The following is a 72089-nucleotide window of genomic DNA, read 5'->3' as shown; positions in this document are numbered from 1 at the left end:
CCTACCCCTCCCCCACAACAAAAACATGACCTATTGCCTCCATATACATCAAATGTTGTAAAAACGGATCAAAAAACACAATATGTCAACAACATGGTGAGAACCCCAAAAATGTGGAGACTCCTAGCAGCATGTTGCTTATAAAACACTGTCCCATGTCGAGACCTAGGAAAAGAGATTAAAACATCAGCAGAAGAATAGAAGAAATAAGCGGGGGGAGTGGAGTTCTCCCCCTTGCCAAATGCCTGAGACGAGAACATTCAGCAAGCAAAGTGTAGAGAAGAAAGTAAGAACCAAACCATAATCACAACTTATGGAACACTAATGAATTAAAAATACAAAAGCAGGTATTAAAAAAACTTGAATTACGTTGGAGAAGAAATAAAACAGTTCAGTCTCTAGGTGCATATAGATCATCTTTGCACCGTTACAAATAAAGTATTGAGACCGCAAAAAAAGACTTTTTCAAAAAGAAAATTGAAACTTCCCTGAATAACCCTACAGAATTATTTAGGATTGTTCAAAATCTTACTAAATCTCCAACTCGTGTTGATGGTTTATCTGAAAATAAATGCAATGAGATTGCTTTATTTTTTTTGAAAATAAAATAGATACTTGAATTTCTAGTAACATCTTGCATAGTAACCAGGAAGTCATAATGCCCTCAAAAGAAGATAAAACATGGACTTCCTTTGACTCTGTTTCATCTTTGGAAATTGAATCCCTTATAAAAAAGAGTAAATCCAGCAAAACATCCTCTTGATGCAATTAAAGTTCTTTATCTTAAATCCATCGCCAATACGATAGCTCCTTATATAGCGGATATTGTAAATGCATCTCTAACAGAAGGTTTCTTTCCAGATCAATTAAAGAATGCAATAATTAAACCTATTTTTAAAAAACCCGTCCTTAGATAGTACTCAATTTAAAAACTTTAGACCAATTTCTAATTTACCGTTTTTAGCAAAAATTTTAGAAAAAGTCACGCAGAAACAACTTGATCAGTTTTTAGAATCCAACAATATTTTATTTCCCAATCAGTTTGGTTTTACACAGAAACCCTTTTAATTGCTGTTATGGATACAGTTTTAAGAGGCTTTGATACCGGAAAACGTTATTTTTTAGTTCTTTTAGATTTATCGTTGGCATTTGATACTGTAGTTCATGGTATTTTACTAAAGTGCTTAACTGAAATCGGGATTAAAGACACTGTTTTAAATTGGTTCACTTCTTTCCTTAGCAATCGGTCATATCAAGTAAAAATTAATAATTCTATTTCTGAAAAAATTCCCTTGGATACATGTGTTCCTCAGGGTTCTACTCTTTCTGCTTCTCTTTTTAATATATACGTTTTACTAATCTGTCACTTTTTAAATGGTTTAGGTTTAAAGTTTTATTTGTACACCGATGACATACAATTTTTGGTCCATATCGAAACATTAAGAGAAGATACTTTAGAAATCATTAAAATGTATATTTTATCATTACAGAAATTACTCTTGCATTTACGACTGATTCTAAATATGGACAAGACAGAAATCATTCTATTGGAACGAAAATGTCGTTTTGATAATATTCCAGCTTTGTCATTTAATGATAATATTAAAATTTGTCCTTCACATTACACTCGTGATTTAGATGTCATTGTTGATACCGAGTTTTCTCTAAAAAAACATATTGCCATTAAATTAAAGGACGGTTATTATAAATTATTAACTTTACGAAAGTTAAAGCCCTTTCTAGTATATGAGGATTTTAGGTCTGTTTTGCAAGCCCTTATTTTTGCAAATATCAATTATTGTAACTCCTTACTCCTTGGCTTGCCTGCCTCCAGTATCCGGCCTCATCAGGTTTTACAAAACGCAGCAGCCCGAGTGTTGACTGGCCAGCGGAAATATGACCATATTACCCCTACATTGATTAAACTACATTGGCTTCCGGTTTACTATCACATTCAATTCAAAATTGCATATATAAGCCATAATCTTATATATGGTGACCAAACTGAATGGCTTAACACTTCTTTACATCTTCATGTCCCACAGAGGGATTTACGTTCCGCAAATAAAGGGCTACTGTCAATCCCCACAATCAGATCAACAAGACTTAGCAATGTAAGAGAACGCGCCATTTCAATTGCAGGATCAAAAGTTTGGAACTCTTTACCCGTTTATTTGAGACTTTCAGCAGAGAGAAAGCAATTTAAATCTGACTTGGTTATTCAAATGTGCCTTTGCTGAGTATGAGACTTCTTTACAGAACACGATACTTGGATAGCAATCATAGAACATCGATTAACATCAAGTGCTTGACTTTAAGGATCCATTTATTTATTTTATTTTAGTTCTTTACTTAATATATGTTTATCATGATTTTAATAGTTTTATTTGTCTTATATTGTAACAGCTGTTGCGGTCTCCGCTTCCCCCCGCTTAGGGCTCAACCCTGCCTACCTCCGCTTCAGGAATCGCCGCATTCCGCCCGCTCTGGACCCCGGGGGCTTCTCTCACTCCACGTGGCAGCCGCCATTACGTGCCTGCTTCTCCTCCGTCTCGCGCGCGCGAGGACGCCTGTCTTGAGCGCTCAACTCCTGGAAGCCTGGCCCCGCCCGTGCTGCTGACGTCACGCCAAAGCCCCAATATAACCGGCGCTCAAACTCTCTCTCATTGCCTTGCAACGAGGTTCACAACTGCATAGTTGTTCTTAGTTGCGTTCCTGGTGATCTCCACGTTTCCTGCTTCTGACTCCGGTTTGCTTCCGACTCCGCTTCAGCCTGCTGCCTGCCTCTGACCCCGGTTTGCTTCCGACTCCACTTCAGCCTGATGCCTGCCTCTGACCCCGGTTTGCTACAGACTCCGCTTCAGCCTGCTCCAGCTCCAGTTTGCTACAGACTCCGCTTCAGCCTACAGCCTGCTTCAGCCTCCGGTTTGCTACAGATTCCGCTGCCGCCCGCTGCCCTGTCATCAGCTGGCCCTCGGCCCTGTACAGCCGGTCCCCTGCTTCCCGGGTACCTTGGACTTCCTATCCATCCTGTTTACTCTGGTCCTGGCCTAAGCCCATCTCTGCCTCTGGACTCTTTGCCTATACTCCAAGTCCCGAGGTCCCAGTGCCCTACGGGCTCCTCCTGGGGGGTTCCTGGTTCCCGGGTGAACACCGCCTGCCTGTGGCTCCGCCTCCCGGCCTGCCCGTCACCCTAGGTAGGCCGGCCCAAGGGTCCACTACCTCGCCAGCAGTGTCCGACTGCAACAACAGCTAATTTATTTTTCTTTGTAGTTTTTAGCTGTTCTCTATTTTACAACTAATGTATTTCCAAAATTTTTAATTGTAAACCGTTGTGAAGGATTGTCTGATGTAACGGTATAGAAATGTTAATAAACTTATAAACTCCAATGCATCACCGTGTAGGCCAGGGCTGCCTCTCAGAAAAACAAATAATAAAAATGCTAGATTCCAAAATATAAATAGACATAACATTAATAAAACAGAGCAAGCTGGAACCATGCTGTCTCACCCCACATTTCCATGGTCCAACATAGCCAGAAACAAAGTTGCCTCCTCCTTCTTATTAAAGAAGTGTACTTTATTCCTGTATCCAATGCCCGTAAATATGACCACATTACTCCCATCCTCAAAGACCTGCACTGGCTCCCAATCCCTTCCCGTATCATCTACAAAACCCTCACCACAATCCACAAAGCTATACACGTTCATAACTCCAATTGGCTTGAGGAACCTTTCCAACCTAAATGCTCGAAACGACTCACCAGAGCATCAAAGAACGGAACTCTCCATGTACCCACCCTAAAACACGCTCACCTCTCTTCTACTAGAGAACGAGCTATATCAATAGCTGGACCTATTCACTGGAACTCTTTACCTTCTAATTTACGGCTCGAAACATGTCCCATCAGATTCCGAACTAACCTGAAGACCTGGCTATTTAAACAAGCGTACCCCCCTACAACTCCACATCCACTCCACCTACCTACTTAACATGCGACCGCTTCTATGGCGCATAGCCTACCACTACAGTGCAGGAAACTTAACCAGCCCGAAGCCACACAACAAGCAAAATTGATTCGCAACGGGCTTGAGGGAAATCGGGTCCAAGGAACACTTATTTTAGCGAGGTAGGGAGAGGGGTGTACCAGAGCTCTAATGCCGAGTTTCCTACCGGACTTATGTCATCGATGACATAGACTTAATTGGCATCTCAGAGACATGGTGGAAGGAGGATAACCAATGGGATAGTGCTATACCGGGGTACAAATTATATCGCAATGATAGTGAGGAGCAATTTGGTGGCAGGGTGTTTTATGTCCAGGATGGCATAGAATCAAAGAGGATAATGATTCTGCAAGAGACTAAATCCATAATCAAATCTATATAGGTAAAAGTCCCTTGTGTGTTGGGGAAGTCTGTAGTGATAGGAGTATACTATTGTCCACCTGGCCAAAATGATGAGATGGACAGTGAAATGCTAAGAGAAATTAGGGAAGCTAACCAAATTGGTAGTGCAGTAATAATGGGAGATTTACTGATTGGGTAAATTAACATTAGAACATGCTAGAAAGATTAAGTTCCTGGATGGAATAAATGACAGTTTTATGGAGCAATTGGTTCAGGAATAGCCACTGCTATTAATTGCATCAGTAGCATGGGATCTTCTTAATGTTTGGGTAATTGCCAGGTTCTTGTGGCCTGGTTTGGCCTCTGTTGGAAACAGGATGCTGGGCTTGATGGACCCTTGGTCTGACCCAGCATGACAATTTCTTATGTTCTTAACTGTTGTTGGCTCAGTGTATTGCAGCAGTCAAAAAAGCAAATAGAATGTTAGGAATTATTAGGAAGGGAATGGTTAATAGAACGGAAAATGTCATAATGCCTCTATATCGCTCCATGGTGAGACCACACCTTGAATACTGTGTACAATTCTGGTCGCCGCATCTCAAAAAAGATATAGTTGCGATGGAGAAGGTACAGAGAAGGGCAACCAAAATGATAAAGGGGATGGAACAGCTTCCCTATGAGGAAAGGCTGAAGAGGTTAGGGCTGTTCAGCTTGGAGAAGAGACGGCTGAGGGGGGATATGATAGAGGTCTTTAAGATCATGAGAGGTCTTGAATTAGTAGATGTGACTCGGTTATTTTCACTTTCGAATAATAGAAGGACTAGGGGGCATTCCATGAAGTTAGCAAGTAGCACATTTAAGACTAATCGGAGAAAATTCTTTTTCACTCAACGCACAATAAAGCTCTGGAATTTGTTGCCAGAGGATGTGGTTGGTGCAGTTAGTGTAGCTGGGTTCAAAAAAGGTTTGGATAAGTTCTTGGAGGAGAAGTCCATTAATGGCTATTAATCAATTTTACTTAGGGAATAGCCACTGCTATTAATTTGCATCAGTAACATGGGATCTTCTTAGTGTTTGGGTAATTGCCAGGTTCTTGTGGCCTGGTTTTGGCCTCTGTTGGAAACAGGATGCTGGGCTTGATGGACCCTTGGTCTGACCCAGCATGGCAATTTCTTATGTTCTTATGTGGTTATGGATAAGTGCCTAGAGCAGAAGTCCATAAACTCTATTAATCAATAAGAATTAGTAGCTTGGGATCTATTCATTTTGCGGTAGATTTTAAAAGCCCTGCGTGTGTAAATCCTGCCAGATTTACGCGCACAGGGCACTCGCGCGCTGGCGAGCCTATTTTGCATAGGCCGCCGGCGCGCACAAAGCCCTGGGGCTTCGTAAAAGGGGCGGGGATGGGGCGTGTCCGGGGTCAGGGGGCTCCGGGACGGGTCCGGGAGCATGACGACGGTTCGGGGGCGGGCCGGGAGGGCGGTCCCGAGTCCCCCAGCACTGCGGCCTGTGCCGGGGGATGCCGAGGCGGCGCGCGCAAGTTACGCCTGCCTCAAGCAGGCGTAAGTTGCACAACAATGGTGGGGGGAGATTTAGGTAGGGCTGGGGAGTGGGTTAGATAGGGGAAGGGAAGGGAAGGTGGGGGGACGCGGAAGGGAGCGGAGGCAGGCTGTGTGGCTCGGCATGCGCAGGCTGCCGATTTTGCGCAGCCTTGTGCGCGCCGACCCTGGATTTTATAAGATACGCGTGGCTACGCGATATCTTATAAAATCCGGCGTTCTTTTGTTTGCGCCGGTTGCGCTTACTTTTTTAAGATCTACCTCTTAATGTTTGGGTACTTGCCAGATACTTGTGACTTGGACTGGCCACTGTTAGATACGAGGAGGCACACCGGGCTTGTCCTGGTGTGCTGCAGTTAACAGGGTGAGAGCTGCGCGTGTGATATCGGGGAGAGGGGGAGGGGGGGGAAGGAGTAGGATAAAGAAGCAAGGGCCAATGGCAGCGCAACAATTCAAATTGATGTGTTGCTATTGGAGGGATACTCAAGGTTAGGAGAGGGACAAGGGGAGAGCGGGCAGTTGGGAATCCGCAGGCGTAGCAGAGGCAGGAATTTGCTTCGCTCCCAACTGCCGTTTTTCGCGTTTGTGAGGGGTGTTTTGAACAAGCGGAAGATGAGGAGAACCAGGGGAAAACAGGGGCACAAGCCTGGGGGCTTACCTACAACAGGACCGCTGCCGAGGAGTCGGCGTTCAGACATGCCGACGGGCCGCAGGACTGAGGTACACAGCTCCCCGGTGAGTGTAGGCAGGCCTGCCTCCCCGCCGCCCCACCTCTCGCCCGCGGCCCCCCCCCCCCCCGGATGTGAAGGCTTTTACAGATTCGGGTGAGAGTGGGCCCGAAGCCACGTCTCCCGAGCGTGAAGGAAGCCTATTCCTTTCCCCGGCTTTATCCCCTGCCGTTTCCCCCATCCCCTCACCATGCCTGCCGGCTGGTGGTGCTCCCGTGGTTCCCTTCCAACCTTCCGGTGCCCCGTTCCCGGTCCCAGCCGGTAACCCGGACCCCTTCCGAGCGGGTAATGCGCAGGACATAGTTGCTAACATGCGGCCACGCCGAGTTCGGCGAGGGCCCCGCATTTTTTTCCCCAGTTGAGAGGCTTGGTGGTAATAAGTTTTCTGGAGCTCACAGGCAAACCCAGGCCCACGGCAGCCGACCGCTCCCAGGTCATCACCACCCCCGTAAGCCTTCACCTGTGAGCAGTGGTATAGGGACAAAAGGCAGGATGGGCAGAGGGTATGCGACGGGTAGCAGAGGGAAAGGAGGTGGACGGATCCCATGCAGACAGAGCCCAGAAAGGGAGGGCAGGCAGGAGACTCCCAGAGGCACTGCTCTCATTCCTCCTCCGGTTGGAGACGTTAATGCTGCCTTTACCGCATCCCTAATTGCTGACATTTTCAGCCGTATGGCTAAGTCGGGATATGGGTATCCAGCAGGAAACACTGGGTCAGGGGTTGAAAGCATTCAAGGAATGGGAGGTTGGTGTGGAGCGCAAGACGCCCCCTGCGGGGTTCAAGTTTTTCCTAAACCAGCCAGCAGACAGCATGGCTCTCCGGGAGTCCTTACCAGTTTAAGGGCTGAAGGTCTGCCTCCTAGGGGAGGTGCAGATGACAGGGATTTTGCGAGAGCAAGCAGGGATAGTAGGGTTCGAAGTTTTTCTGCAGCAGACTTCGATGAAGAAATTCCAGGTCCGTCCAGCCGAGAAGCGTGGAGGGAGTGTGCAGGTGCAGCGCAAGGTTGGGTCATGGGGAGTTCAATGCCTAGTGCGCGGAAGGAGTCGAGGTCAGGAGCAGGTGCTGCGATGACAAGAACACAGGAAGCTGATGGCAGCAGAGAAGATCATACAGCAGGTAAGGGAAAATTGGGAGATAAGAAGGGACAGAAGAAAAAGAAGAAGAGGTCGCACTCCAGTTCTAGCAAAGACTCGTCGACCTCTTCTTCGTCCTCAAGTGACAGCAATTCTAGCGAGCGGGTAGTAGGAGCAGGCTGTCCCACAGGTGACATGGGACACCCAGCCTTAGCTTCACTCACAGAATTATGGGAGGAAGTACCTACTAGATTGTTAAAGCGCATTAAGAAACGTAAATTTATTAATATATTTAAATTATTGGAAGGTAGGAGAGGGGGGAGGAAAATGTCCAAAAAAGATAAGAAAAGGAATAAGAAAGAAGGTACGGGACCGAGAATTGCTAAGAATATTGTTAATTGGGTGCGGGGTTTCTTACGTTTAGCAAGTGTGGTAAGTCATTTTGATCCTTCACAGTATGGGGCGTTATTATGTTATGCTGATAGTATTTTAGGAGCCTTTAGGGATTATGAAGGTTGGGCATGGCTCAACTATGATGAGAAGTTTAGAGACAAAATGGCAGGCAATAAGTTTATGACCTGGGGTTCTCAGGATATTCATCTTTGGCTTACCCAGATGACCAACAAGGCTGCTAGCTCCGGTAAAGGTGGGTCCTTGGGAGCAGGAAGTGGCTCGAGTGCCGGTACTGCTTTTGCAGGGAGTGCCAAGGGTACTTCCTTTCGTTCAGGAACCTTTCGTAAAAGTGAGACAGGAGTTAAAGGGGTCGGGGGAGGAGCAGACGTGTGCTGGAGATTTAACAAGCTTACATGCTTGTTTCCCGACTGTAAATTTAAGCATGCCTGTTCAACGTGCGGGGGAGCCCACTCTGCCATTAAATGTCAACAGGGGCAAGGGCCTGTGGGTGGCAAAGGTTTCAAGTAATACATGTTTGAAGTCCAAGGCTGAATCGCCTATTGTGCTGGAGGCTTTGGAGGCAGGTTTGAGGTTATATCCTGATAAAGGAGCTGCGTCGCTGTTGCTAGACGGTTTTAATAGTGGTTTTAGTATTCCATACGAAGGTCCTGGGGAAGGGGGAAGTCGAAGGAACTCGAGGTCTGCGTATAGGTTGGCCGAGGTAGCCCGTTGTAAGATTCAGGAAGAAATATTGATGGGAAGAATAGTAGGGCCTTTTTCTAATAGACCTTTTGAGAGGATGCATTTATCGCCGTTGGCTGTTATCCCGAAGAAAGTACCAGGAAAGTATAGATTAATTCTCAATTTATCTTCTCCTGAGGGTGCGTCGGTTAATGATTTCATTCCAAAACATGCCTGCGCTGTTAAATATGCATCATTTGATGAAGCTCTTGCTTTAGTGAGGACAGCGGGACAGGGCGCTCTATTGGCAAAAGCAGACATAGAATCTGCTTTTAGGTTATTGCCTATACATCCGTCGAGTTTTCCTTTGTTAGGGTTTTATTTCGAAGGATACTATTTTATTGATCGTTGTTTACCGATGGGTTGTGCCGTGTCGTGTGCCTTTTTTGAGGCGTTTAGTACTTTTATTCATTGGGCCACAAAAAGTTTTAATGGTTGCGCTGATTCGTTACATTATTTAGATGACTTTTTGTTCGTAGGACCGGGAAATTCTAGCTCTTGCCAGGATCAGTTGCATGGTTTCCTGCGGACTGCGCAACATTTCGGCGTGCCAATTGCGAATGATAAAACGGAAGGGCCAACGACGAAGCTGATTTTCTTGGGAATAGAGTTGGATTCAGTGGCAATGGTTTCAAGGTTACCTAGGGAAAAAATTGAACAGTTGCAGGAATTCATCAGAGTGGTTAAGTCGTCGGTGAAAGTGACTTTGCGGCAGATGCAGTCTTTAATAGGTTCCCTTAACTTTGCATGCCGGGTAATACCGATGGGCCGGGCATTCATTCGGCGTTTATCAGCCCGAACGGCGGGAGTACGGGCGGGCCATCATTTTATTCGGGTAACGAAAGCGGTAAAAGAAGAATTAGATATATGGGAGAGTTTTTTACAATCATTTAATGGGACGCGGATGATTCAGGAGGCAGAAATTTCGAATATTGAATTGGAATTGTTTTCTGACGCTGCAGGAGCCACTGGGCTGGGAGTGTATTTTGGTGGTAAATGGTGCGCTGAGCAATGGCCCGAGCAGTGGGTCAAAGAAGGTACAGTTAAAAACATTACCTTTTTGGAATTGTTTCCTATTATAGTGGCTTTAACTATTTGGGGTACGGAGTTGGCGAACAAGCAGGTGCTATGGTGGTGTGACAATTTGGGGGTAGTTCAGGTTGTAAATAGACAAACGGCAAAGTGCCCCAGAGTATCTGCATTGTTGCGGGAAATGGTCATGTTAAGTTTGAGGTGGAATGTTACTGTTAAGGCATGTCATGTGCCGGGAACCTTAAATCTTATTGCTGATGCCCTCTCTCGTTTCAAGTGGGATGTCTTCCGAGCAGAAGCTCCGCATGCGAACGTGACGGGAGAGCCGGTCCCAGCACACTTATGGGATCTCGGAATGAAGAGCAATGGCAGTTGATCAGGCAATCGCTGGCGCCAGCCACTTGGAAGTCATACATAGCAGGACGAGGAATAGTGTCCAGTTATTTGATTTCACAGGGCTGGGGAGGGGGGGATGTGAAAGAACGGGAGGTGGTACAGTTCATTTTATGGGCTAAAGATGCAGGTTACACGTTGGCATCTGTAAGGAGTCATTTAGCGGGTTTCGTTTTCTTTCAAAAGATTGGGGGATGGGGCAACCCTGCGGGAGGTTTTCTAGTCAAAAAATTATTGGAAGGTTGGGGTAGGGGGGAAGGCTACGGTACGGATCATAGGCTGCCCATCAGATACACAGACCTGTTAGAGATTGCTGAAGGTTTGCGTTGGGTTTGCATTTCAAAGTTTGAACTTTTATTATTTCGTTTAGCTTTTTCGTGGGCCTTCTTCGGAGCCTTTCGAGTTTGCGAATTGGTAGCGAGATCAAAATTAAGAGGAGGGGCGTCGGGGTTGTTGGTGGGAGATGTGCGGATTTTTGAGCACAGGGTGACACTCTATATTAGGAAATCCAAGACAGATCAGAAAGGTAAAGGGGCGTGGATTTCTTTGTTATGTGCGAGCAACGAATTGGTCTGCCCGGTGAGGGGGGCCCTGGCGTATACACGGGTCAGGCCAGAAGGGGGGAAGAATTTTTTGATTCATGAGAATGGCAGCCCATTAACCATATATCAATTTACCGTAGTTTTGCGCAGGATCGTAGGCTTGTTAGGGTGGGATGTAGGGCGGTATAGTTCGCATTCTTTTCGCATAGGAGCGGCCACAACGGCTGCTGAATTAGGGTGGTCCGCACGTCGGATTCAGGAATTAGGACGTTGGAAGTCGGAGGTTTTTAAAAGATATGTTCGGAAGTAGGGGGTGGATGCAGTATATTGGTGAATTTAACATATGCCTTTTGTTTTGCAGAATCGAATGGGGTGGAGGTGCTTAGCGAATGTGCTTGGATTGTGGGCCATTCTTTTGTGCATCGAGCACAAAGGAGGGCACGGAGGAGGCCGTATGGCGAAAATTTGAACATTGACCACAAAGACTTGATTGTGCAGTGGTTTGGAAAAGGGGGCATGAAGTGGGGGGAGCTGCGCGACTTCTTACAAGGCACTATCGTCAGGCGAGGGATGCCCAGGTTAATATTAATACATTTGGGGGGTAATGACATTGGCCAACATACGTGCAGGGATTTAATAATGATGATGCGGAAGGACTTAGCTTATTTGATGAATTGCCTACCGAATACGAGATTTGGCTGGTCCGACATTATAATTCGGATCAAGAAGGCAGAGGAACCCATTTGGTGTAATGGAGTTAAGAAATTGAATAGGCAAATAGGGAAATGGTTGGTTCGGGAAGGGGGGTTTTGGATTAGGCATGAGTGGTCCTGGGAAATATTGGGAGGTTATTTTTTGGGCGATGGGGTTCACTTGTCAGAGATCGGAATGGATCTCTTTAATAATGCCTTGGAAGAAGGGCTGAAACAACAGCTGTTGGTAAGAGGCCGCAGTGGGGGAACAAAAGCAAATTAATGCTTTTGTTTAGTGGCGGAAAACCCGAGCCAGAGATGTAATGTATTGTTTTCCATTATGAAGGACATGGCTGTGGGGGGGGGGGGGGTCGGGGGAAAATGCTCGTGTAGTTTGGGGCCACTACATGGGAAGGCCTAAAGAGCAAGAGGGGGCCGATGCTCAGGCCGCAAGCTTACCCTCGCTGGTGACGTGGCGGGGTAAGTGTTGGGGGGGGGGGGGGGGGGGGGGAGGTGACGTCGGCTTATCCGTTGGGCCGCGACGGTAAGCGAAGAGAGGCATGCGGCCGAGGAATGTGGGGGGGGGGGGGTAAGATTTATTTGATTTGATGTTAATTTAGCGGCTCGGGTTATGTTTAATAAACTGCGGCCTTTGATTTTCAATGCCATACCTTGTCATGTCTAATTTGTGAGTGATGGTGGGAGAAAGGAAAGCTATAGAGATAGCGGCAAGTCTCGAATACCCCTGTTAGAGGAGGCACACCGGGCTTGTCCTGGTGTGCTGCAGTTAACAGGGTGAGAGCTGCGCGTGTGATATCGGGGAGAGGGGGAGGGGGGGGAAGGAGTAGGATAAAGAAGCAAGGGCCAATGGCAGCGCAACAATTCAAATTGATGTGTTGCTATTGGAGGGATACTCAAGGTTAGGAGAGGGACAAGGGGAGAGCGGGCAGTTGGGAATCCGCAGGCGTAGCAGAGGCAGGAATTTGCTTCCCTCCCTCCCGCCCACGATATGTTTAAAAAAAAAAAAAAAAAAAAAAAGGAGGAGTGTAATATTGATAAAATTGTTACGCCGTTGTTGCAAATGTTCTGTTATGGTTGCTTTTGTCGCAGTTAGGCGGAAAACCCGAGCCAGAGATGTAATGTATTGTTTTCCATTATGAAGGACATGGCTGTGGGGGGGGGGGGTCGGGGGAAAATGCTCGTGTAGTTTGGGGCCACTACATGGGAAGGCCTAAAGAGCAAGAGGGGGCCGATGCTCAGGCCGCAAGCTTACCCTCGCTGGTGACGTGGCGGGGTAAGTGTTGGGGGGGGGGGGGGGGGGGAGGTGACGTCGGCTTATCCGTTGGGCCGCGACGGTAAGCGAAGAGAGGCATGCGGCCGAGGAATGTGGGGGGGGGGGGGGGGGGGGGGGGGGGGGTAAGATTTATTTGATTTGATGTTAATTTAGCGGCTCGGGTTATGTTTAATAAACTGCGGCCTTTGATTTTCAATGCCATACCTTGTCATGTCTAATTTGTGAGTGATGGTGGGAGAAAGGAAAGCTATAGAGATAGCGGCAAGTCTCGAATACCCCTGTTAAGGATATCGGGCTTGTTGGCCCCTTGGTCTGACCCAGTATGGCATATCTTATGTGCTTATGTGTGTTATAATCACAGTGAACAAGATTCATCAGAACTTCATTGTTCCTTGTTTCAACCTTCTTGCCAGTAGATGGAAGCAGAAGACTGTATTTTAAGCTTCCTCCACACTGTTCAGGGTCACACTGTTCAGGTCTGTTGCTAAAGTGCCAAAATATATGTCTTCGGGTCCCTCTTATCCTCAATGAAATTCTTTTGCTGAATTTTCTTATTTTTTAAGAGAACACAACAGAATGAAGATAGATTTCTGATTTTAAGCTTAAAAGAAAATAACTTCTGTTGGTTCTATGAGATCCAGTTTTGCTGTTAATCTTGTCTATGAAAAGACTAACGCAGACAATTGTCAGTAGGGCTGGGTTTTATTTTATAGCAGAAAATGAGATGCTCCCATGAGGTCATAGGTGTTTTATGTAATACTAAATAGTGATATGTGAACATGTGAATCACATCTTCAGATTCTTCAAAACATCAGGTAGCCAGTTTCTTGACTGTACTACTGCCTTTATGGATCTTACCTCTGGATCTTTATTTTCTTCTAACTGCACATTTTATTTCCTGTATTTTCACATTTCTTTGTAATAAAATGTGGGCTTTTATTATGAGTACATCGCTTTGTTTTATCTTTACATTTTTAGCTCTTCTTCTGAGTCTTTTTTTCAGCTGTCTGTATTGTATCCATACTAGTGACTTGTTGCTTGCTTGGGACAAAATTTACAGTGGCGAAGGTGAGAGAAAGTAGGAACTATTTCAAATGCCAAGATCTCTTGTCAAGCATAAAATCAAAATACAAACCAAAGAGGAGGGAAATCATTATAATTTGGAATTAACTGAAGAAATCATCTAAAAATGGTCTGCTTTTTAATATTTATAGTTGCATTTTCAAAGGGATCTAGCAACAGAACAACAGAGATAGGCTAGATCGATTCCTTTGAAAATAGACTAGAGCTGAACAGCTAAATTTAGCCATTTTAAATGCATCATTTTTTAAAGAATTTTGTTTTTTTTCTATTCTAAATGTGGGTGGCTTCAGAAGTAAGGGAGAGAAGTTGGGCACCTAGCCCTGCTTTTCAGCACTAAGCACCTAATTTAGGTACCCAAATCTAAGGGCAAGGAGAGCTTATTTAAATCTAGCTGTGGTGAGAGTCTCTCCCGTCCAATGTAAAAGAAGAAACAACCCAGTTTCTCTACTTTCCCTAATCCACTGTTAAAAATAAAATTAATCCTGATTCCCCCTCCCACCTCCCTGATCTTAATGGCCATATAATGAAGCCTCTCAATTCCAGCTTCAGAATGCCAGATCAATCGAAGGGCAGACATTTCCTCCTACTACCATGCCATTGTGAGCTTCGGGGGAAGAGTCTGAGGGGAGCCTGGGACGAGCATTGGGAAAGTTTCCTTTTGTTTTAGATAACGGGTAGAGGGCTCAGAGACCTTTTTTTTTTTCTTTTCTCTAGATCAGGTTGGTGGTAAGGGGAATTTTAAGGCTTCGTTTTTTGGACATCAGGCAGGTGGGACCGTGGGAAGGATAATCAGTTACAAAGGGGCACCTTTCTTTTTAACACTGGACAAGTCGGAGGAGATTAGGGTGTTGTCAGATTTTATTTTTGGGAGTTCGAAAGATTTAAGGCCAGTTAGAGCTGATTTTCAGCATAACTGGCTAAATTTGATCAGTGTAAACCTAGACAGCTGTATTTTGGCAGTTACATTGGTCTCCACCAATGGTCAACTGAAAATGAGCTTAATTTAATAACTAAAAATCTGAGTGAGTAAATCAGGTATTCAGCAGCAGAACAAGTCGATCCTACCCTGCTTTTACACCACCATGAATGTATAGGCTTTGGAAATAAACGTTAACAAACTGAAAAATAATATAAGGTAATACGTTATTATTGAACTAACTTAATACATTTCTTAACTAGCTTTCCAGAGCTCACACTAGGAAACTCAGAACTACAAGTCCATGCAAGCACATAGGGAAAAACCTGGTCTAGATCAGGCGGGCTTGAAAATCAGGACATTTTAATAACATTTCATTTTCATACTGTTCCCAAGTTACCCTCTGAGCTCGACAATGGTACATAAAAATATTTTTTATTTTGTATTGCTGTAGTGCTAACACATATAAATATTTAAATTGATCTTCAACATTTGAACCGTGCATCCTGCGATCATGAACCTTCTCACTACCCGTCCTTTGCGACTGAGCCTCACAACCTACCCCCTTTTTTACGTCTCTGACACAGAAAAAAAAAAGGAAAAAGAAACGGGAAGCCCCGCCCCAGTCTCCTCTCGCCTTATTTCCTAATGGCCAGGAAAGCCTCGAGGGCGCCACCCTCCTTGGGTGATTGGTCTCCGAGCTCCGTCACTCTCATTTGAGAGTGGAGCCTTTCGGTGGGGGAACGCCGGTTGCCGGAGCGACGTTGCTGGAATCGGGCTTTTTCAAGCCGGAAGGCCTGTAGGTTTATAGGGGTGAATACACACACAGTGACCGGAGGTTGGGGGGGAATCCAATCATGGTAAGTGTGCGTACTTTATTATGGGGATTCTTGTGTGCTGAACTAAAGGGCGTGCGCGTTGAGGATGTTTCTCGTTCCCGGTGAGGGAAATGACGTCACTGCTTGTACGGCGTGGTTCTGAAGAATTTTCAGTTACCCGGAAGAGGCAAATCAGATTGTGTGTTCAGGTGCCCCCCCCCCCCCCCCCCCCCGTCTTCTTTCTAAAATGGTCCCAGCAGCTGGGGTTACTAATCGGCTCCATATTCAGCTGTGGGATATGAAGATCCAGTCCTGGCTTTATCCCCCGTGCATGCTGGGTCTTGTAGTTGTGGAGGATTGCATTGGCATCTTCGTGCACGAAAGGTAAAACCAATGCTAGAGGAAAAATAGAACTGGTTCGACAAACCTTGTACTTTGGTATGTCATCATATGTTCCCCATTTGTAGCACTTTAATTTGTATAACACTTTAGAGCACACTTAATTGCTACCAGCTTGCTCAGGTCAAACTATATAGGCCAATCCTGACCTGGTTTTGCCACATTGTATGCATGGAAATATAGTTCATACTTTTCTTGAGGAAATCAGAAACTACAGCTACAACTGTAGTGGGGTAATAGCCTCTTGAGTTTGACTTGGATGATGTGGCAACCCTAGCTATCCACAAGATGTATTTATAGTTTAGGTAGGTTAAGGGAGAATGAGGAAAAAAGCAAGCCCAGTTTAATATATTTTTAATATGTTTGCTGTATCCTGCGACTGAAAAATATATTTTTGTGGGAGAGTCTGACTGCTGAGCTACCAGCTATTTTGGAAAGCCTACCCTGTAAAGAGCTGCATCCCTGGTGGGAAGATCAATGCACCCATTTGATGGTATTAAGAGAGGGCACCCCCCCCCCCCCCCCCCCCCCAAGATATATCTTGGCTGTGCCTACCGCTTGAGCTGAAACTGCTCCCCTACTCTCAGATTTGTCTGTTGGTCATTTGAATAATATGGGAAAGTAGAGGAAAGGGGTACCTTCATCTCTCTCACCTTCCCAATCAAGCCTGGAGGTGTTTTATTCCAGCCAATCTATAGTTACAAGGATTCAGACAAATGAAGGTTCAGCTTTTGCACCCTCTCAAGCTTCCTCAGCACTGATAACTGGCTTTCTCTGAACCCTGGAGGGAGACAATCAGGTACCCACTGTAGTTCCTACTAATCTTCCAATTCGCTGGGTCCACTGTTGCAGCAGTGGTTGGCTCTGTGGAAAGCCATGAATCTATGTTAGCATTTGGCTAGCCTGGAGCTCAAGTAACATCTCCACACTCCAGTTTGGTTAAGTCCCTTCGTTTGTAGAAACATTCCACAAAGGAATGTTTCTACAGACTTCAAATCCTAAAGAAGCTAAGACCCCTCCTTCACCTACCCGACTTCCAGACGGAGCTCCAAGCCACCATTTTCTCAAAGGTCGACTACTGCAACTCCCTCCTCCTTGGCTCCCCGCTAACACCACCAAACCTCTACAGATTTTACAGAGCACCGCCGCAAGGATCCTTACCAACACCAGCAAAGGAGAACATATCACACCCATTCTTAAGAATTTATACTGGCTATCCATTAAATTCAGAATCCTGCACAAAGTCCTCACAATGATACACAAGACCATTCACATCCAATCCTCTCTTGAGCTCAATATTCCTCTTCGCCATCACACTTCTTCCAGACCAATCAGAACAGCATACAAAGGCACCTTGTATGCTCCTCCCATCAAGTCCCTTCTAAAGAAACGTGCCTTCTCTACAGTGGGTCCCTCCCAATGGAATGCCCTTTCCCCCAGATCTTTGCCAGGAACCCTGCCCGCTGACCTTCAGAAAAAGGCTAACGACATGGCTGTTCAAACAAGCATTTCCCTAAAGAACAGAGAACCTCTCATGGACTGTACTTTTTTCGGCTAGACTCTGGCCAACATCATCTTGATGCTAAGCATCACATCTGTTCAACATAAGCATCATATGCTGATTGATCATCAGCACTTCTCCTCCCTCTAACATTTCCTGCTCCAATCCTCTTCAGCATCCTGCCTCTAGTCGCCACCAATCTACATACTATCTGCCCCGGTAAACAACCACCCGCATTCTTCATTTTGGACTTGCTTCTCACTGTTGTTCACACCAAAGTTACGCTTCTGATGAAGGACTTTACCCTCGTCCACATATGTGCCCACCTAGGACCCTTGTTCACATATGTGCCCTCCTCTCCCTGTTAGATATCACCCTTATTCAATGTCTTCTTTGGTTGATGTTTCCACTGTTTGATCTAATATATTTATCATTTGCTCTAATATTTATATCATTTGCTCAATGTAATCTATATATCATTTGTTCAATGTATCTACTGTTCGATGTAATATATAACCTGGTTCGATGTAAACCGATGTGATATGTCTATGCATGAATGTTGGTATAGAAAAAAAGCTCAAATAAATAAATATTACTTTGGATACTTTATAGGCAATTAAGGATCTGGAATTGTCTGTTTTCAAGTAAAACTGATAACACTAGGCTCCCATTTGCAAATCCTTCAGGAAAATGGAAGGAGGCTGGAGTGTTTGGATTCTCAAATTGTTCCATTGGAAAATTCATCGTTAGCAATAATCAAAGATGAATTTCTCTTTAAGTCTAAAACACAATGTTAACATTGTGTCTGACTAAAAAGCATAGATTACTAATAAAAGTAGAGCTCAGGAAATTCTATTCCTGAGATTCAGGGTGATATAGCAACTACATCACAGATCTCAGTCAATGGATCTAAACTGACTGAGGGATTAGCCCTGGGCTCCACATTGCTTCTAGAGGAAAGGTAAAAAGCTTGGATAATAAGAGGAATTTGATCTGAAGAAATATTTGGAAAGTTCAAAAAAATCTTCTTGCATAATTCTCTGAATTTCCAACTTGTGATGTAATATTTTATTATTTTTGGGCTTTAGGCTGGTGATTTGTTTTTTCCCTGATGTTTCTGGAGATTGACAGCATAGGTGAAGATTATTTTTGGGAGAAAAAGCAAAGGGTTTTGGCACTGGGAACTTCCTTTTTGTTAAGGTTCCCATATAAATGCTAAGTTAGGAGAAGCAAAATGTCTCTCTTTTTTTTTTTTATGAGTGAGACAACCTGAGAGATTCCTCTAGAACAGAGTCGCCATGCCTGGAATAATATAGGAATGGAGCCTGAGGGGGGATAGGACTTGAACAAATTAATGTAAATCTGTTGTTTACTGTCAGATAACAGGACCAGGGGGCACTCTATGAAGTTAGCAAGTAGCTAATTTAAAACAAATCAAAGAAAATTCTTTTTCACTCAGTGCATAGTTAAACTCTGGAATTCATTGCCAGGGGATGGGGTTTCAGATAGTGTAACTGGGTTTAAAAATGGTTTGGATAAGTTCCTAGAGGTTAATAAATAAGCAATAGTAGCTTGTGGTCTATCTTAATGTTTGGGTACTTGTGACATGGATTGGCCTCTGTTGGAAACAGGATACTGGGCTCAATGGACCCTTAGTCTCACCCAGTATGGCATTTGTTATGTTCTTATGATCTCCCCTTGTTGAGGTCTATAGACTGAAAGTATTAGAAAAAGATGTTTCTTTTATTTCTTTATTGTTAAAGGTAGGTTGTATATGATCTTTCAGTTTGGTTTTGTAGTCAAGATGTTCTTGATGTAAATTCTGAAAATCAATACAAAAATAAAATGGAAAAAATAGTTTTGTCATAATCATAATTCCCAGGTAAATACAAGCAAATAAATTGTGTATTTTTTAAGCACAAAGGAGTAGGTAGAGTGGAGAGGCTTTCAGAGCCTTCCTGCCTTGTATCACACAGAAAGGTAGGTGAGATAACAACATTGATTTGGGGCTGAGACTCTGTTTGCTCCAAGTGCTGTTTAACAGCAGTTCTGGAGTTATACAGACAAATTTCTTCTACATTTTTGTAGTGCTGTACACCAGTGCACTAGTTAAAAACACAATCGGGCCGATACAGTACAGTGCGCTTCGGCGAAGCGCACTGTTAATCCACATTTGGGTGCACGTTTTCGACTCGCTAGCTTTACCCCTTATTCAGTAAGGGATTCAGAAAGTAAAATGTGCAGCCAAGCCGCACATTTTACTTTCAGAAATTAGCGCCTACCCAAAGGTAGGTGTTAATTTCTCTCAGCACCGGGAAAGTGCACAGAAAAGCAGTAAAAACTGCTTTTCTGTGCACCTTCCGACTTAATATCATGGCGATATTAAGTCGGAGGTCCGGAAAGTTTAAAAAGAAAAACATTTGAAATCGGTTCGCGGGTTGAAAACCGGACGCTCAATTTTGCCGGCGTCCGGTTTCCGAACCCATGGCTGTCAGCAGGTTTGAGAACAGACGCTGGCAAAATTGAGCGTCGGCTGTCAAACTCGCTGACAGCCGCCGCTCCTGTCCAAAAAGAGGCGCTAGGGACGTGCTAGTGTCCCTAGCGCCTCTTTTTACCACGGGCCCTAATTTAAATAATTTACTGAATCGCGCGCACAGGAGAGTGGCCTGTGCGCACGCTGGGAGAGCGGGCGCTCTCCTGCAATTTTTACTGTATCGACCTGAATCTAAGTAGAGTAACCTGAGGCAATAGGACATAAAATGACTTATCTGAGGTCATAAGGAAGGTGAGTGACAGAAGCAGGGCATGAACCCTGATCTTCACATCTGTTCCTATAACTAGGCCTCTCCCTGCTCCAAAAGAAGATGAATTATCAGAAGTGTTTACATGTAAGCAATTTTGTATTTTTCTATAGAAATTATTTCCTGTGCTGTCAAAAATAGGTATAGTCAGATTGTGTATGCTTGTCATGTGGGATTTAACTCGTAGAATGAAATGAAACACTGCCATGGGAAAGTTCACTGCATCAAGCGTGTCCCTTGGGAGTAAACACAGTCTATCCCTAATCTCCATCTGCAGCCACAGATGACACTAAATACAACCATATTTGCATTCTTTTTTATCTTACTGTTGTGCATCCTGTTTATACATTTGGAAAATAAGGGGTAAAAGCAAGGGTAAAAACTTCAGACTGTTGGTACTGAAATGTGCTTCGCCCAGTGATTCAGTGGAGATGTTCACCTAGTGTGGTTAATCCCTCCATGGTGTTGTATGGTTAGGGAAGTTATATCCTTTAACTTGGGGCCACATTTTGAACATTTTCTAAAGGAGGTTTTTCAGAATTAGAGGGTAGGATGATGACTGAGGTGGCATGAACTTTATATTAAAGTTAAACATGAGGTCTTTCATGCATGGTGGCTGTGTCTATCAGATCATAATATTTATCTGCAGTATGGCTGTATCTGGAAAGTGCTAATGTTTTCTTTATTTTTGCTTATATAAACTTAAGGGTGCGTTTTAAAAGACAAGTGTGTGCCAAAATTCGCAGATAACGCTCGCATATAGAACATGTGCGTGTCCCACTTATTTATAAACCGTGCACAGATAGCGATGTGCGAACAGATCGGTGGCTTAAGAAATGAGGAGGGGCCGACACACAAGTTGCTGTTTTATAACTCGCGCAAGAGGAGCGCGTCAAATACCGGTGCCAGTTTACTTTTGCTTTTTTTTTTTTTCAGGTGTAAGTCAGAATAACTTTCTCTTCAGAGACAGTTACTGACTGGGTGAAGGGTGTGGGTAAACAGGGGAGAATAACCAAGGGGGTTTTCATGATCTAGAGAGAAACTGGGTGAACTGGTTAAACTGGTCTTTTTATTCACGAGCTCATGTTATAAAATTTCCTCATTTGCGTGTATAAAAGCTGACCATTTCTAAGGAAAATGAGTGATTAGCAGCTGCTTGAGTCTGTACTTAAAATTAGGAGCACATGTGCATAGGATGTATTTTATAAAATATTTGCGCAGGTGGTATAAAATTCAAGCTCGTGGGTGCTTGCGCCCGCATAGGCACGCATATAGGTGCACACGTTTGAAGGTTACCATTCCTGCGTTTAATGCTTATTCTTTTGGTTTCAGCTTCCGTTGTCATTACTGAAAACTGCTCAGAATCACCCGATGGTAAGTGATTTTAAAATCAAGTCCTGCACACCACCATCAACCTTATTCTAACCAGGGGGAGAGGGTGGTAATTGCTGCATTTTCAGTCCCTGTCTGAGGATTCCATTAGCCTTTTTCAAGATTTGAGTTGTGAAAAACCTAGGACTTAGTCAGACCGAGTATGTGACCAGCACTAGCTATTCCAGTCTTTCCTGTGTACCCACTTCGCTTACCTGGTTAAGTAGTGGAACAATGGAACTTCCAGAGAATAACGATTACATTGTCTGTTCTGTCTTTGCTGTGGAAAATCTTATGTACCGAACCCAGCAGACCGTGCTGTACTCTGTGCGTCTTCCTTTGTGTAACACACCGTTTAGTTTTTAGTGAACCTAGCTGTATGCTGTACCAGTGGGCAGTGTCAATTGCCCAGCAGCATGGCTAGCTTCCATCAGGCAAACTAGGCAGTCAACTTAGAGCACCCAAGTTTTGGGGGGAGCACTCTGCTAGAGGTAAGTTGGGGGAAGGGGGCATGTGACTGAAGGGTGCCAAACACTCATGCCCTGGCTAGCCCCAATTTATAGGGCATGAGAATTTTGACCCACTGCAATGCAGAATCATTACAGTGGCGCTCTGAGGCAGAATCGTAGATAATATTTATGAAAAGTGGTTACTTTTCTAGAAAACTAACAAGAAACATTCCAAAGCTATTTTTCTGTAGCTTGAATACTTTTTTTTTTTTATTCTATGCAAAAGCAAGGCTGGTGACACCTGATACCTTCGTCACTGGTCACCTTTTTTCTGTAAAATTTAGTAATGTTGGACTTTCTTTTCAGACAATTGCCTATTCTTTGGGTGTGTGCTGGCGAGCTTTGACATCTCCCTCTAATTTTTTTGGCTCAGTGTGTTGAGGACTTATTCTACCAGCAACCCAAAGAGATTACCTTCAAACCTTCTTTTAGATGTTCTTGCAATACTTAAATGAGAATTTGTGTCCCTCTCTCTGACCTAGTATCAAGAGGCAATGATTGGTTCAACCTAGATGATGTACATATGATGATTGGAAACTTTGAATGCTCAGATACCCAAAACAGAATGTGATAGCGGGCACTGACAGGGTTTGTATGCATAAATTAGGGATGTGCATTAGTTTTAAACGAAATAGACAATGGTGTCACAAAACAAAAAAAAATGACACTTTCATAAAAAACTTAGAATTTCCTGTTAGCGCGCACTATCCATAGTAGTGCACACTGACTGAAAATGTTACCAGTAAGTTAAAATGTATCAATTGGGGGAGCAGTTTATTACTTAGAGGTATGGTTCTACATTCCCATTGGTTGTGTCCTTAGTTCAAAATACATGACAATTAATAAAATACTAACTTACAAAGTCAACAACTAAAATATTTATAAATATTAAAACCATGTAGGATCAAATAAAACTGTAGAAGTGAGGGTGATTGTAGAGCATGTAGTGTTAACTCGTAATCTGCATTTATCTTTCTTTTTATGTTGCATCGTGCTAGGTCTTCATGAATAGCCATGTCTTCCCCTTTTTTTTTTTTTTTTTTTTTTCCCTAGAAGTGTTTAGCTCAGACTGCAGACGTATCTCTGTTGGGAGAGAGTTCCAGATTTTAGGCCCAGCCAGTGATAGTGCACGTTCTCGTACTTGACTTAGATGAGCGGTATGTATGGAAGGGATAGAGAGGAGACCTTTATTGGCAGAATGAAGCTTTCTTTGGGCGGTTATGGAGACGAATGTTAGCTTTAAGCCAGTTCATTTGTTCCCCATATATGATTTTATGCAGAATGCATAGACTCTAAAATTCTATTCAATATTTTATTGATAGCCAATGCATGAAATTAAAGTGGGAGTTCTGTGGTCATCTTTCTTAGTTCCTGTTAGAATTCAAGCTGCAGTGTTTTGTAGAATTTGTGATGGATGAATAGTGGATATGGTAAATCGATGTTGGTGAAAATAAGTAACTGTAGGACAATTCTAAAATCAGATGGGTTTAAGAGTGGTTTTGACTGTTTTAGTGTTTGAATTAAGTTCTAGTCAGCAAAAGCATGCAAGGCATATGCATATTTTGAATTTGCCAATCCCTTTCTTTTTAGGCAAGGGGCCCTGGCATTTTGGGATATACATATTTTGAATTCCCCTGGTGAGAGGGGAAGTGACTGGGGTGACAGATGGGAGAGAGACTGGTTGGGGTGGTGACTGGTGAGAGAGAGACAGCTTGTTTTGTATGAGGGTGACTGGGGTGATTATGGGTTGACATATGGGGGAGAGAGGCAGCCTGATATGTGTGGGGGTAACTGTATGGGGTAACAGGTCACCTGCCACATACACCAGGCTGCATCCCACATGTCACCCCTCCCCCCACCCAGACACACACCAGAGGAATTCAAAGTATGCGTGCCCCAAAATGCCAAGTCCCCTTTCCTAAAATACAAAGGGATTGGCGAATTCAAAATATGCATTTGTATTACATGCTTTTGCTGACTAGAACTTGATGCTATTATTTATTATATCACTTTGTTTACACTTGTTTCCCGTCGATAGCAGGGCAGAATTAGCCATGCTGTCATGGGACTGTCAGTCAGACGTCTGAGGCGGAGCTTTACCAAGCTGTTACAGAGCTTAGCTCTGTGCGGCTGCGCGTGTGTTCCCGCGCAGGAAGGCAGAATCTCCTGTCTCTTTTCCGCGAGCGGGATCGCACACGGAGCTGCTGCTCTCCTCAGCCAGACTCCAAAAAAAAAAAGGAACTAGGTGCTTATATTTAGCAGGTCATACTATCACCGCCACGGAAGCCATGATGCCCCGGCCATCGGGATTCAAGTCGTGTGCATATGGAAAGATAATGTCCATCACAGATGGATTTTTGAGGCCTGTTATCTTTGTTTAGGCCTAGGCATGACCAATTGAAGTGCCAGCACTGCAGGCGCATGTCACTCAAGCGCAGCGCCAAAGGGCCGCGAAGATTGAAAAATTAAAGCTTTCCCTCACGGGCTCTTACGCCCCCTTCTTGGAGACCCATTTCTCCCTGGGACCGAGGTCGACACATGCCCCCTAGAACATAGCACCTCACAGGTGGGCCTGGAAAAGTGAAAAAAAAAAACCCAAACAAAAAACAAGAGGAGAAATCTGTCCACAAATCTCGACGCCCCCATCGAGACTCAGAGGAGTCCGTATCCGCGTCAACGCCAAGGCCCGCAACATAAAAAAAAGCGTCTATTCTGCCGCAACTGCGCCATCGACGCACGTCCGTTCAAAGCAGTCTCCGGCACACCTCTCGATGCATCGGTAGAAGCATTCCTCGACGCGATCTTCGCATTTGTCTACGCAAGCATTGACGCACCCAATACACACTACACCATCCCAGTCGACGCTGATGCAGCCTCCAGCTGAGCGTCCTTTGACTCATATGACGCAGACACGGGACTACTTTTCGCAAACGGCTCCAAACCTTACTGCCACCAAGAGCTCTGCCTCACAAAGGCTGCAACCGCCAGGACCATACTCCACCCTCTGGCTCAGGCACATCCTTACACCTTCCTGACTCTCGCAGACCGGAGTCTCCCCTTGAATCAGAAGACTGTTGGGTAGCAGTCTCTTCCTATTCCCCTTCATCTTCTTCCTCAATTCAGGTCTTCTTAGACCTGTCTTCAGACAAAAACATGCCTCACCTCAGTTGCAGGAACCATTGGCCAAGCGCCAACGGATTTGGGGAAAATGTGGAGATCCATAAAAATCGACCTATAGCCCCGGATTCCGACATACTACTAGTGGCAATTCTGCATCACCCCCGGGGACCCGTGCCAATACCCATTCAGATACCAGAAGGGGCAAAACAGGCCATTGCCCAATTATCATCAGCTTTTTCGGGCTTCCTAACCTACAATTAGGGTACCTTAATCCACAACAGGTTCCGACCAGCCCTGGCGGGATATCTCCACAGCTACCACAGCCTTCACCAGATATATCGACATTACTGCCGCAGCCTACACCGCCGAAGGTGCCTTCGTTGGTATCACGTCACTCACCTGAGCATACACTTCGTATTCCTATGCCTACCAACTCTCCTCCATTGCCTAGACAACCGGATTCCGTACCTTCATCTCCAGGCTTCTCCATGGGGTATACTTCTGACCCACCAGATGGTCCCCAAGAACCTTACTCTCCACCGGGGGACCTTTCGTGTCCAAAATTTATAGACAAAGTAGGCTCGGCCCTTAATGTGGAGGTCCACAAATTACCTGACCCCAGACGGGAATCCTAAAGATCTTTGATCTCCCATCAGATCCGACAGCGCTCCCATCACATCGGGTTTTGGATAAAGTACTCAAAAAATCTTGGGAGACACCATTCTCTATTACCTCAGTATCCAGAAAAACGGACATGAAGTTTTGAATACAGCAATCCACATTCTGTTCATCTCCTCAACTACCACACACTTCTATCGTGGTGGAGTTGGCCTTGCAACCTGCCAAAAAGACCAGATTACACTCAGTACCCCACCTGGCAACGATAAGTACCTTGATGACTTTGGAAAGATTTCTTCCCTGTCATCGATGTTGGGGGCACGGATACATCAACATCAATTCTATATCGTCCAATACCTATACGAATCGCTACAAGAATCACCACAACAGCTAAAAGGACTCCTTCCAGATACAGATCCCACGACTCCACCGCCACAACTAATACAAGACATGGAGGAAGGCATTAGACACCTCCTCCTGAGAACTGTTTATGAAGGTTTTGAGACTTTTTCAAGAGCCTCTGCGTCGGCTATAGCGGCCAGACGTTTGGCTTGGCTCCGGGCTAATGCCATAAGAGAAGATGTCCATGAAAAACTAGCTAACCTTCCTTGTTGAGGAGACAATATATTTGGTAACTGTCTCCAAGAAACAGTTGCTCAGTTGAAGGAGCAGAGCGTGGTGGTCCAAGCCTTGACAGCTTCTAACATATACAGTGCCTTCTCGTGTCACTATTTCGCGCCTAATCATTGTGCACCATACCAAAGACGTTCAGGGCCTACCCATCTTATCGCCTGGCACTCTATCCACAGCCACCTCGACAGTCGTCCCAACATCAACAACGTCTAGGTAGGCCACAAGCACAACAGCAGGGTCAACCACCCTCCACTGGCTCGAAGGCTCCACCCTCTTTTTAACTCCAGCAAGGCCACCATCCCCCACGGCTGTGGGAGGGAGAATCATGTCATTCAGTCAAGCCTGGTCGCAGATCACAACGGATCACTGGGTTTTAGAAATAGTCCATCAGGGCTGTTAAATCAACTTCATCTCCAGACCTCCTTTTCCTCATCTCATTCCGAACAAGAGTGGGCACCAATCATCTTCAGCTAGCCGAAGAGATATAAAAGCTTCAACGTCAACAGGCAATTCAGATCCTACCCCCACAGCTCCGGAATACAGGGTTTTATTCCCCTTACTACTTATTTCCCAAAAAAATCGGGAGGTCTGTGCCCGATTCTGCACTTGCGCGAGTTAAACATCTAGTCGGAGAAAATTCAAAATGGTCTCTCTGAAAACAGTTCTCCCCCCTTCTTCAGCCCAACGATTGGATGTGCTCATTAGACTTGAGGGATGCCTACACTAATATCCCAATGCACCCCTCTTCATGGCAATACCTCTGTTTCTACTACAAGACACAGCATTTCCAATGCAAGGTTCTCCCCTTTGGCCTCTCAGCAGCTCTTCAGGTATTCATGAAGTGTATGGCAGTGGTGGTGGCCCACCTTCGACAGTTGGGAATCCAGTTATATCCCTACCTAGACGATTGACTCTTAGTAGCCTTGGACTAAGTTACCCTCCAAACCCACCTTCAACAGACCATTTCTTGTCTTCAAAATCTAGATCTAATCATCAACTTCAAAAAGTCGATCCTCCAACCATCCCAACTTCTTCAGTTCATAGGAGCTCAGTTGGATACCACCAAAAACAGAGCCTTCCTTCCCAGGGAGCGACGGTTAATACTGCAGACTCTAACAAGAGATCTACATTCTACAGCAAGCTCAACGGCCCACCAAATTCTAACAGTTTTGGGTCATATGGCAGCAGCCAATCTCATGGTCCCAAACAGTCTTCACATGTGCCGCTTACAATGGGGCATAAAACACCAATGGTCTCAACACTTGCAACCATTATCTCGGAGGATCTCCTTGACTCCGGACATGTTCCTAGACCTAGATTGGTGGTTAAACCCACATATGCTTCTCAGGGGAGCACTATTCAAGGTTCCATTTCACACCATCGTTCTCACAACAGACGCTTCCCACAAGGGATGGGGAGCTCACCTCGACCACCTACAGATGCGGGGCCTATGGACCCCTCAAACAGCTAGATCAGATCAGTCTTCTGGAGCTAAGAGCAATTCGATACATCCTCAAAACCTTTGTCTCAAACCTACAGGGGAAGAGAGTCATAATATACACGGAAAACCAAGTGGCCATGTTCTATATCAACAAACAAGGAGGGTCCGGTTCATGGATCCTCTGCAGAGAAGCCTTTCTCATCTTGGATTGGACGTCTCATCATGCAGTCCATCTGCAAGCGACATATCTTCTGGGCATAGCCAATACTCGGGTGGACAGATTGAGTCGAATATTTCAACCTCACGAGTGGTTGTTAGACCAGCCTGTGGCCGACAACATTTTCAATCAATGGGGAATACCATCCATAGATCTCTTTGCCTCTGAGCAGAACAGGAAAGTACCTCAGTTCTGCTCAGTATTTCCGAATCATCTTCACACGACACTGGACGCCTTCCTGCTCCCATGGTCGAGAAGCCTGATGTATTCATTCCCACCGATTCCACTCATCACGCACACGATCCAGAAATGCATAGCCAACATGGCAAACTTGATCCAGCATGGCCCAGGCAACCTTGGTACACTTACCTCCTCCGCTTATCAGTCGTCACTCCCATCCCGCTGGGAGACAAGAACAGTCTCCTATCCCAAGAGCAGGGAGCCCTTCTCCACCCAATGCAAGACTCGCTCCACCTGAAGGTACGAACAGAACAATGAATATCAGAAGCAACAGGACATTCTACTTGCGGCCAGAAAGCCATCTACCAGGAAGACATACCAATTGAAATGGAAGCGTTGTGAGTCCTGGTGCACCAGTTACCACTATGATCCCTTTGACTGTGCTCCAACAAACCTACTAGATTACCTATTCACCCTATAACACAGTGGGGCTAGCGACCACTTCATTCCGAGTACACCTGAGTGCCATCGCAGCCTACCACAGACCACTCCAAGGTCACTCAATATCTCAGCACCCACTGGTTTCTAGATTCATTAGAATTTCTACATTGACAGTTAAACTTCTCATCCTCCTAACACCCAAAGGAACTTCCAACCAAATCCACAAAATAGCTTGACTCCAACCAGCTCCAAATAAACCCTCCTCACTCATAAATGATTCTCTTCTGGACTATAATTGATTAATCTTTTGTTTGATATGCATCCTGTTGTTCCTTTTTTTTCACAATTGTTAAAAGAATTACTATTTGAATCTTGTAAACCATTATGATGGTATATAAAATAAATAAATTAGGGGCCTCTACCATCTCAGACCTCCAATATCCACGCCTCCAGTAGCCTGGAATCTCAATCTAGTCTTAGAACAACTAATTCTCCCTCCATTCGAACCCTTGGACTCTACACATGTAAAATACCTCACATGGAAAATGGTGTTCCTCGTTGCTGTAACATCAGCTTGTCGAGTCAGTGAACTGCAAGCACTTGTGCACTACGCGCCTTACCTTCAGTTTTTCCACCACAAGGCAGTGCTACGGACGCACCCATCCTTCCTACCGAAGATGGTCTCAGCCTTTCACATCAACCAGTCCATAGAACTCCCTACATTCTTCCCAAAACCGCATCTCAGATTTTCAATTCTTTTATCTGTCCTTAGTTCCCCCTGAATTAGGCCAGCCTGTACCCCATTTATTTGTAATACCTTGTTATCCAATTCCTATATCTTATTTGAATTTGCTAAAACCACCGGATTTACAACACTGGATTGATCCTGGAAGCTTTGAAAAGCTTGTGTCAATGAAACAATAGCTTTCTCAATAACGGATACAGCATTCCACAGAACATCCAGGGTCACTATATCTGGTTTATTTAGTAATGTAACCTGTGGTATATTTAATGGCAACCTCTGAAAATTAGTTTCTAAATTACCCAAACCACTCTGTCTCTCCCTTCCGTGGACAGTTGAGGGGAACTACTTGTTCCCATCGCCATCCCGATGTTAATTTCTTTCAGGGCAGACAGTATACTGTCGCCCTGATTTTGCCCCGACATTTTAAAAAGTCCTCCTTCGACCGTTTCCTTCCTCAGGGACAACATCGGACCCAGGAAGTCCACAGAACTTGTTGTTCTGTCATGAGCAGGTGGGGAGGGAGCCTCTGGTGCTCCAGGGCTCAGAGATGTCTCGTCAAGGGGATCCGGTAACCCAGTCAAACTCAAGACCATCCCAACTTTTTCTCTCCTTTAACCCGAATGCCCCTGGCCTATCAGTGGCAAAACGGACGATTTTGAGTTGGATAGCATAATGCATTCAATTCTGCTACAACAAGAGAGACATGACATTGCAGGTAAAACCGAATGCTCATCAACTGCGAGCAATCGCCACCTCATTGGCCCACCTACGTCATGTTCCACCTCTAGACATCTGTAAAGCGGCCACCTGGTTGTCTCTCCATACCTTCACGTCCCATTACTGTTTAGACCAGCAAACATTTCAAGATGCCATGCTGGGAAGAGCAGTGTTGGATAATCTCGCCACATAACTTTCAAACTGGCTGTCCACCACAGCAAGATCATGCTCCGAAAGAGTCAACACTGAGACTTTTTTGCGTGACTGGGAGCTTGGGACTCACATGACAGCATGGCTAATTCAGCCCTGCTATCGACAGGAAAAAGCAAGTTTGCTTACCGTAAATGGTGTTTCCGTAGATAGCAGGATGAATTAGCCATGTGGACCCACCCATCTCCCTGGACAGCCTTCGTTACTACTATAATACAGACTGAGGAGATTCTGCCTTCCTGCGCGGGAACACATGCGCAGCCGCTCAGAGCTAAGCTCTATAACGGTTTGGTAAAGCTCCACCTCAAGACGCCTGACTGACAGTCCCATGACAGCATGGCTAATTTTTCCTGCTATCTACCGAAACAACGTTTACGGTAGGCAAACTTGCTATTATCAGGCAGTGGCCATCCCCCCACAAACACCAACTTGCAATCTTGGGCAGCACAACCAAGTAAGGTAACAGCCAATGGAAATTTATTTATTTAGGCATTTTATATACCGTTGTTCCAAAAGAAGATCACAACGGTTTGGGAAAAGCAACATTCATATTCTGGGTCAACATTTTGTATTCTAGGCCAACACATCAAATACATATTAAGTAGGGGCTAGGATAGTAGTTTATAATACATAAGTTCCATTTCAATAGCCTTCACAAATTAGTAAGTTGTCGTAATACCTCTAGCTAACAAACTGCTCCCTAATTGACACTTAACTTATTGAAATATTTTCAGTTAGTGCACACGAACTCCAAAATTAGGGAAACTCGAAATAAACACCCCCGAACCATTTAAAAAATGAAAACGAAAATGACATGAAAAAAATCGGTGCACATCTCTAATGCATATTGTCATGTTTTCCTGTGCGATAAACCTTTTAGTGTATCAGAAAAGTGAAACAGTGCGAGGCGTACAAGAATGCCACACACGTGTTCCTAGTGGGAGTAGTACTTAACATTTCTATAGCACTATTCGATGTACACAGCACTGTACAAATACACTAGAGACATTCCCTGCTCAATAGAACACACTTATTCTTGGTTTTTATATCAGACTATTGGAGTATCTCTTATTTGTACATACAGCAAAAAAAAATATTTTTATTGATTGCATAGAACTTGCCAAATAGGATAAAAAATATCTCTTGACCAAACCACTTTCTGTTCTTGGAGTATCTTGAAACTCTTTCTTCAAGGACAAGCAGGATGGCAGACCTCATGCATGGGTGACATTATCGGATAGAGCTCGGCATGGAAAACTTGTGTCAAAGTTTCTAGAACTTTGACTGAGCCTCATTGAGCATGCTCATGCATACAATATGCCATGTGTCTACACGGGGGCCCCCCAGTTTCTTCTTTGCTACAGAGCCTCACATCTCATGGTCAGGTGAACCTCAAAATTTTTCAGAAGTTTTGCACAGCTTTAAAGTGCTTTCCTCTTCATACTGCCAGACCAGTGATCTTGTAAGATTCTCCCTCCCACCAGCAGATGGGGCAGAGTGTGAAAGCTTCCTTTCTGACATCATCCCCATATAGGCTGGCCCAGCAGAGGAGAAGTCTATAGTCTATGCCTCCAGCAGATGGTGAAGGGCACAGGCATTTCTGGTCGAGCTGTCAAGGAGTGGCCCCAGGGCAACGGACTTTTGGGGAAGGGGGAGCCATTTCCGAAGGGATGGGCTCCACCTTAACCAGGGTGGAACCAGACTGCTAGCGCTAACCTTTCAAAAAGGAGCGAGAGCAGCTTTTAAAAGAACAAAGGGGAAAGCCTGCAGTAGCTCAGCAGCACATGGTTTGGAAAAAACTATCTTCGAAGGATATTAATGAAGCATTAGAATTATTGGAACCTGTTAGGATACCCTAAGAAATGTAATCCATGTGCCTATAAAGTAAAGAATCACCTGAGCTAAAAGATTCCAAATTATCCCTTTTAACTGCAAAGAAGAATGTTAATACATGTACCAATGCCAGAAGTCTAAAGTAAGATGGGAGAGTTAGTGTGTATAGCAGTGAATGATGACATAAACTTAATTGGCATCTCAGAGACATGGAAGGATAACCAATGGGTTAGTGCTATACCGGGGTACAAATTATATCGCAATGATAGAGAGGAGCAACTTTGGTGTTGAGGTTGAGCTCTATGTCCAGGATGGCATAGAGTCCAACAGGATAAAGATCCTGCAAGAGACTAAATGTACAATTGAGTCTTTATGGGTAGAAATCCCTTGTATGTTGGGAGTATAGCAATAGGTGTATACTACCATTCATCTAGCCAAAATGATGAGACGGACAGTGAAATGGTAAGAGAAACTTAGAAAGCTAATCAAATTGTTAGTGTAGTAATAATGGGAAAATTGTTACCCCAATATTGATTGGGTATATGTAACATTTGGAAATGCTAGAGAGAGAAAATTCCTGGATGGAATAAATGACAGTTTTATGGAGCAATTGGTTCAGGAACTGACGAGAGAGGGAGCAATTTTAGATCTAATTCTCAATGGAGCACAGGATTTGATTTGAGAGGTAATGGTGATGGGACTGCTTGGCAACAACATGATCAAATTTGAATTAATGACTGGAAGGGGGACAGTAAGCAAATCCACGGCTCTAGTCTAAACTTTCAAAAGGGGGAAACTTTGATAAAATGAGAAAAATACTGAAAGGAGCAACTACAAAGGTAAAAAGTGTGCAATAGATGTGGACATTGTGCTTCTAAGACGGTATTTTTAAACAATCTGGATGTATTCTACGCATTAAGGAAGGTGGAAGGAAAGCCAAACGATTGCCGACATGGTTAAAAGTGAGGTGAAAGAGGCTATTTTAGCCAAAAGATCTTCATTCAAAAATTGGAAGCAGGATCCATTGGAAGATGATAAAGCATAAGCGTTGGCAAGTTAAATGTTAAAGCATTGATAAGACAGGCTAAGAGAGAATTTGAAAAGCAGTTGGCCGTAGAGAAAAAACTTAAAAAAATATATATATTTCCAAAGCAGAAGGCCTGCGAGGGAGTCGGTTGGACTGTTAGATGTTAGTGGGTTTAAGGAACCATCATGGAAAGACTAAATTTAATTCTTTGTTTCATGTTGGGGAGATACCTGTTAGAGAGAGTTTTCAAGGTGACTATTCAGATGAACTGAACCAAATCACGGTGAGCCTGGAAGATAAATCACGTGGACCGGATGGTATACACCCCAGGGTTCTGAAAACTAAAAAATGAAATTTCAGACCTATTACAATTAATTTGTAACCTATAATTAAAATCATCCATTTGCCATACTCCAGTCTTCAGGTACAATGTAACTCCAATATTCAAAAAGGGCTTATGGGGCATTCTGGGAAACTATAGACCGCTGAGCCTGAATTCAGTGCTGGGAAAAATCATGGAAAATGTTATCTATTCTTTATAAGACTTGGTTTAATGGTAAACAGCCAGCATGGTTTTACCCAAGGGGAAGTCTTGCCTCACAAATTTTCTACAACTCTTCATTTAAATTTTTCCAAACAGCAGAGAAAAGTACATACAAGCAGTTACTAATATTGCAGTAGGGTACAAAGGGAAATGGCAAAAAGGTCAGTAAGGTTGGAGAGAAATGAGAGCCCCAAATAATCCCACAAACCAACTTAAATATCATTCAAATAATCAAGATATGGTCCCCAAATACTGGTATATTTAGCATGTTCACCCTTAAGACTGTACCGTAGATCTCCTACATTTTGTGGATTGCAAACTGGTTAAAAGACAGGAAACAGACAGTGGAGTGCCTCAGGGATCTGTACTTGGACTGATGCTTTTAAATATATTTATAAATGACCTAGAAAGGGGTATAGCGAGTGAGGTGATTAGATTTGTGGTTGACAAAAATATGCAGCGTAGTTGAGCATCCAAATGGCAAGATGATATATATAGGGGAAGGCTCCATATTAGGAGTTACTCCCCAGGAAAAAGATCTAGGTGTCATAGTGGCTAATACATTGAAACTGTCAGCTCCGTGTGCTGCAGCAGTCAAAAAGGCAAACAGTATGTAGGAAATGGTGAATAAAACGAAAAATGTCATAATGCTTCTGTATCGCTCCATTGTGAGACCGCATCTTGAATACTGTGTACAATTCTGGTGGTCGCATCTCAAAAAAGATATAATTGCGATGGAGAAGGTACAAAGAAGGGCAACCAAAATGATGAAGGGGATAGAACAGCTCCCCTATGAGGAAAGACTAAAGAGGTTAGGACTTTTCAGTTGAGATGGTGGGGGGGGAGATATGATAGAGGCCTACACAATCATGAAAGGACTTGGATTGGCCACTGTTGGAAACAGGATGCTGGGCTTGATGGGCCATTGTTCTTATTAAGGATGCAAGTGTTGGCAATCACATGCTTCAGAGGGCCATATAAAGGGATCTCTGAGGCCGCTAACCCAGATGTGGTGTACTTTCTCAGGGGAGCAAAGCAGGTGAGACCACCTTGTAATAGTGACACCATGGGACCTGAATTTGGTATTAAAAGCGCTAGAGAAGCTTCCCTGAAAGGTCTAACCCTGAAGACAGGGACTCATGCGACCTATCAAGATGGAAAGTTGAGAAAGTAGTGAGTCTGCCCTGATGTAGCGATAAAGCGAAACGTTGATAACGTTGGCGGCGGCCAAATAAATTTCAGTGGTTTTTGAGGGCACACGTGTTAATAGAACACCGAAAATCGACGACAAGTTGTGAGATAAATGCCTTCTGCTGTTTATAAATGTCTGGATGAGTTATTTAAAATGAGAATGCGATAGAACGTTTGAAGTTTCTCCTTTTCAAAGCATTAAGAAATATCGGGCCATCCAGTTATAATACTGGTGGCTGTTTGGTCGCATGAGTCCAGTTTGAAAGTCTTATCACATTTGCAACATCAGTTTTCCTTAATTTTGAATGCATTTGAAGTAAGATTCACCGTGAGCAGTGATGTTTACTGTGAATTGATAATTTTAGATAATTCACTAGGAACTGTACATTGCAGAACAGAAGTCAAGCAAGGCATTTTAAGTAAAAATAAAAAAGGGATAAGACCGGTGACTGAAACAACTGGTTTTAAAGTTTCTGTATTTAACAGATCCTGTGCCAGTACTGAGGTCTTCCCTTTCATTAGAAACATATTACAAAATAAAATATATATAATTGATAAATGTAATATAATTGTTTTAATAAGCAATTAATTGAATTGAAATAAAAAAAGACCTTTTTAAACAGTTAAAATAAGTTAAATATATGACCCAATGAGACTCTTGACAGTATATGTCAGACTACGCTAACTAGTTATTCCCTGATTGGTTATTCATTACTGTGTCTTGGGGGACATGTCAAGACTTGTTCTGTTCGAGCCATGGCAGCATCAGTGGCCCACTTGCAATTAGTTCCCATGGAGGAGATCTGCAGAGCTGCGACGTGGAGTTTTCTCCACACATTGGCCAAACAATGTACTGTGAATCTGTCTTTCAGAGCTTGTTTGAGGCATCAAACCCAACTCTGTTCCCACCTAGGGCCCGTTGTTTTTGTTAAGTCTGCCTACCCCCTGTTACCAACAAAACGGGTTATTGTGCCCGTTAGCACTTGCTTGTGTTTTGTTCATCCCCTTTTATGTTGGGCCAACCTGTAGCTAGGCATCCACCCATGTGAGGACTGCCATCCTGCTTGGCCTCTGAGAAAGCAGAGCTGCTTACCTGTATAGGTGTTCTCTGAGAACAGCAGGATGTTAGTCCTCACGAAACCCACCCGCCACCCTGCGTAGCTGGGTTTCAACATGGAAAAAAATCCACATTTTATTTTATTATTCTTCTGAATTCTATGTTATAAGACTGAGGAAACCCTGCATGGATGTGTGGTATATTGTATGCATTGGCATGCTCGGTGAGGCTCAGCTTTGAAATAAGTTTTCTGTGCCAGGCTCCATCTGATCATGCCACCCTTGTGTGATCTTGCTGTCTTTGGAGAATACCTGTCACAGGTAAGCAACTCTGCTATATGTTTAAAAAAGAAAAAGCTTTTTCTTTTTTTTTTTTCCAGTTGGTGGAGCTGAAAAATGGTGAAACGTACAATGGTCACTTAGTGAGCTGTGACAATTGGATGAACATCAACCTTCGAGAAGTCATCTGCACATCCAGAGTAGGTTGTCACTATGAAACAAAATAATCATGTATTTAAGAGGTTTTTGGTTGTGTGGTTTTTTTTGTGTTTTTTTTTCTAGTTGGAAAAGCAAAGCACTAATGTAGAAATGATCGTTAATCTATATAAATAAAAATGTAAATGTTCATTTGTTCAAAATCTTAAATCTCCGAAAGTTCTTCACCGATTGCTTTGAAATTTTGACACAACGTTGCACTCGAATATGCACGTGTTTTTATATACCTATATTATATAGATGTCACACCTGTGACAGGTAAAAACATGCTTTTTGGGAAAAACAGCGCCTTCTGTTGGACGTAAAAGCAACACACGCTATCTACAATATAAACGGGCTCTGACCGGACCGCAAATGCGCAGTAGAGAGCAGCTCTACCGCGCATGTGCGGACCATTGTGACACCGAGCACGTAGCGCAGAGCTCAGAGGGGAGGAGGAAAGGGCAGACGAGTCGCCGCTCCGAGAAACGGCTCAGCCCGTTCCTCCGCCACTGGGGAAGGGGGGAGGGAGTAGGGACTGCTGGACAGTTACACACAGGAGGAGGAGGAAAGGGTAAAAGAGTCGCCGAGCCAGTCCGTCCACTGCCGGGGAAGGGGGGGAGGGAGTTGGGACGGCCGGAGCAGAGCTAATGCGCATTGTGAAATTAAACCAGACTGAGCCACGGCAACGCGTGGCCGGGTACAGCTAGTGATAAATAATTTTAAAGCTGTAGACTGAAGTTAGGCAGCTCCGGTCCTGAAGTGCCACAAACTGATCTGATTTTCAGGATATCCAAGATGAATATGCATGAGAGAGAATTGCAAATGATGGATTGTGGATTTCCTGGAAACCAAACTTCCTTTGTGGCACTTGAGGACCCTGGCATAGACTGTCAGATTAGATTATAAACTCCATTGCAAACAGTTGGTAATTGAATAAATTTGGAAAGTAATTGAATGAAAAAGGTTGTAAGTGATGCAGAATTCAGATACCAGATATCAAACATTATTGAAGTTTTTTTTATAGCTTCCCTGCCTCCCCATCCCCCTCAAATTGACCTGTTAGTATATTATAGTTCATGTTTAATGCCTGGTCTGAATAAATGTTTTGCACAAAACAACCAACAGTCTAGGTGAAATGTGGATTCTAGGTAAGATACATGGTGATTTTGGGATGTAGTCGTGGTGGTACGTTTGTCACTCCACACTGAAAAACGAGGAACATTTATAGAAAGTAATATTCAGCCATCCCTGATTCACCCTAAAGAGTCAATAAATATTTAATTTCTGTATGACTCAGCTGTGCTATACAAAATCAGTTATATTGTAGGTAGGAACATGTGAGTTGGGGAGAATGGCCCTTGACTATGGTGCTCCGCACCTGTCCCACTGAGTCACGGACTACAGAAGCAGATCTGTCTGCTTGGGCGCTCCTGTCAGATGTAGAGAAGGATTCTGATCGTGGGAAGGCAAGAGGAGAAATCTGTTCTAATTGAGTTTAGTTTTCTGCCTCTGCTGCTGTTGACTGCTTTGGTTACGTTTTACTAGCCATTTTTTATTTTTTTTTTGCCTCGTACACGCCACCTCTCTATCTTCCAGAAGTTGCAGAAAATTAACAGGTTGGGTTAAATATGTACCGTTTCAAAATTGTGCAGGCAAACCAATTTTGTAATTTTAGGTAATAATGAATTGTTTTAAACTTGAGTCAGATGCTTTTCATTTTAGTGTTGTCTGGCTATGTTTGTGTGTGTGTGTGTGTGTTGCACCGTCCAGGATTTTGCAGTGTACCCTGGAGATTTTTAGGGATTTTGCTGATCAAGAGGACACACTATAAAACTAGCAATCAGCATATTTAAAACAAACTGTAGGAAGTTGATCACTTAGCGTACAATCAAGCTGTGGAATCTGTTGGTAGAGGATGTGGTCAAGGAACTAACATATGGGCCGATACAGTAAAATGCACGGGAGAGCAGGCGCTCCAAGACAAGCGCCCGCTCTCCCGACACCCGCCCAGGCCACACTCCTGGGCGCGCGATTTTCTAGTCAAATGAGGGCAGGTTTGACTGCCAACGTTTAATTTTACTGGCGTCGGTTGTCGAACCCGCTGACAGCCGTGGGTTTGGAAAACGGACGCCGGCAAAATTGAGTGTCCGTCTTCCAACCCGCGAGCCGCGGGCCGATTTTTTTTTTTTTTTTTTTTAAATTTTGGGGCCTCTGACTTAATATCGGAGGCTATGATATTAAGTCGGAGGGTGTACAGAAAAGCAGTTTTTTCTGCTTTTCTGTACACTTGCTTGGTGCCGGCCAAAATTACAGTATTTTTCGCTCCATAAGACGCACCTAGGATTCAGAGGGGGAAAATTAAAAAAAAAAACCAAAAAACATTTTGTGCTAAACCGGCTCTGTCCCTGGGCGTCTTATGGAGCAAATTAGGGGAGTGCATAACATTTCCCCCCCCCTTTTTTTTCCCCCCATTTTGTTTTTGGGTCTGGGGAGGGCCATTTCGGTCCACTCCCCAGATCAGAAAACATTTCTTTCTCTTTCTGTGGGAACCCTCCCCCATCCCAACCCTTTAAATTAATTAACAACCCCCCACCCCAAGACCTGCCAAAGTCCCTGGTGGTCCAGCAGGGGTCCGGGAATGATCTCCTGGACTTGGGCCGTCGGCTGCCAGTAATCAAAATGGCGCCGACGGCCCTTTGTCCTTACTATGTCACTGGGGCCGACCAATGGCAGCGGTAGCCCCTGTGACATAGTAAGGGCAAAGGGCCATTGGCAGAAGTTAATTTCTGAGAGTAAAATATGCGGTTTGGCTGCACATTTTTACTTTCTGGATCACGCGGGACTAACTAATAGGCTCATCAACATGCATTTGCATGTTGTGGGCGCTATTAGTTTCGGGGGGGGGGGGTTGGCAGCAAGTTTTCCATGCGCTATTGCTCCTTACTGTATAAGGGGTAAAAATATCGCGTCAAACGCGTGGCCAAACGGGGGCAAACTGTGTGCTCAGTCGAGCGCACCGTACTGCATCGGCCCGATAGTGGAGTTCAAAAGACAAGTTCCTGAAGGAAAAGTCCATAGCCAGGTAGACTTAGGAAGGCCAGTGCTCACCCCTGGGAGTGAGATACAAGAAACAGATCAACCGGGTACTTCAGAGCACAGGATGTTGGACTCAGTGGACCTTGGTCTGACCCACTACAGCATTTCTTATATACTGATCAATTTCCATTTCTGGGAATTAAACTGTGTATTAAATGGACTGTAAGATGGCAGCAAAACCCAGACCTAATGAAAGAGATCCTGGAGATTGCAGGGAAGTGGCAAACACTTGGGGGGAGTGCAGAAGGGTGATCAGATGTGTTATCCTGAATAGGGCGCACTCAATATATGCAAAAACGAAGTGAGATGTACTGAGGCAGCCATTGTATCCTGAATAGACAGTCCAAGAAGGCAAGTTAACCATGCATTTCCCATGAAGTAGGCTCACCAGTTCAGAAAACACAAATATTTCTCACCACATGGCACTGTGCTCAGTGTTTGAAGATAATACTCCGCATTGGACTCTTGCAGTGAGTTGTTGTTTTTTTTAAAGGCAGTACAAGAGAAGATGTGCAACTATTTGGGCTGTGTATTCCATAACTGTGTGGCCTGCAACAGAAAAAGCCCTAACCCTTGTTCTGGTGGGGAGGGCATCTCCAGGAGGCCCCAATGGAAGGATCTTAATACTCAGATTGGGTTATCAATAGTAAATACGTAAAATGGCACTGATCCATGGTGACGAGCTGATGTTTAAAAGCCTATGAATAAGCCTAGCAAATTTGAATTTAACCCTCTATTGGAAAGGAAGCCAGTGTAGGGACCAGAAAAACGGGTATAATGTGATCTGATACTGGTTCCAGTCAACATACGTGCAGAAAAAGTTTGAGCAATCTGCAGCACTCTGAGGTTTTGCTGGAAGACTAATATAAACTGAATTACAATAATCAATCTTAAGTATTTAACAAACAGTATGGCAGACCAGGGGTTCAGTAATGAACATAAGAAAATGCCATACTGGGTCAGACCAAGGGTCCATCAAGCCCAGCATCCTGTTTCCAACGGTGGCCAATCCAGGCCATAAGAACCTGGCAAGTACCCAAAAACTAAAATGGTTTTACCTTGTGGAGCTTAGATAACTTTAAAGAAAACTGCCTTTCCTACGACTTTTTTTTTTTTTATTAAATTCTTTATTTATCAGTTTTTATTTATACATATCAAGAAATAAATCATTTTATAACATATGCTGTAATTTACGCAAATTATTTGTAACACTTCTTAAACATTTCTAAGCATATTCTCTTACAACATATAATAATAAAACTCATTACAAATCTCTCGATAACATAATTATTTAAAGTAACTTTTGAGGAGGGCAAGTGAAAACTTAGAAGAGAATAAAAAGTGTAAACTTCAATATTAAATTAAATCAGGGCACTAACATAGCAATTCTTCAGTACATTTATTTCACACCCTTACATATTGGTAGGTATTGGAGAGGATGTAGTTGGTAATCTGGCCTCCATAAATTTCTTTAACTGTTCAAACTGATAGAAAACATACACTTCATTGCCTTTTCTTAACACACATTTGCATGGGTAACGTAAAACAAAGGAAAATCCCAAATCAATCATATTTTTCCTAAGAGAAAGAAATTCTCTTCTCCTAGTTTGCGTGGCCTGGGCCACGTCTGGAAATAATTTTACCGGCTGATCATGAAAACTTAAAGGAAATTTCCTAAAATACATTTTCATAATGGCATTTACATCTTGCTTATAAATAAAGGATGCCAAGAGAGTTCCTCTCTCTATGACTTCCATAGTTGAACTTTCAAGGAAGCTAGTCAAATTAGCTGGTATGTTTGCCTGATTTATTCCTCCATCCGAGGTTCTCTTATTTATAAAGTAACAAGAATTTATAGACGGCAATTTATCTGACGGAAAAGAGAGAACCTCGGAGAGAAATCTTTTTAAAGTAGTAAAAGGGATTTCTCCCATCACTTCCTACGACTTTTTAATATGAGCATTCACGGATAAGTCTAATATAAAGCCCGGATTCCACACTTGGGTCACAATTGACTATTAGTCATTTCAGACAGAAAAAGCTTAACCGATCAGTGTGCCGAGCACGGTATGTCCGTGCTAGGGCCAGCAGGGCTCGGTTGCACCACAGAGGTGACCCGCTTAAACCGAGGGAGGGAAGGCGGCACCTGCAGCTGCAGGGATCCCTCCTGATCAAAGGGCAGTCCTGAGGTGGTGTGAGGGGAACATCCCAAAAGGATTCCTTTTTTTAAATCCACTTACACATTTACCTCACTGGGTGCACCCAAGATCTCCTGTTCAGCGAAAGGGGGCTTGATTTTTTTTATTTTTTTTAACAGCTGCTTTGTGCTGCTGCTTGGCATTTTGTTTGCAGTGAAGCTGACTTGGGCGCTGAGTCCCAAGGGGGGGTGGTTCTCTCTCTCACTCTCCTGTTTTTAGAGTGGGTTTATGATATTTTGTTTGAAAGGCACTTCTATGAATTAGTGCAGGTCTTCCATGTTAGCTTAGCAAGCCATCAGATGACATGAGTGATTTATAACTGGGAATTAACAGAGCTCAATAAAAGGTCTCCAACTACCATCTAAGTACCTATGCACCTGAAGCACGGTTCCATGCAGCAGAACTGCCAGCGAGCCGAGGTCCATCGAGGCAAAAAAGGCAGCCATGCATGCTGAGGTCCTGAGAGAATTTAATCAAACATACTAATAAAATACAGGTATAAATATTTTGACTTCTCAAATAAAATCTTCTATTCCCAATGTGGTGATTCCGCAAAGCAGAATCTTCATCAGTAATGGAAGATTTTATTTGCAAATTTGCCATGTGAAATATTTTTATGCCTGTATGTATGTTGGATTAAATTCTCTCAGGACCTCAGCATGCCTGGCTGCCTTTTTTGCCTCTTCGGCTGCTACGATGGACCTCTGCTCGCCGGCAGTGCTACTGCATGGAACCGTGCCTGATCTGTCCATTAATGATTGTTAAATTCTCTGGAGTGCCACATCTTGATTTTGTGTTTGTAAATGCCTTAGATCTGCCTGCTGCCACTAGGTGGCATGAAAACCCTCCCTGCATGTGGCCTGTCTAGGATCTCAAAAGAGCCAGGGAAGAAGGAAGTGGGGTGGGTGAGAGGAGGCGGCACATGGAACTTTCATTTTGTTTGAAGACAGATTCCAGTTAGGTGCGGCCGAACGGACTGTTTGTTTTTTTACAATTTTTATTAAGTTCTGATAGACTTATTTACAGGTTCCTCCTGTGGAGGCAACGCCTTGGAAAACCAGTTTTGTGGCAGTGTGGATTCCTTCTGTAAGATCAGGAACTGGCTGAAAGTGTTCTGATAAATTGGGATACAGCTCCGCCGAACACTTCCAGAACCTGGTGGTGGTTCCTCCTTCTTTTTTTTTTTTTAATTCCCCTGAGTAGCTGTGCAGTTCTCTGGGGCACATTCTCCTCAGGTTCTAAACTATTCTGCTTTTGGACTGCGTTGCTGTGCAGTTTCTAAATAGTTTTGGTGATGGTTAAAAGAAACAGTTAACACTGAAGTAAAGAACCTAAGGAGAAGTGCCATGCTGGATCAGACCGAGGTCCATAGAGCCCAGCGTCCTGTCTTGGACCCCGGCCATCGTTTATCTCTCTCTTGTATCTCGCTGCTAGGGATAAGCACTGGCTTTCCTTCAGGAACTTGGCCAACCCTTTTATGAACCCCACTATGTTACTTGCCTTGACCACATCCTCTGGCAACAGATTCTATTGCTCGATTATGTGCTGAGTGAAAAAATACTTTTTTGTCAGTTGCTTAGTTTTGTGGCGTGTCCCCGATCCTAGTGTTTGAAAGGGTAAATTCCCTATTCACTCGTTCCACTCTGCTTATGATTTTAAAAATCACAATCTTCTCTCTTCCATGCTAAAGAGCCCTAATCCGATTAGCTTTTCTCCATAAGGGAGCTTTTCCATCTCATTTATCAATTTTGTTGCTCTTTTCTGTACCTTTTTTGTGTCCACTCTGTCTTTTGAGATGGGACAACTGGGACTGCACACTATACCTAAGGTGCAGTCGCACTATGGATCTGTACAAAGGCTTTATGATATTGAGTTTTGTTCTTCCTTTCCAAATATTTCCTAACTATCTTTTTGACTGCTGCTGCATACTGAGCAGAGGACGTTAAAGTATTGTCCACTGGGACTCCAAGATGGTGACTCCTAATATGGACCCCAGCATCGTGTACCTGTAGTTGGGATTATTATTCCCTACGTGTATTACTTTGCACTTGTCCACATTTAAAATTGCATCTGCCATTTAGAAGCCCAGTCTCCTAGTCTCACAAGGTCCTTCTGCAGTTCTTCACAATCCACTGCTGTTTTAACGACTTGAAACAATTCTGTGTCTTCTGCAAACTTTGTCACTTCGCTTGCTGTTGCTTTCTCCAGATCATTTATGAATATGCTAAATTAGCATAGACCCCAGTAAAGACCTCGAGGTACTCCACTAATGACCTTTCTTCATTTCAAAATCAGACCAGTTAGTAGTACCTGCTGTTTTCTGTCTTTTTTATCCAGTTACCAGTCCATAATAGGGACAGTGCCTCCTATCCCATGACCTCCCAGTTTCCTGAAGAGTCTCCCTCATAAAGTTCACAAACTTGAGAACGTATCACTCCTGGCCTCAAAGCATTGCACTAGTTACCTATCCACTTTTACATATGATACAAGACTTCTAGTGTTATACCCAGCCTTCTCTATAACATCCACTTCCCCTGGATTTAGTTGTATTCCTTGCAGCCTGCAGGTCAATATGTACTCGCTATTCCTTCCCCCAGAGTAGCACGTGTCTCTCCGTAACTAGGGAACCTTCCTTTTCTATCTATGGCCCTATCCTCTGGAACTCCCTGCCTAGTCATCTATGGCTAACTCAGGACAGCAAAGCCTTTTGCAAACTGCTAAAAACTTTCTCGTTCTCCAAGGCCTTCCCTGCAGCTTGAATTCGTCTCTGCACATATTCCCACCACCGTTTTCCCAGCAGTTAACTGCCTCACTACCCCCGTTGTAACTTAATTTGCTCCCCACTTTAATTTCTGCAGTGTCTCTGATTTCATGTAAATATTATTCTGTTTTGAATTTGTGATTGTTTTATTATCTTTATTTCCCTGCCCTGAACCGTTCACAGGAGCAGATGATAAATACTTTTAAATAAATAATCAAGGGACTTTGTCAAATGCCTTCTGAAATTCCAAATACAATATATCAAAGAAATCCTAGTAAATTGGTAAGGCAAGACTTCCTTTTTGCGAAAATCATGTTGACTTTCTCTCCCATTTAAACTGTGTCTGTCTATGTGGTCAGTAAATCTGTTTTTTTAAGAATCGTCATCTGGCTTATTGGTCTATAGATTCCTGGATTACTCCTGGAGCCCTTTTGAAAAAATTGGTATCACATTGGCCACCTTCCATTCTGGCACTGTGGCCATTTTAAACTGTAGGTTGCAAATTGCCAGAAACGGGCCTGTAATGTCATGTTCAAGTTCCTTTGGAGCTCTGGGGTGATTTTTTTTTTTTTTTTTTTTAAATTCTTTAGCCTGTCAATCTGATGTATTGCATCCTCCAGTTTCACTTTGATTTCATTTAATCACTCTGTCATCCCTCATCAAAAAATATGTCCGATGAGGTATGACCCTGACATCCTCCTGACAGAGGCGAAGAATTCATGAGGAGGTCCATATTCAGCACCACTTAGCCAAATAAGTTTTGACTTATCTGGCTAAGTGGTGGCGACTGAATACCTGCTGGGGATCAGTGGTGGTCATTTAGCTTATACTTATCTGAATAAATAGCCAGCTAAGTGGCAGGCAGAGCATGGGCATAACTTACCTGGCTATCTTGACTCAGTTATCTTGCTAACTCTGATATTCAGAGTTAGCATGTCCAACTCTGATATTCAGAGTTAGCTAGATAACTTATCCAGCTAACTCTCGGGCCAATACAGTAAGGTGCGGTAGAAAGAGGTGCGTTAGTGCCCGGCGCGCCCGCGTTTGCCGCACAGTTCAGATCACCTACCGCTCGATACTGTATTTAAATGGCATGCAAATGCAAGCCGCGTCCATGAAGCGCAATCCATTTTACTGTATAGGTGCTATACAGCGCCTATATAGGGTGCACTGGTACCTGTCATTTCAAATGTCATTTCAAATGACATTTGAAATGACAGATACCAGGAAGTGGATCCCTACTTTAATCAAAAGAAAACCTAAGGCGAGCAGGGCGAAAAGCGACTCGACATGCTATTAAAATATTGTAAATAAAGTGTAACAAAAGTTAACTTTTTCTTGCAGCCCTCTCTGCCCTCCTCCGGAGGCGCGCACTGCAGCTCCCCTGCCTCCCAGGGACAGCCGGCGGCGAAAGCAGCTTCCAGCGGCCCCCGCCAGTGAAGGTGGATGAACGCACGCCCGTAGTGCACTGGCGCTCATCAGCAAAGGCGCATGAACGGGCGTGCGTGATGTGACTGCGTACGTTCATACGCTTTCGCTGACTTGGGCGCCCGTCAATTTGGGGGAAGGAATTCGAATGCACCCTTATCTAGACGATTGGCTGATCAAAGCGAAATCCCCAGAGGAAAGCCACCAGGCAACCAACAGAGTCAAAACTCTACTGGAGAGCCTCGGGTGGGTGGTCAACTCGAACAAGAGCTGTCTGTAGCCCTCCCAATCTCTAGAATACTTGGGAATCTGGTTCGACACCAAACAAGACAAGATCATCCTGACACAGACAAGGAGATTAAAACTGATGACCCAGTTACGAACCCTGTTGAGCGAACTTCGCCCCATAGCATGGGATTACCTACAAGTTCTCGGCCTCATGGCATCCACACTGGAAGTAGTCCCATGGGCACGAGCTCACATGAGACCCCTACAACGCTCACTACTATCACGATGGGATTCACTGTCCCAGAACAACACCATACGGCTTCAGCTCCCAGACAGAGTTCAGACCCAACTACAGTGGTGGCCACAAGAAGCCTATTTGAGCCAGGGAACGAGACTATCCTACTCACCATGGATGCCAGCCTACGAGGATGGGGAGCAAACTGCCAGGAGCTAAAACGCACAAGGGCAATGGAACAAAGAAGAGTCGGGATGGAATATCAATTGCCTAGAAGCCTGGGCAGTCAGATTAGCCTGCCTAAGGTTCGGTCACAGACTCCAAGGCAAAGTGGTCAGAGTAATGTCTGACAACGCCACAACAGTGCCTATATCAACCGTCAGGGAGGAACCAGAAAACCAACAGGTGTCTCTGGAAATAGACCGCCTAATGTCATGGCGGAGAAGTGAATTTTCAAGAGATCTCGGCCGTCCACATTGCCAGGAAAGACAGTGTTGCGGCGGACTACTTCAGCAGAGAGAGGCTAGATACAGGAGAATGGAAACTGTCAACCACAGCATTCCAGTTGATAGTAAACTGTTGGGGAACGCCAACCATGGACCTCCTGGCAAACCGGTCCAACGTCCAAGTACCCAGTTTCTTCAGTCGCAGGCGGGAACCCTGGTACAGACCTGGCCACAGGAGACTGTGTGTTATGCCTTCCCGCCGTGGCCTCCCTTGGGTGCGATCATCCACAAGATAGAACACCACAGGGGACCAGTATTTCTAGTGGCCCCGGACTGGCAAGAAGACCGTTGGTACACAGACATGCGAAGACTGCTGGCAGGGAACCCCTGCCGCTACCTCCACCACAGAGAGACCTGCTTCAGCAGGGACCGATCCTCACGAAGATCAGCTCTATTCTCTTACGGTCTGGCCATTGAGAGGACACATTCCCTTGCGAATGCTGTGTCCTCCCAGGCCTGAACCTCGAAGGTGTGAATGGAGGACCACATCGCCCGCCTGACATATCTCGGCATGGACAGCAACTTGGTTTCTGCTCAGGATACTGCCTGGGCCCTTGTGAATGGGCCTTGACTTGTAGAGGTGGCGGTTTCCCTGCCTCTACGTAGGCTGCCTTGATTACTTCTTTGATCTAGGGGCTATAGTTGACCGCGAGGCCGCTTCCCTTTTTTTTCTTCCCGCTGTGAAGGACGAATTGGTGGTATGTCTTTCGTACGGATTCCGATCTTTCCAGGTATCTGACTAGGAGTCTGCCTACGTTAAGATGGGTGAAGGAGGCGTGAGTCTTCAGAGTCCTTATGCTCGTCTGGAGATGGTAGCGAGATGGTTTGGTTTAGGTGGAAATGCAAAACCACCTTTGGAAGAAAGGGGAGGGGACAGTGCATAGCTGTATGGATCCTGGTGTGAATCTGAGAACGGTTCCCGACGGAGCCCAACCAAAACAGGGTTATCTCTTTTGACTCCCGCTGCGGTGCTTGTGCCTGGGATGGCCAGCGTCTTCAGGCTTAGAGACACGAGATCTGATAACTAGTCTTTGGAGAAGGAGCCGCATCATGATCGGTATGGTTCTATTCCTGGAGGGATTTCTCCTTCCTCCACGGAGTTTGGCTCTTCCTCAGAGGTGTCCGTGTCCCCTAAGGGGAGGCTTTTGTCCGGAGGGGGCACGTCTCGGGGAGGCCGAGATGGGCCTTGAAGGTTTTGGTCTTCTGGTGGAGGTGGAGGCTGAGGCTGTGGCTGTGTCATGGATGGCACCGCTTGTGCCTGGACAAATGTTTGTAGCCCTTTGAAGAATTCTATACCTGGGTCATATTGAACCCAGCAGCATCCTCCGAGGGTCCCAACTGAGGGAGGGCGAGCCAGGGATAGAGAGAGGTCCTGGGTACTATTGTTGGCAAAGCCGGATTCCTCTACTGGCCGGGGGGGCCTCGTCCTGGTTCCCCCAGGTCCTCTTCGCACTGCAGGCACAGGGCAGAAGCCACTTCCTGTTGCGCAGCTCTCAGGTGGTAGGCCGGGCAGAGGGCTTGTCCCTTGGCTTTCTTGGCCGGTGGAGTCGTTCAAAACTCGTCTGTGCGCCTATATGCACACACTGGGAGGCTTAGATATGCGCTCCGGGTGCGTCGAAGATGTGCGTGCAGGCCGCTATGTGCGCCTAGATAGATGTGCATGCCGCTGTGCGCACAGGCTTAATTTGTGCACCCGGTGCCGTTGAGCGTGCCGCTGTGCGCACGGCACAGATACGCGTGCCACTGTGAGCTCAAGAAGTTTATGGGCCCGGCTCACCGCTGTGTTCTCCCACTGGCAGAACCTGCACTTCATATTGAATTCCTCCTCCTATCGGTACAAAGTACTTCCCTTTGGTCTGTCATGAGCACTGAGCGTTTTCACAAGTACCTAGCTGTAGTAGCAGCACCTCTCCGACAACAGGCTTCAAGTCTTCTCCTATCTGGATAACTGGCTGCTGACTGAGAGCAAATTCCCAGGAAGGTGTGCTAGCCACCTTGCAAAACAGCGATTAACTCCTGTAGCCCTGGGATTCCTAATACATTTCAAAAAATCAACTGATTCCCTCTGAGGATCAAATTCATCAGCAAGTATTTATTTTATTTATTTTTAATTTTTATATACCGACATTCTTACATCCGATGTAAATCATACCGGTTTACATTAAACAGAATAGCAGGAAATAAATTTCCATAGTCTAATACAATGAACATTTCTAATTAAAATTGTTAACAAGCGAAAAGAAAAGGTAATGAATTGGAATAAAGGTTAAATAACAGAAAAATATAAAAGATTTTTTTTTTTTTTTAGAAGCACAAGGGTTGCACGAAGGGGTGCACAAAGGGGAGAGCCCCTTTGTCGCGCCCCTCTCGCACGGCCGCGGCGCCTGAGGGTGAGGGCGCTCTTCAACAGTCGCCGGAGCTCCCAGTGACCGGGGGGGGGGGGGGGGGGGGCGTGGTCACAGATTCTCTGGAGGAGAAGGCATTTATTCCCTCACATTGAGTGATTACTCTCAGGTCACATGTACACAAACTGCTACACACACACACACCAGTCCACAGCCAGAGACATGATGGTTGTTCTGGGCCATATGGTAGCAGTGATCCACATAATTCCTTTAACCCACTTCCATATACGACATTTCCAGTGAGATCTTTGGTCACAATGGGGCCAGCTTGACTCAACCCTAACTATAAAAGTACAGATTTGACAGACATGAAACGGATCTGTGCTAGTGGCTACACCCTTTCATTTTTCAAGAGGGCGCACCTTTGGGTTTCATCCTTCATCAAGTAACATCGGCAAAGGATGCCTGTACAAGATGTTGGGGAACCCACACAGGCTGCTTTCAGGCTCAAGGAACTTGGTCAATTCCAAGAAACAATTTTTCAATCAGTCTCCTGGAATTGAGAGCGATCAGATACCCTCTATCTTTACTTGTTGTGCAAGGGGAAGAGCATCCTTATGTTTTATGTAACAAGGAGGCACAGGTTCATGGACTCTGCCTAGAAGTGATAAAGTTATGGGAATGGGAAACTGAGCATCAAACCACACTGCTGCAAGTGAGCTACCTTCCAGGCATTTCCATTAGCAGATCACCACAGCAGAGTCTTTTGACTACACAATGATCTCTGCAGCAATCAACAACCAACAAGCTGCTCAGTCTGAGCAGTCATTCAGCGATCAACTCATTTGCATCAGAACAAAACAGAAAACTAGAAAACTTTTTTTTGCTCTTTCTTCCCAGCAAACTCAGCTTTTCTGCTCAACTGGAATACAGATCTCATGTATGCTTTTCCACCAATTCCACTAATATCCAGTACAGTACCAAAAGTGCTCAGAGACTGGGCCTGACTGATTCTCATAGCTCCAGCATGCAAATTTGGTTTTCATATCTAGTGCAGGTATCCAGCAGTCCTCCAATCCATCTGTGATCAGATCCATCCTTATTAACCCAAGACAAGGAATGTCTTTTATCCAAACCTCTCATTCTCTCAATCTGGTGGTTTAGATGTTGAGCATTCAATATCACCAGATTGTACTTGTCAAAGGAAATTGAGGACATCCCAGTATCCACAAGAAAGCCATTATTGAGGAGAGCCTACAGCTTTAAATGGAAAAGAATTTCCACATGGTGTTGACACAGTTCTTAATCATTCTCATGCGAACCCAAAGTGTTACTTAACTATTTGCTATCTCTTTCTACTTCAGGTCTTTGCTCTTCATCAGCGAGAGAACATCTCAGCGTTACAGCTGCTTACTATACTGAAATTGATAGTTTACTTTCTCCAAATTGAAGAAAGGTTTGTGGCAGACTAAACCTCCTGTTCCATGGGATCTTAACATGATCCTGGCACAATTCATGAAACCATCATTTGAACCATTGGCATCAACTTCTCTCAAGTTCCTAACATGGAAAGAACTATTCCTGGCAATAATAAAATCAGCCAGAAGTATCGATGAACTTCAAGCTCTAGTTTATTACATGCAGTTCTTCCACAATAGGGTACTGCTCTGCACCCACCCAAAATTCCTGCCAAAAGTAGTATATTTCCATATTAAGCTATTGTGCTCCCTAAATTCTCAATAAAGCAAAAGTTCTTCTAGCTATCAGAGAGAAGTCTGTTCAGTGCCGTCAGATGAGGCCACCCACATGTCATGGTTAATTCATCTTGCCATCTACAGAAAACATTGTTTATGGTAAGCAAACTTGCTTTTTTATTGACCTAGCAGTTTTTTCTCTTCTTTCTCTGGGCTTCCAGCTCAATGCATACTGGCCTCTTGAGATTTGGCACCATGAATCTTCATTCAGAACTATTGAGGGATTTTATCCCTATTTAATGTCCCCTTCCAAGTCACTTAGCTTGGTCATTGGCGTGACAGTCCTCAGCTGAGTGACATGTACCAAGGCTTCTCCTGGAAACCCCACAATCATGGGTCCTAAAGCTGGCCGCTAGCTGTCATCATTGCACGATGACCGACTCTTACCATCGGGGACTGCAAAATCATCTTCATCGTAAAGCTTGTATTCTCTTCATTTTCAGAAAATAGTTCATGTCTTGTCTCATAATTTAATGGCCCCTACTGAGAGTCATACCAAAATAAAAGCAGTTATCTAGAGTGAGAGTTTCAGGAAGCAAAACTGAGAACAAGGTAACTATTTTATTATATCATGAATATAGGATGAGAAATAGGTAAGTTATGTGTGTTTTGTTTTGTATTTTTTTTTATACACATCCCTGTATCTTTGTTCAGAAGCTACCCATACAACTGCAGACTAATTAATGGAGCCATTAGATTAGTTAATGAGTCTGATCAGGTGTATCATTTCCGGAAAGGTTCAGGCCTTCAAGTGATTTAATTGGTCTAATTCATTCCCTATCTTAGTAATAAACAGAAATTTTGATCAAGTCCTGCAAGGTAAATGGATTGATTTTAAATGTGATTATATTTTATGGTATTCTTTTTGTGGCAAAGTACACGTTTAACTTTCTGAACCTTATCTGAAAATCATCTGATTACAATGTAGCCATCTTGTATTGAAAATTCAATTATGTATGTTTGAAACTGCATTTAAAAAAAAAAAAAAGGATGCCTGCTAGAGCCAAAGAAGGATCAAAGTGTTTCTACATAACAGGACGGTGATAAATTCTGGAGGATGCCGGAGTGCTACATCCGTGGCAGTACCATCAAGTACCTGCGGATTCCTGATGAAATTATCGATATGGTGAAAGAAGAAGTGATGTCAAAGGGCAGGGGACGAGGTGGCATGCAACAGCAGAAGCAGCAGAAAGGCCGTGGAGCTGGAGGCCCTGGGCGAGGTAACTTTTAATCCAGTCCTCTTCAAACCACTTAGAGCCTGGAGAAGCTTGCACTAAATCTTGCATTGTATTGTAGCTCAGTGAGGCCAGCATAGGAACAATGTGCTGATGTCCTCTCTAGTGGGCCTGGTTGAGATATGTTCCTTGCGAGTAGATGCACATATGGATTCCCATACACAACCCAACACCTGATCTCTTGACCATTGCCCGCTCTGCCACACCAGTGGCAGGGCGGGCAATGGTCTAGTGGAGGTGACCAAGACGGTCACCTCCACTAGCAGGCCACCCCAGCCCCCCTGCCTCCCACAAGGCGAGTACTCTACTCTAGCTAACGCCCATGTCCTGCTATCAAAGGTAGCAAGGCTGTCACCCTTCACCTGAGCCTTCTTGAAACCTGGTACTGTTCCAGTGTCATTTAGGGTTGTAACTATGAAGGTTACGCCGATTGCTTTCTCCTGATGAGAACTGTATTGGACTATCGTTCATAGCAATGATAGGCCGTCTTTGGCCCAAGGCCGGTTGGTACTCTTAACAGTACAAAGTTTAAAATCTTTTTTTCACCTTTGTAAACATGTACTGATGTTTGTTTTACTTGAGTTTTGGAGCATTCTTGTGCTTGATTCATTTTTACCCTCACCTGATAAAGGGAATATAGTTCTCACAAACTAGTGTCAAAGGTACTAGGTTAGTCCAACACAAAGGTGTTGCCTTTAGCTTATTTGCTGATCTTTCTAGGTATTCTAAATGGACAAATAACCACAAATGAAGTAATGGGATGGTCAACTCTTGGTTGTGGCTCTTTGGGAGGGGGGAAATACCCAGGCTTCCAAAAATTAGCCCCTGGTGCCTGCTGCTGGCCTAGGTAGGAAGAGAGCCAGTGCTGCTGTGATGGGCTGAGGCTTAGAAGGAGCTTGTGCAGCCTGGGTGGAGGGAGGTAAGAGACAATTTTAAAACAAAACAATAAGCAAACAAAAAAATATATAAATGGACACACAACATCCCAAAATGATAAAGCAAAAAAAAAAAAAAAAATTGAAATATAGACAAAAGAAGGCATGAAAAAAATCAAAGTTCAAAAATAGAGCAAAGAAAGATGAGCAAGAAAAATGATATTTTTATATTTTCACCTTGCCTCAAAAAAAAAAAAAAAAAAAAAAAGCCTGATGCTCAGATTTTTACCCCTGCCCTTCAGGGATCTGTTCACTGGGTGACAGACATCAAGTCCCACTGAATCCCAGCCTCCTTTTTATAGCATACAGCTGTAGCAGCCATATGGGTCCTGAGACAATCTGGATTAATTGCTGGTGGTGATGCTTTGTTCTGGGACCAGCATAATTACCCAGCAGGGCTGATGTACCCAAGCCTTTGAGACCTCAGAGTTGTCCCATTTTCGGCAGAAACTCTTGTTCTCCCTTGTGTTTGGGTTCTTATTCTGTAAAAGAGATCATAAGATGCCTCTTCCGATCCCTCCTCCCAGAGCCACCCTTCATTTGGTCACACTGGGCATCAAACTAAGCACTGCTGCTCGGAGCTGTGACAGGTGCAATGTGATAAGACGGGGAATTGCCGCTATGCGCATGAGCGGAAACTTGCTGCTTTTGGGTTTGGAAGAAATAGGGGCAGGGAATTAAACCCTTTGGGGCCGATGCAAAATTTTGGCAGAGAAAGCGGGCCCTGAACAGTCGGCGGCCGCTTTCTTAACACGCCCTTAGCACCTCCTTGCTAAGGAGAGCCAGAGTGCGTCGGCCGTCCGCCGGTTAGGAAAACAGACGCCAAGTTTATAGGCATCGGTTTTCCTAAACACCGCACAGCCAGGGGGGTCAGGAAACGGACGCTTCTCAATTGAGCGACCGTTTCCTGTACCAGACTGCCGGCGTGTTTTTAACTTTTTTTTTTTTTTTGCATTAAAATTTGTTTACTTTTTCCTCCTACTTAATACTGCAATGATATTAAGTAGGAGGCAGTACAGAAAAGCAGTTTTTTCTGCTTTTCTGTACTGGTTTAAGGAGCGCTCAGCAATTAACCTCCTCTCCAGGCAGGCGTTAATTTCTGATCACTAACTGTGCATCCTAGACAGACCTTTTTTTTTTTTTTTTTTTTCCTTTTTTGCAAAGTGAGTGAATAGCTAATAGCCTCATTCATATGCATTTGCATATGATTAGCGCTATTAGATTCACTCCGCACTGGACGTGGGTGGTAGAGGCGCTAATCCCCTTATTGCATAAGGGGATTAGTTGGCGCCTCTACCACCCGCATTCAACTGCGGGTTATACAGTGCACTCTGCCCCCATGACTGAAAATTTAGCCAATGAAGATGAGTGGCCATACAGAAAGAGAGCTGGAAATTACTTGTGTTTATTGGCAATGAACAAATGTGACTTTATTTTATTTTTTTCAGAAGTGTTAAACATTTTGCAGTATACCCTGTGGCATTAGCCAAAAAAAAATTGGCAACCACCTCACAAAGTAGTTGAGGTGTTTGGTAGTGAAATTACCCATGTAGCAAAAGTCAAGCAGTGTCAGTGCGTGGGAAATATTTAGCCAAAGAGAATCTCCGGAGCCTTGAAAAACGTAACAAAAGAGCTGACTAAGAGAGAGTGACTGGGCATACAGCCTTGCTCAGTTAGCACTCTGGCACCAGCAGAGCTTGGATGCTTTGGGGGGTCTGCGAGCTCTGAGCCCTTGTACAGTCAGCAGACCTGCTTTTGTAACCTCTGAATCCACCCCCATGCCTTCTGTTTTCTAGAGTTGGGGCCCTTATAAAAAAAAAAAGCGGTCCTTCTTATTGAGGACGTTGCATTATTGCAGTCTTGCTCTGCGCTTCTAGTTAGTGATCTTTTACATTATAAAGAAACAGCCAAGCGAGGGGGGGGGGGGATAATTTAGCAACAGCCTTATCGTGGCCTTCACGCTACAGACAGGATAGCTTCCCCCCCACCCCCCCGTGTATAATACTTGCTGTCTTCAGCATTTTGGTATCATACTCTGGTAATGTCCTTATTGAGCAGAACTGGTTAATTGTGCAGTTTTGCTGGTATTCAAACATGGCTGTATGCAGAACAGTCTTTCAATATTTGTTTTGAAGGAGCCCAGTCTTTTGCATGAAAAGCTTTCATTGTTTTTGGTTGGTTTTGCAAGCAGGTCCGATGAGCTTGGGAACAAGTTATTCACCAGGGGTACAGTATCATTTCGAGGAGAATTGCTTTACCTTCTCCATGATTCCAGTATTCATGTACTACTTAGAAATCCATGTCGCCTCTGACATGAATTAAGCAAAATAAATTCCATGGAGCCATATTTTTGGTAGACCAGACTTAGGTTTCAGCTGAAGAAAAGCCGGAAACTTGTTTTGGCAAATTTCTATATTCAAAAGCAGCAAGTCTCCAGATGTGGGGTTTATTTTGTTCTTCTACTGAATAAGAATCTAGCCATACTCTTCCTTCTTCTGCCAGGGCCGCTTCCTGGCATGAGAAGGGGACTCACTTTCAGTTCGGATTCATTGCATGGCCCCTGTGCTAAAGAATACCGGTTGCTGTGACTTGGGATTGGCCGGCTTGGGGCAGGGGCAGCTGGTCTCAAAACTTGTCATCTACTGACGGGAGCTGACTTCTGAAGCCGGGGCCTAGCAGTCGATGACCGAACAAAACATCTATTACTGCAGTAGACTTCCCCAGTTCAAAATGTATTTTTATTTCTTTTTTTTAAAAACTTTGACAGGTGTTTTTGGAGGCCGTGGGAGAGGAATCCCTGGCAGCGGAAGGGGACAGCAGGAGAAGAAACCAGGAAGGCAGTCTGGAAAGCACTGAGAAACCCCTGCTTCTGTGAGCAGAGACATTGTTCACGTGAGGCCTTTCGAGTTTTGTTTTGGCCTTTTGGTCTGCTGGCTGTTTAAAGTGTTGCATTTAAGAACTTCAGTTCGTGATTGTGTTTAAAGAGGAGAAAAATGTGAAACTCCTATAGCATACAAGCAAAACTATCATGTTCGTGTAACCTTTTAAAAAGGCAAAATATTCTGAAGACTTGCAGAGACTTCCAAAATATTTTTTTTTCCTAGTTTCACGGCTCCTGCGAAGAGTGAAAATGTTTGTTCATTAATATGTACCGTATTTTGTAATAAAAAGGGTGATCCATGGTGTGTTGTATTCTAGGCTTTTGTCATGTTGATAAAGAAGCCTTTTTTTTTTTTTCTTAAGTTGCAAACTAACATGGAGAAGAGTGGAAACATCCTTGCACCTTTTTATAAAGCTTTAGTTTTGATTTTTTGATTTTTGTATTTACTAAAAGTATCTTCTTAATGTGGACTATTTTGCAAAGATTGATTTTTGTTGGGGTTTTTTTGTTTGTTTGTTTTAAAGTTAGTAAAGACCTGATGTTAAGTTGTGGGGGGGAAAAAACCCAGAGCAAAACAATTGGGGGTTTGTACAACTAGCCACGACCTGGAACGTCAATACATTTTAGCAACTAGCTTGTCTGTCTTTGCTTGATCTCTGGTCATCTCCGACCCCGGTATGTGCCAAAGCATGCTTGAATTCTGGCACTGTTTTGTTACTGCTGTCTCCTGGTGGTCAGTGCTCCAGGCTGCCTCTTGGAAAAATGCTCCCCTCCTATCCGTCCTACCCCCCACTTTCCTCTCTGCTAGAGCTGTGCCATCGGTAACAGGATGTCTCTCTCACACTTGCTTCAAGTAGGGAGATAGCCCTTATTGCAATAAGAGAATAAACCAATCTGGGTGCTGCTTTCTAAACTCCCTCATTTTTGTTGTTGGAGGGAGTTTGCGCTTTTGTGAGCTTCCAGCTCAGCTGGGACCCGCCTCGTCATGACAGAGTGGAGGAGTCTGAAACAAAGGAACCTTGGGCTTTAAATCTCAGCTGGCAGATTCCCCTCATTCCTCTCTAATCCAGCCATAGCCCCATAGCTGCCTGCACCTTGATTCTCACTTGTTGGGGTCACGGTCATTAACTACTTTCTTATTGTACAGAGCAGAACATTATAATGCTGTCCCAGTGTATATTAAAAATGTTTGTGTATGAATTTGGATTAGGAGTGGTTCGATATTTTATCCTTTATAAATTTGAGCTTTGCAAAGTAATGAAACAATTTTTTTTTTTTCTTCCAAATGCTTTGAAAAGCCAAGTACTGCAAACTTCAGTCTTTTACTTAAGCAAAATCTCTCAACAGAGCCTGGTATATTAACCAAAGTGGGCGAGGGTTTGGAATGAATCCCTCACTCAAATACTTTACAAACCTCTGGAGGCAGAGAGGAGCGTTTTTTATGTCGGCTTAGATTTTTCCACGTCCTTTCAAGATAAGGATGTTTGAGCTGCAAAAAAAAAAAAAAACGCAATTAGTTTTGAAAAGAGACTGCATTAATGATCCCAGTATTGTTTGCAGAGCAGGAAAAGATATAGTAAGTGTGCTTAAGCCCTTAGAATCCTAACATTTTCCAAGATTGGAAGTCCTGTTTGATTGAGGGGCATCAAATTCCTTTTTAAGGAGATCCCAGTGCTTTTTTTCTCTCTCATGGAAACATACTGTAAGAATGGGTAAAGGTCCCATATTCCATATATGCTGCAATATTATAGACCTTGCTTGATCTCTGGCCTTGCTCCTTTTTTGCTTCTCCACTGCTAAGGATTCTCTGTGCGTGTCCTCTTCTTTCTTGGGTCCTGTTCACTGGTTTTTACCTCCTAGCACAGGGGTGGCCAACTCTGGGCCTCAGGAACCACAAACAAGCTGGGTTTTCAGGATATCCACAATGAATATGCATGAGACTGCATGCATATTCATTGTGGATATCCTGAAAACCTGACCTGTTTTATGGCTCTTGAGGACTAGAATAGGCCAGCCCTGCCCTGGCACCAGCATTTGAAGATACTTAATGCATGTACCACTCTTTCTATGAGACTGGCTCAGTCTGTCCTTCTGCTTAACTTGAGCTCTGTGGTTATGCTAGATCCGAACCAAAATGGAACAATATTGTGCAGCTCTTAAGTATTAAGAGGTGAAATAATTCAAATCTTGGATTAGGCATGGGTCAAAGTGGCAAGGTTGTAAAATAAAGGTAGTGGTAATTTAAGGATCCTGTTCTCTCTTTGATCACTTTTCTTCTGGACACTGGAGCTTTTTAGTACTGCAAATGACAGTCCAGATCCACTAAGCTGAGTTTTTCTCCCATTCTGTGCCTGTGCGAATCCTGCTTCATGCATCTGCCCTCGAAGTATGGGTATAGGGTTTGAGCCCTCAGATTAAAGTAGATGGAATGAGCCATGGACCGTGGTCTTTGTTGGACAAACTGGCATAAGCCTCCCCCCATCTGTGGAGCCCCATGGATCTGTACTGGGACCAGTGATTCCCTGATTCATTAACAATCTGGAAAAATGATCAGATTAAAGCAGACTGTGGGGAACTGTGCATCTAAATGGCAGATGAAATGTACTATTGACAAGCACACAACGATGCACATAGGGAAAAGCAATCCAAACTATAGGTATATGTTGGATTCCAGATTAGGAGTCATCACCCAGGAAAAGAGCTTGGTGCCATTGTGGGCAATACATTGAAATCATCGGCTTAGTGTGTGGCAGCGGTCATTAAAGATAGAATGATGGGAATTATTAGAAAAGGAATGGCGAATAATCGTAATGCCTCTGTATAAGTCTATGGTGTGACTGCACCTAGAGTGCTGTGTGCAAGATGACCAGACCCATCTCAGGCAAGGCACAGAGAAGAGCAACAAATGCTAAAGGGGATTGAACGGCTTCCTTAGAGGTTAGGGTTCTTCAGCTTTGAGAAGAGGGGATATGGAAGAGGTTTATAAAAATGTGTGGTGTGGAAGAGGTACATAGGGAATGGTTATTTATTCTTTTGTAATGTGCAAGGACCAGGGGACACTCTAACAGGTAGTAAATTCTAAAACAGATCAGAGAATTATTTTTCACTCAACACACAATCAACCTGTGGAATTTGTTGCTGGAGGATGCGGTCAACACATTTAGCATAGCTGGGTTTAAAGGGTTTCGGCAAGTTTTGGAGGAAAAGTCCATAAGCCAGTATTAGCCAGGTGAAATTGGGGAGTGATATTGCATAGCCCTAAAAATGTGCAGCAAGAAATTGGATCCACTCTTTCGGATCTGCCTGGTACTTCCTAATGACCCTGATTGGCCATGGTTGGAGACAGGATGCTGGGCTCGATGCATCTGTGAGACCGAGCATGTCTCATCTCATGTTCTTAATCAAAAGTCACTTCCAAGTTTGTGGCTTGTGTTGCCCCCGAATGCAGAAAGTCGTGCAGGTTGCCATCGGCAGTGGATCTAGCTAGCAGCTAGCACTGTATCGCACTCTCATTTATTTTCAAGAGACTAGTTTGATACCTCTCTTGCTCTTTCCTCATCTAGACACTTGCACCCAGCCTTCCTTGGACTAAGCAGCAGCCCAGCTCTTAGTGCAGTGCTGTTTTCCTGCTTAAGCAGATGGGGCCTGATCCTGCATGATCGCTTGATTTGGGGAGCTAAACAAAAGCAGGTGAGAGAGGGGAAAGTGTGAAAGCAAAAGACTGGAACAACCTCAAAGGAAGCAGGAGTCTTACTGCAGCCAAGGAAGATGCTGTAACTTAGGAGCGAGGGAATTGCTTGAGCTCCTTTCAGGCAGTGTTGATCGGGATTGATACAAATCCAGGGAGCCTCAGGCCTTGGAACCACTGCGGTTTGCTGTCCCTGATGTCTTGCCAGGTGCTTTTAACTATACCTGGGCTTGATCTTAAAATTAGTAGCAATAATAAATGTTTTCATCCGTCTAAACAGGCAGGGATGTAACCAAGAAAAGAGTACAAAGCTTTAATCAGTCGGATGATTTCTCCTATTCTGTACCTCCTAAGAAAACTCTTAATACGTCAGGCCCTATACCTGTAAAAGTGCATAGTGCTGCTGTAGCTCTAGACAGGATTGGTGGTAGAGGCTCCTCAGACAGAAAAATTGGATTCTGGTTTTTTAAACAAGAGGTGATTAGAGTTGGCTAACTCTTTGGGAGTTTTGTCGGGCATGGAGACACACTGTGTGTGTGTGTTTGGGACAGGGAGAGGTGACTGAGAGCTTAGGGTACAGCAGTGGTTCACAACCATGTCCTGGGCACCCTACAGCCAGTCGAGTTTTCAGGATATCCACAGTGCAGATGCAGGAGATTGAGGCATGCGAACTTCTCTCCTGGATATTTGTTGTGGATATCCTGAAAGCCCATCTGCCAGTGGGGTGTTCACCAGGACAGGTTTGTGAGTGAATTTATATAACATATAAACTACTTTTTATTAATCACATCTGCCACCTGCTTGAAGGAATTTACAAGGTTTTGGGGTACTGTCAGCACTTACAGTCCAGCCATTCAGTGCAAACATATTAAAACTGTTTGGGGAAAAAAACAAACAGCAATAAGAAATGGGAAAAATCTGAAAATTGAAAATCAAAAATGTCCTGGTAGCAACAATCATGAGGAAAGATTAAAAAAAAAAAAAAAAAAAAGTGACCGTGACAGCCATGGGCAAGAGAATGCCAGGAGGGGCTGTTTATTCCCTTGAATTGCTATAAAATCCCTCCCTAACTCCTTATGTGCTAATTAGTTGTACAGCGGTGCTTTCTTGTTTTTTTTTGTGGTGATGCATTTTATTAAGTAAAATGAAAAGGTTAGTTCCTCTTGATTCCTGCCACACCTTCCCCAAGTTGTCTGCACTGTGTTCCTGCTTTCTCTGTGTATCTGTGGGTTCTGAGGGTAAACAGCACGGATAGGCACCTGATTTACTTGGATGCCGGTGGGAGGAACTTTTAACACTTCCCAGAAGTTCGATAAGAATCAGAGATCTAAATTTTGTGTTTAGGTGAAAACTAAACTGTTGGGCGCAAGCCTGTTTTTTTGCTAGTACGGCTGGGGTTTTGTATTTGAACCTCCAGCCCATCCTTAACAGATAAAGATTCTTAATCCTGTATAATAACTTAAAGAGACGCGTCTTTCCACAGTTCCCCCCTTCAGGTCTGTCCTCTTCCCATGTTCCTTTCTGGCCCACAGCTCCTTTTTGTCCTGTGTCCTCCTTGCTGGGATTAACATGAGTGCTTGTTTGGGTGGTAGGTATTTTACCTGCTCCAGACTCACACCACCTCTTCTCTTAAAGGAAACCTTTCTGTGAAATGGGCACCACTTCACTGACGCCTGCATGGGGATGACTCATGACTTCTGTACACTTCTGCTGAAGCAGAGCAAAAGGGAATATTTACCCACGCACACCCCTCCCATTGCAGAGGGAGTGGCTGGAGAAATATTTCTAGCCTGTGCTGAGAGACTCTTCCAGCTGCTTCCTCCCTTCGCTTGGACGTGGTGGCTGTGTACCTGTGGCTTTCCATTAATCTGCTGGGCTGTGCTACAGCTAATGGATCAGCTCTTTAAGAGTGAGCTGATTACAGGATCATCGCAGCTCGTGTGAGCAATTAACAAGAAACCACATTAAAGTAGACTGGCTTTTGCCTTTAGGATCATGCTGGCTCAACGAAAACCATTCCATATCTAAACGGTTGGATTTGGAGCCTGTCTTTCCAAAAGATGTCCTAGCTGATTTTAGATTAGAATAAGTCGCTTGCAGTCCAAGATGGTAACTTTCAAACTGGCGCGTGGGCACGTATTTGCGCACATGTGTTGGCCCCCGTCCAGGGATGGTTATCCCTGGCCATAAGTGTAGAGTGTGCTTAACAGGATGCAGCTATTTTATAACTTGCACGTGTGCATGCATGCATGTTCTAAAATAGCCTTGGCTGCACGCACATTTATTTATTTGTTGATTTTTATATACTGACATTCGTCGGAACATCCTGCCGGTTTACATTGTAACAAATTAACTAGACAGTGAAATACAATAAACAGGGAGGGGGAAGGGGGAGCAGCAATGGAGGAGGAGAGAGGACAGCAGTAGGAAGGAGAGAAAGAGAGATTTTATAGTAACATTCGAAATATAAATAAACAAATGTACAGGTGGATATTTGAAAAAAAAAAATAACATTAGACAATATATGTACAGGTGGGCTGGTAGGTACCAGACCAGTGATGTCAGTGAGAGGGATAGAAGGGGGGGGGAGGATAAGCTAAGGGTGGAGGAGGGGAACTAATAACACAGTATTTAGTAGCTTTGCTAGGGGGAAGAAACACTGTATATTGGAGACTTTGGTGGGGGGGGAGGGAGAAAAGGGGAGAAAGAGGAGAGGCAGAGAGGAGGAGGGGATGGTTAGAGTGCAAGCTAAGTTTGGTCACGTGTGTGCGCAAGTGCCGCGTCAGTCATGTAAGTCAAAGGAGTTTAAAAAGGGGTGCGCACCAATGCCATTTCCAGTTTTATCAGTGTGTCCATTTAAGAGAGAGAGTTCCTCCAAACCCCCCCCCCCCCCCCCAAGCAGTTTAATATCCTTTGCTCCCTCTTGTTAGCCTGACCCTTAACAAGCTGCGGATATGCCTAGTTTTCTTTATTTTATAACTTGCACCTACCTCCTCCATACTGCAGCGCAGAGGTTCTGGGCCCGTGCGTATTTACGCGCACGTCTCTGGTCCACGCCCTGTCCCTTTTTGAAAACGTTTGAGATGTGCACGCTGCTGACCATACGCCTGTATCTGGGCAGCTTTTAAAATCCGCTCGGCTCATGCTAGCCCGACTTGTGCAAACATCCCCTAATTGCACGCTGGGCTTTCTAAAATTCACCTTTAAATGGGTACTTGGGCCAACAGAAGCTGTAGTGGGGGAAGTAAGATTTGAATCCTGCTTCATAGCCCATTCCACTGACCACTAGGCCACTCCTATAGCTAGCCCAAAGGCCCAGTAGCAGCCCAGGGTGGGAGACCCCTGCTCTTTTTCCTCCGTGTTGTTCACGATCCTGTGGGGGCCGCTGGGTGCAATCCTTGCTGTTCAGCAGTGACACCAACTAAGTGATGCAAGAGTGCACTTGGACCAAGTGGGGGCGAGAACTGCCCTATTTGTACCAGGCTCCTGGGCGAAGTGTGTCCATGTTTCTCAGCCAGAGGATTATTGCTGAAATAGCTGTGCTAGATCTGGGGTAGGAGGTTGATTCTGATTGATCTAGAAGCCCAAATGGGCAAGCGGAAGCTGTCACATAGAAGCACTTAAAAGTGGGTGGATGAGGTTTTCGCAGTTGGATCTCTTGCCATTCGGGTCTGCGTGCTGACTGTTATTACTGGGATGGCCCATGTACAGTGGTGAAGGGGGTAAAACCCCCCTCTCCAACCCATGGGCTGTTGAGGATTCAAAGAACTGTCCAGGCATGTGCCCTGGGGAGGAAGCAGTAAAAGGAGGGGTAAAGTGCACTAAATCCTCTCTGAAGTGCCTGAAAAGCAAAATAGAAATGTTACTTTAAAAATAAAAAAAAAATTGTGGTGTGTGGGTATTTTATTTTTTTACATTTTTTTTTTTCCTGTAGTCCTGGGAATTGACATGTTTTGGAGTTGAGATGCAAATGATTTCACACACACTGATCATCATACAGTGGTCTCATGCAATGTGTTTTGTATTTTTGACATCAACCCGTGTAGACCAAGGAAATCTAGGCTGTGTGAGGCAGGTCTGAGGCTCGTGTCAATGTGGCTGCTTCCTTCTGGTTGCTAGGAAATTACAGAAAAGCAAATTAAAAAGATTGAACCTATATAGTTTATTAGCACTTTGTAATAGAAAGAGGCATACTCCTACTACTTTTTATTTCTGTAGTGGAATTAGCCATATGCAGCACTGTATCCAAAGAGCCCTTCCCTACTCCATGGAGCTTAGCCTAGTCCAGGGATGGGGTGGCTGCCCCTCTGTGTCTATCTGTACCTGGGGTCTCTATCTGTTGGGGTGGGAGTGTCTATATCTGGCCATGAAGGGGGGGGGGGGGGTGTTCCTTTCAAAAACTTGAAGAGAAAACATGCAGGCACCCCTTACCCAGATGGCCACAGAGAGAAATAGAGGCCCCATGTACAGATCGACAGAGAGCGGCAGCCTCCCCAGAGTGAGACATCCAGACAGACCCAGAAATGGATACTTCAGACCCAGACCAACAGTGCGAAACAGATACCCAGAAACTGCACCCCTCACAGCGAGAGACAAACTAAACAACGAGACAGGTACAGAGTCACAAACATAATACACCTAGACAGAAAAACACTGACCCACCACCCCCAGACAGAAGCCAGCCAGAGAGAGAGAGGAACAGACACAACCCACACAGAGCCGTAGAGTGCACACGCGGACCAAAGCACACCACATAATCACAGAGACTCACGTGCCACACCAGTACGGACTGGAAAGGTTTGGCAAAACTTAAAGGCCAGCCAAACATTTTTAGGAACTGAGAAAAACATCTGCCTAACTTTTTTTTCTCATTAATTTTACTTATCTTTCTCTTTTGTATGTTTCTTAGTTTGTGTGTTTATTTTCTCACGTTTTTGATTTGTTTATTTCACTTTTTTTTGTTTTCTACATTTTGTCTTTCTCTTCCCTCCACGTCCTCATGCTCGTTGGCTTCTTTGCCCATCCCCTCCCCTCCCTGCCCTCACTACTCCTTTTCTTCCAGCAGCCAATACGTGTGATCCCTCTCTCTCGGGGTAGGGACCTGGCGGCAGCAGCAGGAACTCCTCTAGGGTTGATGCCTGAGGGTGGCAGGTCTTTCAGGTTGCAGAACATGGGCTGCTCCTATGTCCAATTCTGCAGCGTATTCAGCTCCCCACCTGAGCCCACCACAGCACAAACAGCACCACTCTCTGGCCCACCAGAAGCGATCCATGGCATGCTTACAATGATGGCACTATGTTCTGGCAACTCCCTCCTGCGCTTGCAGTGCCACCACGGAACCAAGACGCAACAGCATAGCCATCTTTTTTTCTTTCCTGATTGGGCAGCCAGTGTGCCCCCTTCAGGATTGTCTAAGCCCCCACCAGTTTGCTCAGCCCTGTCCTGGGAGCCTCCCAGGCAGTTGGATTTTCAGGATATCCACAATGAATATGCTTGAGAAAATTTGCATATTATGGAGGCAGTGTGTATGTTAAGGAGGCAGTGAATGCAAATTTTCTCTCATACATATTCATTGTGGATATCCTGAAAACCTGACTGACTGGTGGGCCTGCAAGATAGGGTTGGGGCCCACTGGTCTAGACTGCAGACAAAACAGAAATTATAGGAGAGGAAGGCAAGTCTGGGCCTTGAGTGTCGCAAATGAGCCTGGTTTTCGTTGTCTCCACAATGAATATGTTTGAGAGAGATTTGCATGTACTACCTCCATTATATGCAGATATATCTCATGCATATTCATTGTGGAGATCATGAAAACATGCCCCAAGGATTGTATTGAGAATCACTGCTCAAGGGCCACAAACAGGCCTGGTTTTCAGGATATCCACAATGAATATGCATGAGAGAGATTTGCATATAGTGGAGGAAGTGTATGCAAATCTCTGTCATGTATATTCATTGTGGATATCCTGAAAACCAGGCCCATTTTTGGCTCTCAAGGACCAGTGTTGGCCACCCCTCATGTAAGTCCTTACTAGTAACACTTAAAGGTACTTAACGTGTGTTCTTCCTTCTGCATAAGCTAGTCAGAAGTAACTGTGAAAGGGACGAGAGGCTCTTGGATCACTAGATGACTTTGTCATGTTGGAGAGGCTGAGCCACTCCTAGTTTTGCCCCATTGCACACAGGAAGCTGTAGTTTTGATTTCAATATGAAAAACTGTTTTTTCCTTATCATCCATGCCAGAGCTGTCCAGACAAGCAGGTTATGTCCTCCCATGCCAGCAGGTGGAGGCAGAGACAGAATGCCCAAAGGTAACCACACCATCTGCATCCCTCCCCTAACCGTGTCTGGTGCTACCATTAGCTCTCCAGTATTTCTCTAGGTCTAGCACATGGTGCAGGCATGTAGGCTGGCTCTGCAGGTAGGAGTAGGCCACGCCTGGGCAGGTGGAGCATAAGCCGCGTCTTGGGGATGCTCCAGGTGCTTGGTCTGGTTGAACTGATCTTCTTCCCCCCCCTTAGGTGTGGTTTGAATTCCCACACTGATAGGTCATGCATGGATGGTCCTAGATAACGTTGTTGCCCCCAAGGGAACAAAGTTATCTAGGAATAATTCTTTACATTCTGAACGGTTTGGAAGCATATTTGCATATTCCCATCTGGAGGGATCATCAGAGGTTCTTCAGCTTTGCTGTCCTGGGGTTTTATTTCCAGCAGGAACTGGTGACAGCACATTCTTCCTCAATTCTTGGAGATTAATAGGGAGGCAGAAAAGTTTATTATAAAGAAAAAAAAAAAAAGCAAAGGCTTGTAGCTCAGCCTTTTCCCTAGACTGCCTCCCAGTCTCCTCTGCTGCTGTGCCGGATATGGACTTGATCAGAGGGTCAGAAGTGATCACTCTCCATACCCTCCCTCTGCCTTTTTCAGGTAAGTCTAGACACAGGGCAGTGCAGTGCTGCAGGGAAGTCATGGCGGCTCATCATTTCAGCTGGTGCATTTTGCCTGACTTATGAGGGGTGGGTGCAATGTGAGGTGGGTCAACAACCTGCCAAGAGCAAAACTGGGTAGGTTCCCCAAATTGAATCCTGGCTCCTATTGGGGAAGGCAGCACTGTAATGCCTATGAAACAGGGCCTGGTTAGCATTCTTGGCCAGATCAGCAGATATCATTTCTCTGCTTTGCCACAACCATAAATAATCCAGCTTGCCAGGCTCTTTACCTCCAATAGTTAAACAGGGAAGTTCTGTGAGGGCTACGTCTTTTCCTTCAGGCACAGCAGATCCTGTGCATCTCCAATTCCCTACCAAGGTATTATTTCAGCAAGTGACCTTGCATGCACGTTGGAGCTCCTCTCTCTCCTACCCTTTCTGCTAGGTGAGCGATGGAGGGAACAGCTTCTGTTTGGGGAAGACCTGGAGAAGTTAGTAAAGCATTTGGATAAGTCAAAGTCCTATGCTCCTGGAGGACAAGCCCACAGAGACTCAGAAAGGGGCTCCCAACGGACCTAAATTTAGGGGGCAAGCTGCTACCAGCCAGGCAAAAGTTCTTCCCAAAGGCTTCAATTTGGAAAGAAGTCTCGGCCCTTTCTTTTGTGCAAGCCAGAGGTAGTAGAGGAGGAGTCAAGGGTTCTCGATGAGGTTCAAAGAGGTTCACGCTTCTCGTCAGTGGATCGGAGGACAACTTACCAGTTTTATAGAGAATGGACCCAAATTACAATGGGCCAATGAATCCTTTCTATATTTAGAGACTGTTACATTCTAGAATTTGCTTGCCTGGTAATGGACACTTTTGTGGTATCCCCCTATCATTCAGTCAAGGAAAGAGAAGTAGTAAGGTCCACTCTGGATCACTACATCCTGAAACATTTGGAAGCCTATCTGCATGTTCCCATCTGGGAAGGATCATCAGAGGTTCTTCAGATTTGCTGTACAGGGGCATTATTTCCAGTTTCAGGCTCTTCCTTTTGGTTTGGAAACAGTGCCAAAACCTTTTTCGAAGGTGATGGTGGTAGTTGGCTGCAGCTCACCACAAAGAAGTGATCTTTGTTCACCCTTATTTTGATGACTGGTTGATTTGAGCGAAGTCTGAGGAGAATACTTATTGTTCCATTTTAAGAGTGAACCAGTTATTACAGGAGCTTAGTTTGGGTCATCAATTTTCCCAAGAGCAAGCTTTAGCTCTCTCAGGATTTGGAATAGCTGGGAGCTGATTTTGATACTCAAGAAGGAAAGGCCTTTATAATGGCAGAAAGGATGGTGCAGCTTCAGGCCCCTCAAAGGTGACTGCAGCTCCGGGGATCCCTCTCTTCTTCCTCCTGCGGCGATCGGTAGACGTCCTGAGCGAAGGCCTGCGCAGTCGGCGCCCAGACCCACCGGGGTAAGGCCTCCAACACCGCTCTTACCTTCGCTGGGCCCTGGCTCGACCACGCGGCTCCCAGCGCCGTCTTCCGGCCGTCCTGCCCGCCGAGAAGCTCCGCCCCCAACGTGCTGCCAGCCAATCACCCGCGGCCCTGAGGCCCCTCAAAGGTGACTGCAGCTCCGGGGATCCCTCTCTTCCTCCTGCGGCGATCGGTAGACGTCCTGAGCGAAGGCCTGCGCAGTCGGCGCCCAGACCCACCGGGGTAAGGCCTCCAACACCGCTCTTACCTTCGCTGGGCCCTGGCTCGACCACGCGGCTCCCAGCGCCGTCTTCCGGCCGTCCTGCCCGCCGAGAAGCTCCGCCCCCAACGTGCTGCCAGCCAATCACCCGCGGCCCTGAGGCCCCTCAAAGGTGACTGCAGCTCCGGGGATCCCTCTCTTCTTCCTCCTGCGGCGATCGGTAGACGTCCTGAGCGAAGGCCTGCGCAGTCGGCGCCCAGACCCACCGGGGTAAGGCCTCCAACACCGCTCTTACCTTCGCTGGGCCCTGGCTCGACCACGCGGCTCCCAGCGCCGTCTTCCGGCCGTCCTGCCCGCCGAGAAGCTCCGCCCCCAACGTGCTGCCAGCCAATCACCCGCGGCCCTGAGGCCCCTCAAAGGTGACTGCACCTCCGGTGCCGTGCGCCGTGCGCCGAAGGTGCGTGACAAAGGGGCCCGCCCCTTTGTGCGCCCCTTTGTGCAGACCCGAAGGAAGACCACCGCAGACAGACCGCACACCCAACGAACCTACATCCTGCATATTTCAGCAAAACTTCCGCTGTCCTATGGGTACACAGGCTTAAGGAAAAGGCATCCCCTACCCGCCATAAAAGGTAACATTGCCACAAACAGGAAAATCTGTTACAATCAGAACGAAGAACCACACTGCTAGGGAAATCAGTACAGCAGAATCTATTTGAAGTATAATATCACTTGAATTCCTGTGTCGCTGTTTCACCCACCCCGATACAACCTCTACTACTTACTATTATGCTAATGCCCCCTGTTGATATCGCAAATTCAAAAATGAAGAATCTATGCTGTATCTGATAACTCAAATGTGGATGGATAGTCTATGTTATAACTGATTTCTCAAATATAGATAGATAGTCTATGTGATACCTGACATTTCAATTGTAAGAGTGAATAGTCTATGTTAATGTTTTTCATCTCTTCCACCCTCCCTGCAGCAAACAACCCTACCTCCCACATCTATCAACCACCTACTATACTGCAACCCACACACGAATCGGCAACATGGGTTATCAACACATACAACATATTCCCACCATTACACACTACTACACTTCCTATAAAGTGATCCGAGACACCTACCAAAACACACTACACAGATCACTTATACCCGTAATGACCACTCCCTTTACACAACTGTTAGGCTTAATGACCTTCTCTCTCCTACTTCTAAATGCTCAATCTATTGTAAAGAAACTACCCTACTATATGACATACTTACTGACGAATCCCCTGACATATGTGCCATTACAGAATCCTGGTTAAAGGATACCGACACTGCATTAAACAACCAACTCCCTACAGACCTATATAGCATCTTCTCCATTCCTAGACCCAAAAAGAAAGGGGGTGGACTTCTCCTTGCCGCCAAAAAGAGATTCAACTTCTCTCTCCAATCTACCCTCCCCCCACCCAAATTAGAGATAAGCATCTTTAAATCTAGCTCACTCCAACTCTGCTTAATTTACGCCCCACCTGGCATCCTAGAAAAGAACCCCTCCCCCCTCATAGAATACATCTCTAAACACATAAACATTGCCAACCCAGCCATCATCCTCGGAGACTTCAATCTCCATGTCGACTGTGACCCCCTATCCCCAGCATGCGAAACCATACTAACAGCTATAAACGCCCTTGGATTCAAACAGATTGTGACTGACCCTACACACAAAGCGGGTCATACCCTTGACCTTATATTCACCAATACCTTAATCCAAGCTGAACACCCCCTCTGTACGCCTATCCCCTGGTCAGATCACTACCGTATCGATACTTATTGCACTATACAAAACTCCCCCCAATCCTCACAACCCACAAAAACTATCACATTCCGTAAACAGGCTAAAACTGAAGATATCATAGAGGCCCTATCAGAGGAACTACCTAACCTTGACCTCACAGATGCTCACTCCGCCACCTCTTCATGGTTCCAAATCACCACCAACATAGCAGATAGACTTTGCCCCTCTCAAACCAAAACAATCAAAATAGAAAAGAATAACAAAAAACCATGGTATGTAAATGAACTTAAAACCATGAAACATAACCTTCGTAAACTAGAGAAAACCTGGCGAAGGAACCGTCTCCCTACTACACTATCTCAGTTTCGCTCCCAATTAAATGTCTACCGAAAAGCCACAGAAAAAGCAAAGAAAGATTTCTATGCCACAAGAATCCATCAGATCCAGTTCAACCCACAAGCCCTATTCCAATATGTAAACAGCCTCATTACATCACAAGACAGATGCATCCCCAACAATGACGATGAAACAAAATGTGAGAATCTAGCTTCTTATTTCCTTTCTAAATTGGAAACCATTATGGCACGCTTTACAGCTCATTCTGGTTCCCCGAACTCACCTGCACCAAAAAACAACGCAATAAAATACACTAATCATAGCACACAATCACACCCACACACAAAAAACCCAAGCTACTCTCTATCGAACTTCGAAAACACATCTGCACTTGAAATCGAAACCACACTCAAAAAAATCAAACCTGCCTATCACCCCTCAGACAACCTGCCCACCAAAATACTGCTCTCAAGCCCTGCTACCACAGCCAAACACATCGCAAACATCCTGAACAAATCCATTTCTCTAGGCCAAGTTCCAAAACAACTCAAGCATGCCATTATCAATCCCATTCTCAAAAAACCTAATCTAGATCCTAATGAACTAGCCAATTATCGCCCAGTATCTAACCTCCCTCTCCTCTCCAAAATACTGGAAAGGATAATTAACAAACAACTTACTGAATACATTGAGGAACACAACATACTCTCCACATCCCAATATGGCTTTCGCAAACACCATAGTACAGAAACGTTACTCATCACCCTCTCAGAAGCCATACTTAAAGCCATGGACAACGGACAATCCCACATACTTGCACTATTAGATATCTCTGCGGCGTTTGACACCGTCAACCACCTCACACTCATCAAACGTCTCATGGAAATTGGCATTGCTGGCACAGCCTTACTATGGTTCCAATCATACCTCTGTGACAGAAGCTACAGTGTAAAAATTGGTTGTAACACATCCAACCCTGTCAAGCTATCTCAAGGAGTACCTCAGGGTTCATCCCTCTCTTCTACACTCTTTAATATATACCTCCTCCCCCTCTGCCATCTCCTCTCTAAACTAGGTATCCAGCACTTCATAAATGCCGATGACGTGCAGGTACTAATCCCTATCACTGATTCCATTGAAAATGCAATGAAGATCTGGAAATCTGCACTATCTGAGATAAATAAGTTGCTCTCCGATAACTTCCTAGCACTCAACACCAACAAAACAGAGATACTCATTCTCTCCCCCCCTAACAACCCCGCAGGCAGTCTCTCCCCTACACTACCCAATTACCCTCCCCCCCCCCCACCCCCTACCACTGCACTACACAGTTACCCTACCACCCCACAAGCCCGCAACCTTGGTATTATGATAGACAACCAATTCAACCTCAAAAAATTCATTTCAGGGACCATAAAAAGTGGATTC

General features: G+C 44.7%; 1 protein-coding gene across 2 annotated transcripts; it reads left to right on the top strand.

Annotated features, from left to right (window-relative positions):
* The first annotated feature begins 15463 nt into the window (after nucleotides 1–15463).
* LSM4 (LSM4 homolog, U6 small nuclear RNA and mRNA degradation associated) lies at nucleotides 15464–56559 on the top strand. Of its 2 annotated transcripts, none has more exons than XM_029614359.1 (5): nucleotides 15464–15657; nucleotides 21649–21690; nucleotides 36550–36648; nucleotides 52234–52417; nucleotides 56135–56559. In XM_029614359.1, the coding sequence occupies exons 1-5, from the start codon at nucleotides 15655–15657 to the stop codon at nucleotides 56221–56223; spliced, it is 417 nt and encodes a 138-aa protein (XP_029470219.1). In that variant the 5' UTR covers nucleotides 15464–15654; the 3' UTR covers nucleotides 56224–56559. The 2 variants fall into 2 exon arrangements, with proteins under 2 accessions (XP_029470219.1, XP_029470220.1); XM_029614360.1 differs by lacking the exon at nucleotides 15464–15657 and adding an exon at nucleotides 15873–15999.
* The last annotated feature ends 15530 nt before the right edge of the window (nucleotides 56560–72089 follow it).

This window comes from Rhinatrema bivittatum, chromosome 8, assembly GCF_901001135.1.
Source record: "Rhinatrema bivittatum chromosome 8, aRhiBiv1.1, whole genome shotgun sequence".
Classification (NCBI taxonomy): domain Eukaryota; kingdom Metazoa; phylum Chordata; class Amphibia; order Gymnophiona; family Rhinatrematidae; genus Rhinatrema; species Rhinatrema bivittatum.
The sequence above is the reverse complement of the archived record's forward strand: the minus strand, read 5'-3'. Positions and strand labels throughout refer to the sequence as shown.

What these genes read in the sequence shown, in the direction of transcription:
- LSM4 (XM_029614359.1), top strand. An exon ending in AAGTCATCTGCACATCCAGA is followed by an intron (nt 36,649 to 52,233) that starts GTAGGTTGTCAC and finishes TCTACATAACAG; the next exon opens with GACGGTGATAAATTCTGGAG. An exon ending in AGCTGGAGGCCCTGGGCGAG is followed by an intron (nt 52,418 to 56,134) that starts GTAACTTTTAAT and finishes AAACTTTGACAG; the next exon opens with GTGTTTTTGGAGGCCGTGGG.